The sequence below is a fragment of the Lonchura striata genome, chromosome 37, assembly GCF_050655825.1.
Source record: "Lonchura striata isolate lonStrDom1 chromosome 37, ASM5065582v1, whole genome shotgun sequence".
Classification (NCBI taxonomy): Eukaryota; Metazoa; Chordata; class Aves; order Passeriformes; family Estrildidae; genus Lonchura; species Lonchura striata.
This window is the reverse complement of record NC_140739.1, coordinates 2,968,374-3,039,201: the sequence shown is the minus strand read 5'-3', so window position 1 is coordinate 3,039,201 and position 70,828 is coordinate 2,968,374.

Sequence of the window (70,828 nt, the reverse complement as noted above, 5' to 3'; positions counted from 1 at the left end):
ACTTAATCTTAAAGCTGTTTTATGCTACTCCCCTGCTGGGGATTTTTAAAGTGCTCTCAAGCCCTCCTTCATAAGAGGGTGAAGGAGCCCTGGCCAAGCTCTGGCCCTGGGGGCACAGGGATGCTGCTAGGGGGTCCCTGTCTCCCTGTTCCAACTGTGACGGCCCTGAGCCCCTGTCCCCGTGTCAGGCTCTGGGCTTGATCTCCTCGAACATCCTCAGCGGGAGGCTGCAGCGCCAGGGGCAGGGGGACCCAGAGGGACACGGGATGCCACCGGGCACGAGCAGCTTTGGACTTCTCTGGGAGGAACTGTGAGTGGGAGCTGGCTTGAAGTGACCTCCCCAGTAAGGTCACAGAGCCCCTGAGATGTCACACTGCCTCCTGGGATGTCACAGCCCACCCTGAGATCTCACAAATCCCCCTTGTGATGTCACAGAGCCAGTGCTGCTCTATCACTCTGGGATGTCATACAGTTGCGCTGTGATGGCACAGAAGACTCTGGCATCACAAAGTCAGCCCGTGTCACAATCCTTTAGTGCAAGCGGGAATCATGACAGTTCATTTTCCCCATCTCAGAATTAGCAGAAGTAGATAGGCTTATCATGAGAAACCGAATGTGATAAACATCTTAGAAATGCAAGGCTCCAAGTTATTAATTTTTAATTTAATAAAAGTTATTAAGTGTACCAAATATAAACTTTGAGAAAAATGAAAAAAAGCCACTATAAAAAAAAGTCAATGTGGAGCCCGGGATTGCCACCGGGTGAGACACAGGTTTGACAGCTGCAGCAGAGGGTCCTCTATGCTTCACACCGACCGTCCTGTCTGACCCATTTTTATACGATTTTCCTTGCCTGAGCCAGAGTCCCCTTTCTTCCTTTTCAAAGTGCATGTATTCATGTGGAGTTCTTTTCTCTGTGGCAAGTTGAACAATACGTGTCCGGAGAGTGATGAACACCTGTGTTTGCAGTCCCGGAATTCGGATTTGAGATGTACCTCCCTGATGGCTCTGACTATCTCGGTCTCGGATATTTATCGTGTATTTATCGTCCGGGTGTTTCTCGGACAACCTTGATGCATGATCCCTCTCTGGGCTGGCCACTTTCGTTCGCTTGTAAATAAAGTCCTCCCTCTCTTGTCCAGGTGGCTTTCACATGGTGTTGCAGTCGCTGTTGCTGGCTTGTGCGATTTAAAAACTTCTTATAAGAGTATAATTTAACAGCACATAACTATAAAATAGATGACAATTTTATTTGCACGAATTATCCTATAGACATATAACAGTCCTAATGATTCCTTGAGGCCTTGCAGTGTCACAATGTTCTCCATGGTTCCACAGGCCCCACAGTGTCATGTGACTCCTCTGTTCCATGAGTCCTGCAATGTCACAATGGACCTTTGGACCAATGGAGCATGGGGCTTTGCAGTGTCACAACGCTCTCCTTTGGCTCCACAGGGTCACAATGGAGCACTGATTACAGGCAGCCTCTCTGTGTTACCCTGGAGCTTTGTTTCCGTGGGGTCTCGCAGTGTCCCAATGGAGCCTTGGCTGGATGGGGCCTCACAGTGTCACAATGATGCCTACATTCCACTGAGGCACACGGCGTCACTAGGGTCCCCTTGCTTCCATGAGGCCCAGCAATGTCACAGTGGTGTCCATGAATCCATGAGGACTCACAGTATCCCAATGGTCTCTTGATCTCACATGGTCCCACAGTGTCCCAATGGTCCCTTGGTCTCACAAGGCCCCACAGTGTCCCAGTGGTCACTTCTTCTCACATGGCCCCACAGTGTAACAATGGTCCCTTGGTTCCATGGTTCCTGGTCTGGTGCATTCCCCTCTCCCCTTCTCAGGCCGCCCTGCCAGCTGAGAAATGCTCACTGGGCCAGGGCCTTGGCCAGCAGCCCCTGGGCTCAGCTCCTCTGGAGCTCATCACAGACACTGTCTGCTCCAGGCTCAACCCTTCATCCCCTGGGGAGATGCCAAAGTCTCCTCAGGGAACATTTCCCTTTGCTCAGGGGAATTTCTCACAGGTGCCTTGTAGTGACTCTTTGTGTCTGTGTGCACACAGGAGTGCCTGTGCTCAGGGAAATGTGGCAGAAATGCTGCTCTCTGAGGGCTTTGATTGCCTTGGATAGCTGAGCCAGTCAGGCCTGGAAGTAAGGTTAAGTCATGTCACCCTGATCCTTAAGATTTTCTAAAGCCTTCTGCGTTTCCATTCTGTTGGAGAACCTTCCCACACAATTTCTGTCAACAACATATTGTTTACAATCTTTTATGGGGCTGGACAAACTTGATGTACTAGTGCTTTGTCCAATGTCTTTGGACAGGTGGTCCATTCACTCTCCAATCCAATGTCACCTTTGGGAAAGTATAAAAGTTGGAGTCAGAGAATAAACTTTTCTCTTTACCTTGAAAATAGCAGGTGGCTCGCGTCGTGCTTTCACGTGTCTTATAGCGACAAAGTCACAAGCTGTAAGCAAAGTTAAATGCTGCTAAGAGTTGTTCTTTTGCTAATTTGTGAAGCTTAATAGAAGTTATAAGCGAAGTTGAATATTGTTAAGTGTTATTCCACAGCTCTGTTTAGCTTTTAGGTTATATTCCTTTTATCCTTGCCCTCACTGTCCTTTCGTCACACACACACACACACACACACACACACAAACACACAGAACACACAGAGACACACAGACACCGGGACAGTTCTTGACTCCTTTTTGGTTTGATTGCCTGGATTTTGTTTGGTTTTGTTGTTGCTTTGTTTCCTTGGTGTGCCTGAAGTGTCCAGTCAGGAGCAGAGTGACTCTTGCCAAGGAACTCTGTGGTGCTGTCACTTAATATTAAAGCTGTTTTATGCTACTCCCCTGCTGGGGATTTTTAAAGTGCTCTCAAGCCCTCCTTCATAAGAGGGTGAAGGAGCCCTGGCCAAGCTCTGGCCCTGGGGGCACAGGGATGCTGCTAGGGGGTCCCTGTCTCCCTGTTCCAACTGTGACGGCCCTGAGCCCCTGTCCCCGTGTCAGGCTCTGGGCTTGATCTCCTCGAACATCCTCAGCGGGAGGCTGCAGCGCCAGGGGCAGGGGGACCCAGAGGGACACGGGATGCCACCGGGCACGAGCAGCTTTGGACTTCTCTGGGAGGAACTGTGAGTGGGAGCTGGCTTGAAGTGACCTCCCCAGTAAGGTCACAGAGCCCCTGAGATGTCACACTGCCTCCTGGGATGTCACAGCCCACCCTGAGATCTCACAAATCCCCCTTGTGATGTCACAGAGCCAGTGCTGCTCTAGCACTCTGGGATGTCATACAGTTGCGCTGTGATGGCACAGAAGACTCTGGCATCACAAAGTCAGCCCGTGTCACAATCCTTTAGTGCAAGCGGGAATCATGACAGTTCATTTTCCCCATCTCAGAATTAGCAGAAGTAGATAGGCTTATCATGAGAAACCGAATGTGATAAACATCTTAGAAATGCAAGGCTCCAAGTTATTAATTTTTAATTTAATAAAAGTTATTAAGTGTACCAAATATAAACTTTGAGAAAAATGAAAAAAAGCCACTATAAAAAAAAGTCAATGTGGAGCCCGGGATTGCCACCGGGTGAGACACAGGTTGGACAGCTGCAGCAGAGGGTCCTCTATGCTTCACACCGACCGTCCTGTCTGACCCATTTTTATACGATTTTCCTTGCCTGAGCCAGAGTCCCCTTTCTTCCTTTTCAAAGTGCATGTATTCATGTGGAGTTCTTTTCTCTGTGGCAAGTTGAACAATACGTGTCCGGAGAGTGATGAACACCTGTGTTTGCAGTCCCGGAATTCGGATTTGAGATGTACCTCCCTGATGGCTCTGACTATCTCGGTCTCGGATATTTATCGTGTATTTATCGTCCGGGTGTTTCTCGGACAACCTTGATGCATGATCCCTCTCTGGGCTGGCCACTTTCGTTCGCTTGTAAATAAAGTCCTCCCTCTCTTGTCCAGGTGGCTTTGACATGGTGTTCCAGTCGCTGTTGCTGGCTTGTGCGATTTAAAAACTTCTTATAAGAGTATAATTTAACAGCACATGACTATAAAATAGACGACAATTTTATTTGCACGAATTATCCTATAGACATATAACAGTCCTAATGATTCCTTGAGGCCTTGCAGTGTCACAATGTTCTCCATGGTTCCACAGGCCCCACAGTGTCATGTGACTCCTCTGTTCCATGAGTCCTGCAATGTCACAATGGACCTTTGGACCAATGGACCATGGGGCTTTGCAGTGTCACAACGCTCTCCTTTGGCTCCACAGGGTCACAATGGAGCACTGATTACAGGCAGCCTCTCTGTGTTACCCTGGAGCTTTGTTTCCGTGGGGTCTCGCAGTGTCCCAATGGAGCCTTGGCTGGATGGGGCCTCACAGTGTCACAATGATGCCTACATTCCACTGAGGCACACGGCGTCACTAGGGTCCCCTTGCTTCCATGAGGCCCAGCAATGTCACAGTGGTGTCCATGAATCCATGAGGACTCACAGTGTCCCAATGGTCTCTTGATCTCACATGGTCCCACAGTGTCCCAATGGTCCCTTGGTCTCACAAGGCCCCACAGTGTCCCAGTGGTCACTTCTTCTCACATGGCCCCACAGTGTAACAATAGTCCCTTGGTTCCATGGTTCCTGGTCTGGTGCATTCCCCTTTCCCCTTCTCAGGCCGCCCTGCCAGCTGAGAAATGCTCACTGGGCCTGGGCCTTGGCCAGCAGCCCCTGGGCTCAGCTCCTCTGGAGCTCATCACAGACACTGTCTGCTCCAGGCTCAACCCTTCATTTCCTGGGGCGATGCCAAAGCCGGAATGGGAACAGGAGAGTGGTTATGTCAGTCTCGGGGGGTACGACAGTGGCTCTGAATCAGAGGCGTTGTGGGGCAGAGCGAGGCCGAAGCATAGCCGGGGTTGGAGCAGAAGCGTTCACTCCCCCGTGATGATGCAGGCACGGACGGGGCGTGGCCAGGATGTAAAAATTCCTCAGGGCACGGTTCCGTCATCATTCCCATGGCAACAGCTAGCCCAAACCCAGGGCTAATCCCTGTCAGCTTCAGACATGGCCAAATTAAAACAATTATTGCAACATGAGTCAGTTTCTCCGATTGCAGGGATCGCAAACGTGAATCAGTTGTTAGGAGAAATGCTCAAAGGTTTATCAGGAATTATTGCGGGATTTGCAAATGTAAATCAATTGTCAGAAGAAATGCTCAGATGTTTATCGGAAGTGCTGATTGAAGAGCAGAGTGCGGTTCCCACCTCAGCTGGTCAGGCGGCAGCGCCATCTAGCGGCGGAACCACAACATTGCAACAGGCTTCGCAGAACTTGTCCGGTCAAGGCACTGCGCCACCCAGTGGTGGGACTGTGACATTGCAGGACTTTTTTCCAGTTTCTTATAAGAAAAACTCCAGGGTGAAAAAGGTCACATCTGCACGGCAGCAGGAACCTCCACTGACACCGGAACAGTGCGGGACTCAGGACACTTCTGCTGAGGCGCAGCAACGGGATGAAACGATACGCATCACTGCTTCGGAGGGTGTCCCAGCTTGGACAATTCCAAAATCAAGGTCTGACAAAATTTCGGGGCCGGGAGAGTCAATTTTAATATCAAAGGGGGTTGTTGAATTTCTTTTACGATATTTAAGCACAGCCTTGGAGTCAGAGCCAGAACTGTTGGTTCATCTTCCAAAAATTTTCCAAATAATGCAGGGCAGTCGTGTGTTCTTATCCACAGCAGATGCTTCACTTTTCTCCAGAGACTCTCAGCCTTCATCTTCGCAGATGCTGCAGACGCCGTTGGTATCGGTGAGTGCTGCTGCACCAGAGGTGCAGCCACAACAGATGACTCCACTCTACAGGCAAGTACCCACTGAATTTACAGCTTTGCAGAGTGCAAAATTGGACTGGCAGGACATTCGAGCAGAGTTGGCTCGGGAAATATAATGATGGCCGTGAACTATGACGCTTAGGGCCAAGACCCGAGATGGGAACGCCTGGACCGTGGAGCAATCAAAGATTTAGCTAAGGCCATTCGGGACAATGGGTTGTCATCACCATATTTCAAGCAGATGTTAAAAAGTATTTTTAGCATGTATGACTTAACACCATATGATCTTAAATATCTTGCAACATCAGTTCTTACAGACACCCAAGCTCTCATGTGGCAGAAGGCATGGAGGAGATCCCTGGAGGAGCTGAGAGCCAGATACCAGGGCGGGCCAAATGCAAACCTCACCATGGTGCAGCTTGCTGGTGATTCTCCTGAGGACGATCCAACTCAACAGGCGGTGAGGCTCCCGCATCACGTGCTCAGCGACATCAAAGAGGCAGCACGGAGGGCAATTCTTCAAATTGCTCCAGTGGGGGTCCAGGACAACATCTACACGGAGATCAAACAGGGTCCTTCAGAGCCGTTTTCTTCATTCGTGGATCGTCTTTCTCAGGCAGTGGAGCGGCAGGTGAGCGAGGAGGAAGCGAAACCACACCTGGTCAAAAGCCTTGCGTTCTCCAATGCCAATCCGGAGTGCAGATGGATCATCAGCATGATGCCGTACCAGGCCACCTTGGCAGACATGATCGAGGCGTGCAGCAAGGTGGGGACACCACAACATGTTGCTTCCATCATGGAGGAACACTTGGGGGATCGAATTGAAAAACGTGTTAGGGAAGTTCTTGCAAATTATACAAAGGGCAACTCTAGGCAAAGAGACGGTGCTTTGGGTGTGGGACACAAGGACATATTAAAAGGAACTGCCCACAACTTGCAAAGACCAACAAGCCACCAGACCTTTGCCCTCGATGCAGGAGAGGGAAACATCTCACAAGTGAGTGTCACTCACAGACAGATGTGGATGGGAAACTTCTTCCGATTCTGGGAAACAGGAAAAAGAGCGCAAATCAACACCAGCGCGCTCAGGCAAAAATCCTGGCGGTGACACAGAACCAACAGGAACAATCCTCGGGGAGAAATGAACAGAGCCCCTCAGCAGAACAATCTCCAAAATCCCCAGCGACCCAGACTTGGTACCACCTGGATTCCAATGTGTCTTGGCAACCTCCAAATTGACGTGTCTTTTGGACAATAGCCATGCAGTGATACCTACAGGTGTCACAGGGACTTCTTGGAAAAGGCAGGACTTTTTAATAATGGCCAGGGACAGAAGTACTATCCTTGGACTTGTTGTTTATCCATCTTTGATTTCAGCAAACCATAATGAGGAGTTGATGGTCACGGCAAAAGCCTTGCGACCACCTCTGACAATTCCACAAAACACACTGATTGCTCGAGCTATGGCTCTGCCATCTCATCCAGAAAGGCAAGCCATGCCGGTGTTCAACAAACGGGACTCTTTTCCTGGTGATCAAGCAGACGTGCATGCATCTTGGGTGAAACATTTGAGCCGGGATCGACCCATCGTTACTTGTCAGTTGACTTGTAACAAAAAGACAATTGCTATTACAGGGATGCTTGACACAGGAGTGGATGTTACAGTTATTTCATACATTTTTTGGCCTCGGGAATGGGACTTGGTTGCAGCTTTGGGTTCTCTCACAGGCATAGGGGGGAGTTCCCTGTGCATGCAGAGTGAGAATGCAATTGTTGTCACAGGCCCGGGAAAAAAGACAGCAGTTATCCGTCCTTTCATCGTGCAAAAGCCCATCACAGTATGGGGAAGGGACCTTTTGGCACAATGGGGACTGAAATTAGAATTGGATTTTTAACAGGGGTCACTGTGGCACTCAAACTCTGAAACTGACCTGGAAAACAAATGGTCCTCTTTGGGTGGATCAGTGGCCCCTGGAGTGGAGAAAATTGAGTGCATTGAAAAAGTTGGTCCAGGAACAGCTGCAGAAGGGACACATCAAACCAACAGACAGCCCATGGAACTCCCCAGTGTTCGTCATTTGCAAGAAAACTTCAGGGTCTTGGAGAGTGCTTCATGATCTCAGGAAAATCAACGAGGTCATCAGGACATGGGGCCACTGCAGCTTGGGCTTCCATCTCTCTCGATGATCCCAAGGGACTGGTCGCTTGTGATCATTGATCTCAAGGCCTATTTTTTCAGCATTCCACTTCATCCAGATGATGCTCCATGCTTTGCATTTTCTGTCCCAAGCATCAACAGAGAAGAACCTCTGCAAAGACACCACTGGACGGTTCTTCCTCAGGGGCTCAAAAATTCTCCAAGTATTTGCCAATGGTACGTGGCCCAAGCTTTGCATCCAGCATGAGAGAAACATCCAAAAAAATATTATCCATTATATGGACAATTTGCTCTTTGCAGCACCAACAAAACAGGAGGTGCAAGAGGTTCGTGACTGTGTGATTGCGCAGGTGCAAAAAGCAGGACTGGAAAATAGTACACCAAAAATACAGGAAATTGCACCTTGGAAATACTTGGGATGGAAGATCACAAAGCAAACGATAAGGCCACAGAAACTGGAAATCAACACAAAGGTCACCAATCTCCAGGACTTGTAACAGCTTTTGGGGGAGATCAACTGGATGAGACCGATCCTGGGAATCACCAATGATGACATCTCGTCATTGCTCGATCTTTTGAGAGGGGACAACAACATCAAATCTCCCAGAACTCTGACGCCTGAAGCAAAAAGAAACCTTGAAAAGATCACAGACATGATTCAGCAGAGACAAGCACATCGCTTTGTAGAATCATTGCCTTTTCATTTAGCAGTGTTGGGGGAAACAGCACAGTTATATGGGTTGATTTTTCAGTGGGATTTGTCTCAAGTGGACCCTCTTTTCTTGATAGAGTGGGATTTTTTAGCTTACAGGCCCTCAAAAACAATTCTCACAGATCTAGAAATGGTAGCACAGATTATTATCAAGGTGAGAAACAGGTTGCTGACAATGTCAGGCAGAGATTTCTCAGTTATTCATGTTCCTTTGAAAAATGCGTATTTTGAATGGGCGATGCAGAAATCACAGGATTTTGTAGTTGCTTTGTTAGGATATCTGGGAATTTGTACAATTCATTTTCCAGCTCACAGGATGCTGAATGCAAAAGTAAGTTTCAGGGAAAAACCAAAAATAAGCCAGGAACCAGTGGAAGGGGTGACAGTGTTCACTGATGGTTCGGGAAAAACACACAAATCAGTAGTTACATGGCAAAACCCAAAAACAGGGGAGTGGGAATCAGACATTAAAATGGTACAGGATTCACCACAAATTGTGGAATTGGCAGCAGTGGTCAGGGTTTGTCAATTGTTTCAGGAACCTCTCAATCTGATCACAGATTCAGCATATGTTGCGAATGTGGTCAAACGGTTAGAGGAATCACTTTTGAAACACACTGACAATGAAATTTTATATTCATATTTGTCATGCATGAGGACAATTCTAGAAGGTAGAGAACACGAATATTTTGTTGTACGTATCAGGGCACATTCATCACTCCCAGGGTTCTTAGCAGAAGGAAATGCTCACACAGACAAGCTCAAAATGACCATATCTCAGACATTGCCAGATATTTTTGAGCAGGCAAAATTGAGCTATGCTTTTTTCCATCAAAATGCACAGCCATTGATGGAATCCTTTCGCCTTTCTAAAAGTCAGGCAAAGGAGATCATCAGTGCTTGTCCAGACTGTCAGCTTGTGCAGCCTCCTGCATCTACAGGAGCTGTCTATCCAAGGGGATTGCAGAGTCTTCAGCTCTGGCAAGCTGATGTCACAAAATACCCATCCTTTGGGAGGCTCAAAAATATCCATGTTTCAGTAGACACATTTTCAGGGGCGATTTTTGCATCATTACATACAGGGGAGACCGCAGAACATGCCTGCAGACACTTTCTACAAGCATTTGCATCACTCGGGGTGCCACAAGAAATAAAAACAGATAATGGTCCAACTTATACAGGCAAGGTGCTTGACAAATTTCTGAAAAAATGGGGAGTGAAACACACTTTTGGTATTCCTTATTCTCCCTCAGGTCAAGCAATCATTGAAAGAACACATCACACCCTGAAATCCCTTTTGGATAAACAGAAAAGGGGAGAGGCAGGCACAACACCTTATATGTGGCTGAACAAAGCTCTGTATGTGTTGAATTTTTTTAAATGGTTCATTCTCAGAGCCCACACCACCAATTGTCAGGCATTTTACAAACAGTGCACAAGCAAAGTTAAGGGAAAATCCTTTGGTTTTGCTCAGAAATCCAGAATCAGGACAAATTGAAGGTCCATTTACATTAATAACTTGGGGCAAGGGTTTCTCTTGTGTTTCCACAGAGCGAGGACCGAAGTGGGTGTCGGCGAGGCATGTGAAACCTTTTCGGGTGCAGACACAGGTGGACGCAGACCCGAGGAGCAAAGAAGAGAGCACGCAGACGGAGGCAGACAACGACGCTGCAGACGTCTCGTCAGACAACGATTGATTACCCAGAGACTTAGTGGTTTTTTGGGGAAATTAAGTGTTATTTGAGTGTTGGTGTATTGCAGGGATTTTCACAGAGGTTGGGGACATGGACATGGAGTTTAGACAGGCAGTGTTCATGCATCTCATTCTCTTGCCTGTTGCTTTGGGCAATGAGACAGACTTTCCCATGAAACAACTGAGGGAAAATGTGTGGGAAATTTTGGCAAAGGCAGCGGGTCTGGACAGTATTTGTCTGACTCATTCAAAGCCAGGGAAACCATTTTCAACATGTTTGGTAGGTGTGCCAGTGAAGGAGTGGCCAATTCCAAAAAATATCCCTCCAAAGGTTTTGAAAACTTTTTCAGATCCTATGGAAGGATGGCATGTTTGAACGCAGTACCTCCCTGTGCCTCACCTGGAACCCCCAGAGTTGGACATTTTTGGGTCAACAAAAATGAAATACTGCATCAAATTTAATCCAGTGGGAGTGGCAAAGACAGATAATCATACAATAGATGTCACTCCAAATCAGCCTTTTTATAAAAATGCATCATCCTGGTGCAATTACACCAAGGTGACGAGCAAATCATCCCTTCAACACCCAGCCACTTTACCGAAGGGAGTGTTTCTGATTTGCGGGGACAGAGTTTGTCCTGCTATCCCTGCAAAAGTCAAGGGCAGTCCATGCAGCATTGGGGAGCTGTCATTGATAACACCTGATTTGAAAACTTTAAAGGAGCAGACATGCAAAGAGAAAAAGATCCTTTGATCAATAGAGTCCGAATTGTGATGATGATGTTTATACCTGGGACAAGGCTCGGAGAATTGCAGTTGCAATTTTCTCGCCCCAAACAGCATCAGGGGTGGCCTTGACACAATTGGACCACATTGCTTGCTGGTTGAGCAAACACAGTCATGCCATTTCGTCTGCACTGAGTGACATGTTAACAGATATCAGCAGTGCAAGACAGGCAGTGCTTCAAAACAGGGCAGCAATTGACTATTTGTTGCTGTCACATGGGCATGGATGTGAAGAATTTGAGGGGATGTGCTGAATGAACTTGTCAGATCATTCAAAAACCATTCATGAAAATATAAAACAGTTAGAAAGTAGTATCACCAAGTTGAAAAAAGTAACAGGATCCTGGTGGGATGATTTCTTTAACCTTTTTGATCTCTCACCAGTGTGGAAAGAAATTTAAAAAATAATATTTTACATTCTTATAGGGCTTGTAGTTCTTCTGCTTGTTATGCCATGCATTTTCATGTGTATTCTAAGGGCCTTGAACAAAGTGGCAAAGCAGGTGTTTTTGGTTCAAACAGGGAGGGGAGATGTGGGAACTCAAAATGTCTCTCAGACATTTTTAAAGGTTCCAGGCCTTGGTCAGAGGCATTCTAGACCCCGGCAGGCAGCTGGAAACAGCTGTGATTTTGAGTTTGAACCATGGAATGAATTACCAAATTTGAAGGTGAAACAAGCAGTCATAAAGGGTTAGATAGTATAGTAAAAGTAGTTACAAAGTAGAGGGGAAATTTTTTTAGTATTGTACAGGGGGGTTTTAGCATATATACAAGGGGTTTTTTACTTTGTACATGGGGGTCAGAAGTTCTAAGATGGAGGAAAGTGGGCTGTTCCTGTCTTTCCTCTTTCTTCTTCCTTACCTCCATGTTCTTGGTGATGTTGGCATTTGCAGATTGGTTTAGAGTAGAAAAGCACTTGGTAATATAGGTAGTAGGTATTGGGGAATAATTGTAAACATGTTATACGTAATATATCTTATAAAAGATAGCAGCAGCCCTGGGCGGGGAGGGAGAAGAAGAAGACACCGGACAGTCAGGGTGTCAGGAGTGTGTGCGTCTCTGCCCGGGCCGCTGATCAAACAGACGCAGCCCGAGAACATAATCTGTTACATAACTAACAATAAATCATCTTGAGACCGAACAACAAGAGACTGTGGAGTTTTTCTTTGGAAGCACGGGTTGGAAGACAGACTTTACCACCACTCGAGACCCCAAACCAAACCCAGGGTTCTCACAACTTGCAAATCCAATTAAGGGTAAGGACCATCCCACGAGATAAAAAGATAATAGTTCAAGTCATGAATTGACCCACTGGAGAATCCAAGGTTTGTGCGACCACATTTTATGGGAAAATTTATGTATTGGAGTGTATGACCTGGCAAAGGCAGTCACAAGAGGATGTGCGATTTGCCTGAAAACTGACCAATAGGTAATGAGAAAAACAGCACATGGGGGAGGAAAACTTGCTTTAAGACCTTTCCAAAACATACAAGTAGATTTCAGTAAAATGCCCTCTGTGCAGAGGTACAAACATTTACTAGTGATCGTAGATCATCTCACTCACTGGGCAGAGGCTTTCCCTACCAAAAAGGAAACCGCACAAGAAGTTGCAAAAATAATCTTAGAAAATATCATACCTCCATACGGGCTAGTCAACAACATTGACTCGCACTGAGGTCCGCATTTTGTCGCTTGAACTTTGCATCAAGTAACAAAAACCCTGGAGATAAGGTAGAGATTGCACACCCCATGGCATCCTCAAAACTCGAGAAGGGCAGAAAGGATGACTAGAACTCTTAAAAATGTAACAACCAAATTAATTAAAGAGACAAAAATTAATTAGCTCAAATATTTACCTCTTACTCTCTTGTGCATCAGAACAAGACCTCGGTCCGACATAGGGGCTTCTCCTTATGAAAAAATGTTTAGACTCCCTCTTCTAATCACCCTTTTCAGTACTGCAGATTATTTAAAAGGGGAGGCAGCAACTCAAAAATATTTAAAAATCATAAGAAAATCCCTAGAAGGCCTCAGAAAGAAGGGCTATCTCCCCAAAACCTCCCCTCTGGATACCAATGCCCACATCAGTCCTGAGGACTGGGTGTTAATAAAATCCTAGAACACCACCACTCCACTAACCCTCAAATTTGAAGGACCTTTCCAGGTATTCAAGAAAAAGGCTGAATCAATATCACCAGAGTAAAAGGACCAGTGCCACCCCCAGACACCAGACCACACCCAACAGGGTCACCCACCTCCTCTTGTATATGGACGGTAATTAGGGGACCCGAAGACTTTAATTTAAAAAAAACTTGCTAGAAGCTGATATACAGTAAGGTAGTAGTAACCGTTTCTGAGTTAAAGTACCACAGTAAAAGTTTAAACACTTTGTAATTCTTTAATAAGTGTCCTTTAGCCAAGGAAGTCAACTGAAGAAAGTTTTAGTTAGAATATTATTAAGTCTTACTTAGTTGCTAGGAATTAAGAGAATTACCCAAAGAAGCTAACCCTCAAAAGCCAGAGACTGTAAGTTGATGCAGGCTTAAGCCCGATCAAAGAAATAGTGGAGGGATTTATTATGAACAAAACAGCCTTGCTGAGACACTTCGGTTTGGGCTAAGTACTGACATTGAAATATTAATTAGCGAATTGCTCCTGGGAATCACCTACACCCCCACCCACACTACCATTCTAGGACTGGGATGCAAAATAGAGAGACCAGTGGAATCACGGGAGGGGGTTTTGGGGATGAAAACACCCCTAAGTGGAAGGCTGGGCACAGTGGAGGGGGCTGGATGGGTGCGCTGCTTGGGGAAAAGGGAACCACATCCCTGGTCTGTGTCTGACCTGTCACCATAGCCTGCAGGGGACCAGACTGGACTGGGCTGTGGGAAGCAGGAACAAAGGAACAACTCTTCCTGGTGTTCCCAGGAGGGAAGGACAGGGGACAGCTGCTGCTGCACTTTGGCAGCAGGCTCTGCACATGCCCTCACCCTTCGGCGACCAGGACTTCAGACATAGACTGCACACCTCTTCACCTCCGGCTACCAGTGTGCCACGGAGACTCCAGGGAGTGACTCTGCAGCCTTCTCACCCTTTGGCTACCGGGAAAAAGCTACAAAAGCGGGGGCAAGCTCCGTCTTGAGCTCCCTGCCCAGCTGATCTTTTTAATAAAGAACTGAACATTAATAAAGGCATGAGCCCTGTTTACTACATGAAGGCCCCCAAAATTCCACTAAAAACACCCAAAATCCCCTAAAAATCACCGCTGTTGTGCCCCCGTCCCCCGAATCCCCCATACCCCATTCAGGGTGGGCCTGGGACTGCCTGGGACCCCCAGATCTCCATAGGACCCCCTCCAGGAACCCCAAATCTTCCCCAGAGCCCCACCCCCAAAGTTGGCCCAGGACCCCCTGAGAACCCCCAGACCCCAATTGCACCCAGCCCAGGATGCCCCCTGAGACCCCCCCAGACCCTTCCCAAGACCCCACCCAGGACCCTTCCAGGACCCTCCAGACCCCGCCCCAAACCCAACCTGGGACCCGCCTGCCTCTCCCCAGATCCCTCCTAGACCTCTCCCAAAAACCCCCAACCCCCCCCAGACCCTCTCTGGGCCCCTTCCAGATCCCCCAAAGCCCCTCCCCAAAACCTCCAAAACCTCCTAGGACGCCACCAGGACCCCCCAAACCGCTCCCCAAACTCCGCCCAGACACTCCCAAGACCCCCCCTCCAGGCCCCTCTCAGGACCCATCCCCACCCCCCAGGTCCCCCCACAATGCTCCAAGACCCCTCCCCAGACTCTCCCTGACACCTCCAGGACCCCTCAGGATCCCCCACCCAAGAGCCCTCCAGGACGCCCAGACTGCCCCGAGGACTCCTCCATGAGCCATCCAGGACCCCCCAGAGCCCTCCCTAAACTCCCCCCGGATCCCTCCCCAAAGGCCCCCGATCCCCCCAGGACCCCTCCCCAGCCCCCCCAGCCCCTCCCAGCCCCCGGCCCCTGTGCGGAGCCCCCTCCCCAGCGTTGCGGCCCCCGCGGCTCCCGCGGCTCCCGCCTCTCCCAGCGCCTCCCCCGCTCTGGCAGCGCCGCCCGCAGGGCCCGCCCGAGCCCGGGGGGCGGGGCCGCCGGGGGAGGGGCGCCGCTCCCGGCTCCCTCTGATTGGCTGCAGCCGCGCGCTGATTGGTTGGTTCGGCACGGGGCGCGCCGCTATTGGCTGGAGGAGCCCGCGCGCGCGGTGCAGGCGGGAAATTGTCAGGGGAGCGCGGCTGAGGAGGGGCTGAGGTGGGGCCGGGGAAACTGAACGGGGGGTTTGGGGCGGCTCGGGGAGAAACTGGGGATTTCGGGGGGAACTGACAGGAAATAGGCGTGTGTCTGCTGGGTTTGGGGGAATGAGGGGGCTTTAGGGAGCTTTGGGGGGAGCTTGAGAGCTTCTGGAGCGTTCTCCGTTGGGTTTAGGGGGATCTGAGGGTAATTGCGGGGGTCCGAGGCGACTTTGGCGGAGTTGTGAGAGGAACTGGGGGGATCTGGGGGTTCTGAGGTGGCTCTGGGGTCAATTTTGGGGTAAAGTGGGGGGATCTGAGGGTAATTTGGGGGCTTTAGGTGGGTCTGGGGCGGATTTGGGGCTCTGGGGACACCTAAAGGGGTGCCAGGGGGTGAAGGGGTCGCAGCCCCTCAGACGCCCCCTGAAGCCCCCCTGTCCCCACAGAGGGGTCCCGGTCCTGGCGGTGCAGGACCCCCAGCCCCAGCCCAGCATCTCCATCAACCACCTGAACCGGGACACCAAGGAGGACGGGGATGGCTGGGGGGTCCTGGGGGCTCTGAGAGTGTCCGTGCCTGTCCCCAGGGGCTCAGGCTGTCCCCAGGTGTCCCCGAGCTGGAGAAGTCCCTCTGCGCCGTTTCCTCGCCGTTTGGGCAGATTTTGGACATTTTGGTGCGGCGCAGTCTCGGCCTGCGGGGCCAGGCCTTCCTCACCTTCAGGGAGATGAGCAGCGCCACCAACGCCCTGCGCTCCCTGCAGGGCTTCCCCTCCTGCGGCCAACCCGTGGGGAGACAGCGACTGGGGGAGTTCTGGCACTGGGGAAAGAACTGCAATGCTGGGGAAAAACCGCCAAACTCTGGCCTCAGATACCCCCAAAGTCCAACTTGGAATCCCACCAAATTCATTCACCCTGAGCACCCCAAAGCTTCCCTTTCTATGACAAGCCCATGGTAAGACAGAAATGCTGGGTGAAATCCTGGAATTCTCATGGAAAAAACCCAAAATCCTGAGGAAAAAAAACAAACCCAACCAGGATTCCCCCCAAAATTCCATCAAGAATCCCTGAAATTGAGTTGGAAACACCCCTAAATCCAACCAGGAACCCCCCAAAGCTTCCCCTTCTATGACAAGTCCATGGTGAGACCCAAATCCTTGGGAAAATCCTGACATTTTGGGAAAAAATCCTGAAATTCTGGGAGAAATCCTGAATTCCTGGGGGAAAAACTCAAAATGCAGCCTCAAATATCCCCAAAATCCAACCAGGAACTGCCCCAAAGCTTCCCCTTCTACCAAATGTCCATGGTAAGAGACAAATCAGAGTAGAAGTCCTGGGATTTTGGGAACAATCCTGAAATTCTGGGAAAAACTCCAAAATCCTTGGGAAAAAACCCAAATCCAGCCTCAGTTATCCCTAAAATTCACCCTAACGCCCCCCCCCCCCCCCCTCACCCGCCAAAGCTTCCCCTTCCGGGACAAACCAGTGGTAATAGCAGAATCTTCAGGCAAATACCCAAATTTTGGGAAAAATCCTGTAATTCTGGGACAAAAGCACAAAATTCAATTGGGAACCCACCCAAAATCCGTCCAGGAGCCCCCAAGAATTCACCCTGAATCTCCTAAACCTTCCCCTTCTACCCCACAGTGAGACCCAAATTCAGGGAAAAATCCACAGATTCTTGAAAAAACAGGAAATCTTGGGAAAAAGCCTGAAATCTGGGGAAGAAACGGAAATCTCACCAGAAATCCACCCCCCAATCCCCTGGGAATGACCCCAAATCCCTGCTGGAACCTCCCCAATTCCTCTGAATTACCCCAAAATCCTGCTGAAATTCCCTGAATTCCTTCTAGGACTTGCCAAAATCCCTCAAAAACGTCCCTGATTGCTTCTGGAACTGCCCCAGATCCATTCTGGACCATCCCCAAATCCCTCCGAACTTCTGAAAATCCCTTGGAAGACCCCAAAATCCCTCTTGAAACTCTCCCAGATCCCCTCTGAATTCCCCCAGATCCCTCAGAAAGCCCCAGATCCCCTCTGGAGCCTCTTCCAGATGCCCCCAAAATCCTCGGGAACAACCCCAAACCCCCCGAGCCGTCCCCAGCTCCCCCCGGAGTGATCCCAAATCCCCCCGGAGCCAGCCCAGGTCCCCTCTGGAAGCTCCCCGAGTCCCTCGGGAAGCCGCAGATCCCCGGGAGCCGCCGGGCAGCGCCGGGAAAGCCCAAAGCCCCGCGGCAGTGCCGCATCCCGGCCGGAGCTGCCCCGGGAGCCCCGCGGGGCCGGGGCCGGGGCCGGGATGCGCCGTCCCAGCGGATCCAGCGCGCCCGGCCGGGCTCGGCCAGCGCGGCCCAGGGCAGGGAGCGCTGGTGGGGCGGGAGCGGGAGCGGAGCGCGAACGGGACCAGCGCAGAGCCAAGGGGGGAGAGGCCCCGGCCCCACAGAGAGCGGGGCCGGAGCGCGGGGCCGGGCGGGGATGGCTCGGCGATTGTCCCGGGCGATTCGGGCACTCGCAGCGATCTCTGCGGGATTCTTGGGCTGCTCCTGGGAGGTTTGGCTGGGATTTTGAGGGAAGTTTTCGTGGGGATTTTTGGGGTGGATTTCCTCGCACTTCGGGTGGGATGTGATAGGACTTGGGGGCATTTTTTGGGGAATTTGAGAGGGGTTTGGTGGGATTTCGGCGCGGATTTTTTGAGTGTATTTGGTGTGGATTTTGGGGGGGTTTAGGGAAATTTTGGTCGGATATTTTGGGTGATTTGGTGGGATTTTTTGTGTGGATTTTGTGTGATTGGGGGATTTTTGGCTGCATTTTTGTACAAATTTTTCTCTGTGGATTCTGTGGGATTTTCATGGGGATTTAGTGGGACTTTTTGTGGGATTTTTGTGTGGCATTTAAGGGGATTTTGGGGGCGATTTTTATGGGGATTTTGAGGGATTTCTGTGAGCCTTGGGGTGATTTTTTGTGGATTTTTTTGGGTGAGTTTTGTGGGCTTTTGGGTGGAATTTTTGTGGAGATTTACCTGGGATTTTGTGTGGTTTTTCTGGCATTTTCAAGGAATCTACAGTGGAATTTTTGTGGGAATTTTATGGTATTTTTGGTGGGATTTTTTGTGAGGATTTTGAGTCGATTTCTATTGGATTTTGGGGAGTTTTGGGGGATTTTTTAGGAAGATTTTAGTTGGGTTTTGGGTGTTTTGGGGGGGATTTTTATGGGATTTTGATGATATTTTTGTGAGGACTTTTGGTGATATTTTTGTGAGGGTGAGTGGTGCCTTTGGTTCCAACCCACTTTCCTCCCCGAGCCAACGTTACCCACTCCCTCACACGTCCCCCCCGTGCCTTCCCACTGCCTTGTCCTGTCAGGGCTTCCACAGCCCCTCATCCCTTCGTGGCCCCGTCCCCTCAGGGTCTCCCCCAGCCTGGCCAACCTGCCCCATCAAGAGGCACCTGGGAGCCCTCAGCATTCCAGGCAGCAACACACGGGCAGGAGGACACGGATGGCGCTTCCTGCCTGGGACAGGGCTTGTGGCCATCTCCAGGCACCGCTCTCACAGAGATCCCCACAGCTCCAGCCCCTGCCCATCTGCTCTGTGGGCAGCACAAAGGCTTCAGCAGAACCACCAAAGGCCAAGGGGCTTCTGGCCATTTTCCCTGCAACCCTGCATGCCTGGGCAGCTTGCTGAGCCCAGGAACCCTTTTCTCCCTCTTCCCCTAGGCCCTGCAGAGCCTGGGCAGCAAAAGAAAGATCCGGGGGGTCTGTCTATTACAACACATCCTATATTTCTATGCTAAAGAAAAACAAAAAGAAGAAAAGAACAATCCTAAAGAAACGAAACATTCCTGCTGGCTCGAGTGGCCCCAGCAGACAGAGCCTCTGGGATCAGCTCTCTGCAGAGCTGCAGCAGCGCAGCCAGCCGAGCCCCGACAGATGAGGCCGTCTCCTCCATGCCCTGCAGAGCCGATCATGCAGGCTGTGGAAGCGGGAATATCGAGCTCTCTCTATTCCCTGGAGGACAGACAATGTTTGAACTGCCAGGCTCGCAACGGCGACACTGATGTCATTGGCCGTGTCTTCTAGGGCTGAAAGAGAGAGGAACAGCGCCATGGTCAGTTCCCACATCTGAGGGGACCCGAGGAGATCCCTGTGCCAGGGCCATCCCAGCCGGCTCTGGCCATGGCCAGCAGGGAGCAGGGACCAGCTGGATCAGCCCAAAGCTGCTGGCCACGAATCCCCCAGGTGCCCTGAAAGCTCTGTGTGCTCTGTCCACGCTGCCCCTGGTCTGCACAGGGAGCAGAGCCCTCCACAGCCGGGGCAGGGCTCGCAGCTCCCCCGGCAGCCCTCGCGTGCAGCCCGCTGCCCTCACTCACCCTCACAGATGAGATGGAGCTCTTCCTTCCTCCCCCTCAGGTACCGCCCGGCCGTCCCTGGGAACACAGAGCCTGTCAGGCCCAGCGGCACAGCTCCCTGCCAGCGGCGCCGCCAGCCCTGTGCCCACACGCCCTCCTGGCCCGGCTCGTGGCTCACCCATGAACCTGACGGCCGCCTCTCGCAGGGGCTCCTGTGGGCTCTGCAGGTAGGGCAGGGCCCGGCGCAGGTGCTCGGCCACGCTGCTGCTGTCCTCTGCCAGCTGGAGAGAGCGACAGGAGGGAAGGGTTGGCCCCGCAGCCCCCCGGGCCGGGGCTCCATGGGCACCCGGCTCGGGCCGCAGGAGCCTGGAGCAGAGCCCGCGCGGCCTCGGGCTGCAGCAGCGGGCAGGGGCACAGCTGCCAGCCCGCACACCGAGCACCGCGCTCAGGGGCTGCTCCAGGCTGGGGCTGCGGCTTCCCGGCCCTCCTTACCAGGATCTCAATGAACCTCCACAGTTTCTCCTTCTTTACAGGTTTTTCAAGATCTCTCCTGTTCAGGAATTTGGCCACACAAAGCAGGGTTTCCCAAGAAGCCTGGAGAGCAGTAGAGACACGGAAATGGCCCTGCAGCCCAGGATCAGCATCCCTGTGCCAGGGCCAGGAGGAGGATGCAGCCTGCCAGGCGCCAGGGCAGGAGGCAGCCAAGCCCCCTCCCAGGGCGACAGCAGCAGCCCGTGAGTCCTCACCTCTGCCACACTCTGATTCTCATCATGGCAGTGGAAGAAGAGTGGCAGCAGGCTGTGACACACTTGTGTCATCAGGAGCTTTTTCTCTTCTTCCACTACAGTAGACAGCAAGGCTCGAAATACAAACATGGAGATCCACTGCACATGCCAGTCATCCTGTGTAACAGGAAGGAAACAAGACCTTGGCATCAGCTGATTCTGGCCCACCTTGGCGCAGGCCTGCATCTCCACAGGGCACCAAGTGTCTGGGCAGCAGCCAGTGGCCGTGGCTGAGGGCACAGAGCCTTACGTGTTCAAAGAGTGGCAGGAGCACCTTAGCCAGCTGCAGGGCGATGGGGCTGGGTATTGGGGTGTCATTATCCAAGAAGAAATCACTAAGTAGAACAATGCTCATCCTGACCACATCACTATCATTTTCCTGCAGGAGCTCCCCGAGGCTTTCGGTCAGGCTCCGCATTCTTTTGGCCTGTGCGGAACAAAAGTGTGTGAAAGGCCACCCTGCTGCCACAGGGCCCAGAGGCCAAAGGCCTGTCCCGCAGCCCTCGGGCAGCTGAAGTGGGAGGCAGGAGAGCTGGGAGCGGCTGACCCAGTGCCTGAAGACCAGCAACTGCGTTCCCCAGCACCACGCTGCCTGCACGGCTTCAGCTGCTGCCCCCTCCTTACCAGCGAGGGATTATCCCTGAGCAAGAGGAGGGCTCTCAGAACCTGGCGGCGCATCTCTGTGTGCTCACTCAGCAAGTGCCTCGACAAGAGATCCATGATGCTGTCACTGCATGCACTCAAGTCCAGGCAATGCAGGACCTGAAAGGCACAGGGCAGTGACAGGGGACCCGGCCGGCAGGAGCCCAGAACCGCACAGGGCGGGGACCAGGCAGCAGCGCAGGGCGTGGGCACCATCCCAGGCAGCTGCGGCTACGAGAGGGCAGAGAGCTGGGAGGCAGCGCCGGCCTTCAGACTCACCTCCACAAGGAATGCCAGGGCAGGGAAGTGCCAGTATGGCATCTCTTTGCGGAGCAACTGAAGGAGATAGTCTAAGATGCTTTTACACTCATCGATGGATTCTTTGCCCATCTCCCTGGAAGGCAGAAAATGGCACTAAGATGTGGCAGCAGCTCTCTGGCCTCAGAGAGAAACAAACAACTTTCCCAGGCATCGCCTGAGAAAGTCTGAGAAGATCAGAGGAAAGAATGAAAAAACATTCTTATCTTAACATGCTGCACCTGGCATTGTGAACATTCGGAATATGTTACAGAGATTTGTCTACCAAAATGTGCTTTCTTAAGTAACTAATGGTATAGTGTTTAGACTAGAAAACACATTAAATCAACCTATATCATAACTATCTATAAGAACAATGGGTTTCTTAATAATAATTATTATTGATCGGACCTCTGAAATACATGGAGTCAGTGATAATTACTGGCCGGGGGCCCGCTCCTACGACACTAAGACCCTGAGTCGGGGGGGGAAGCCCCTCCCAGGACAGACTGATGCAGTTCTTGTCTTTACCCCCCACCCTGCAGGGGGACCTGGGCCCTTTGAGATGTGGCTGCTGCTGGGCACCCTCCTCTCCCAGCCTTTCCCAGTCTGCTTGGCTGTCCCTCGTCCCTCTGGCCCATGGCCATGGGGACTGAGTGGGATATCCCAGCCACAGAGCACAAATGCCGGGAGCAATGGGGAGAAGGGGGTCTCACCTGGCCAGCAGACCCACGGCATAAATGTGGGTGTCAGCACAGAGCAGCGTGTCCCAGCCACGCTTGCGCTCCATTGACAACACCACATCCTCATAGTCCATTTGGCACAGCAGGGACTTCAGGGTCCTCACTGCAAACCTGAGTGCAGAGCAAAGCCCGGGTCACACTGGGAGCACTGGCTCCTGCCCTGGCCATGTGGCAGGGACAGAAGGATTGGGATAGAGCACCTGTTGGGGCTGCTGGCAAGGCCATGTTCTTCCTGGCATCCCTTCCAGAAGGTATCCACCTCCTCTGGCATCTCTTTGGTGCTGAAGAACACTTGGAAGAGCAGATGCACAAATAACTGCGGGAAATGCTCATCCACTATATCTGGGACACAGCGCTCCTGAAGGATCTTCCATATCACCACAGTTGCCTGCAAAGGACGAAGCCCCCCGAGGCAGCGTTCAGTGCCAAGGTGTCCGTGGGACAGGGCCCGAGCGTGGCAGGGAGAGGCCCAGAGAGCCACAGGGGGAGCAGCGGGCCTGGTGGCCCTGCAGCTGTCCCTAGGCCAGCTTTCAGGCCAGTGCCTGAGGCAGGGAGATGCAGTGGGGAAAGGAGGATGGAGAGCTGCTGGACAGGTGGCCTTGGGGCCAGCAAAGTCCACTGGCAGAAACTCACAGCCAGGGCAAAGACAGTCATTCTGTTCCCATCGCAGGTGCTCATGCTGTGCTCTGGCCAGCTCCCCAGCACATCCAGTAGTATCTGCTGTGCCAGCTCTGCAGTCCAGGGTGTGCACATGATGGTCTTCCACATGGCCATGGCAGCTCTGCAGGGTTAGAGCTCTGTCTCAGGGCATCTCAGACACAGCACCGTGGTCTGGGCATCTCTAGAGGCCCGGGTTGACTGCCGGCTCTGCCTTTGCCCACTGCCCCTCTCCAGCAGCAGCCAGGCAGCCCAGCCCTGTGGGGACAGGCCCCTGTGGGACAACGAGGGAGCATGGCAGCAGGCTTGGGGCTGACATGCCAGGGCCTGGAAAGGGAGCAGCCAGAGGGCTCTGGGACTCTCTGTTGGTCAGAAACCTGGCCCAGGCTGTACAGGGCGATGGGTTGGGGTGAGCCCTGAGCCCTCTGGGCAGATGGGCCCCATACCTGTCACAGGATGGGGCCACACGCAGGAGTGTCATTACTGCCTCATTTGGCTGCGCTTCTGTGAGATACAGCAGGGCGTTGTCCAGCCTGTGCTCAGCAGAATCATTGGCCATGAGCCACTGGTGGATGTATCTCACCATGCCGGGCACCTGGAGAAGGCACAGGGAGACTTGGAAAGCTGCCAGAGGGATCAGCGTTCCCAGGGTCCCCAGAGAAGTGCTTCCCTTCCCGCCGCACTGCGATGGCCTCAAAGGCTCACAGGGGCCAGCACTAGTGGCTTGGAAAGCCATGTGACTCATGGGGCAATTGAAGCCTGGCCACATCTGCTTACTTGCTCTGCTCTGGGAACACCACTCTGCACAAGCAAATCCAGCAGGGCGGCACTGGTCTCATGTCCGAGGAGCTCTGAGTATGCTCTGAGCCCAGGGCTCATGACACTGCTCTCTTCCTGCCGAATTCTCTTGATGAATTTGCAAACAAGCTGTAGGAGAAGAGCAAGAAGCCATGGAGTGCTGCAGGTGTGCTGCTGGGCTGAGCAGTGACAGCAGGCCCAGCCCAGGTGGGGATGGCTGCAGGTACCTGTGCTGTTCTGTGGAAGCGGCCATGGGCGGGTTCCTGCTCTTGTGTCTGGTCCAGGGCTGCATCTGGGAAAGAGCGAGCGCAGCCCGAGCTGAGGGGCTGCCGGAGAGGCCGGAGAACACAGCCCAGCCCTGCGCTGCCCAGGCAGGGACAGCCCCGTGACGGCCCAGGGCATGGAGCACGGCTGTGGGGTGTCTGCCCGGCCCCTATTCCATCCTGACCATGGGCATGGCCCCAGGGGATGGGATGGCATGGCATGGCATGGCATGGCATGGCATGGCATGGCATGGCATGGCATGGGGCCAAGCTGGCTGCAGGCACCAGCCCTGTGGCCCAGCTCTGCCACTCACCCTTCTGCCGTGGCTGGAACTGCTCCAGCTCTTCAGGCTGCTGTGCTGGGGCAGCTCCAGGGCCTTCTTTCTCCTCCTTCCCCCAGGCCAGCTTGGGCACGCTCACAGGTCTGAGCTCTACGTCGCTGCCTGGATTCATGGCTGCTTGCAGAAGGTGAAAAGGAAAAGGTCCAAGTCAGCAAGTGCTGCAGTCGTGCCTTGAGGGCACCTGCAAGTGTGAAGACTTGGCAAGGCTACAGGACAGCAAGTCCTGCACTCTGCTCTTGGGGCTCCAGCCACAAGGACAGGAGACTCCTGTCAAGGACAGTGAAAAGCAAATGCCACAGTCTGCCCTCGAGGGCAGCTGCAGAAGATTTGCCTTGGGAAGGCCAGGGGTCACCAAGTGCTCTGCTCTGGCCACGAGCTCACCTGCAGGAGTAATACCTCGGGAAAGCTCTGGGTCAGCAAGGAACGAGTGGCTGTGCGAGGGCTCCTCACAGCACCGCTCTCTCGCGTCCTCTCTCGTCGTGTGCACCGAGCACTGTGGAGTGTAACTGTAACTTGTAACTGCCAACACCTCTGCCAGAGCGTGTCACCAAGGGCCCTTGGAATCCCTGCCCCGTTCCATTCCACGGTGACCATGCTGCACCGTGTCACCAAGGGCCCTTGGAATCCCTGTCCCGTTCCATTCCATAGTGACCATGCTGCACCGTGTCACAAAGGGCCCTTGCACGCACTGCCACCTGCCCTGGGGCCACCCCGTGCCCACCCAAAGTGGCCCAGGTTGGAAGGAATCCCTGGCCCCAAGTGTCTGAGACAGCCCGACGGGATCTTTAGGAATGACTCAGACCATCAGCCAACGCTGCCCTGCTCTGCAGGCTCAGGGCAGCAGAAGGAGCCCCCACGGGCTCTGCAGGAGCTGGCAGAGGCTGCCCAGCAGGGAGGCCATGGGGCACAGAGCCCCAAGGCTGCCCAGGGCCCCACGGCACAGGGGCCGTTCCCAGCCCCAATGCTCCTGTCCTGGCCTGGGCTGCACAGGGGCTGTGGCACCATGGCTGGGCCAGCACAGGGCCACAAAGGGGCCCCGCAGCCGCTGCCGGGGCTGGCAGCAAGTCCGGGCACAGACAAGGAATTGCTGAGCATGGCCTGCGCTGGCCAGGGCTGACTGTGCCAAAGGCAGAGCTCAGCTGCTCTTGATGCCTGCAGGAAAAGTCAAGAGGCCAAAGAGCCTCCATGGCTGTGCTGGGGACAGAGGCTGGAGGAGGGAAATGCAGGGAAGCTGTGGCATGGGGAGGACATGCAATTCCAGCAGACACCTCAGCCTGCAAGGTGCTCTGCTCTACCTCAGCTCCTCTCTTAGATATGCCAATCCCAGCTCAGCACCTCAGGGTACTGGGGCCCAACAAGTAGAACATGCCTGTTCATGGAAAGGGGAGCAGGTTTCAATATCTCTCTGTTCCATAACATACAAGCAAATCTTTATTATCTGGCTCACTGGAGAACTTTGAAGAAATGGTAATGTTTTCCCACCCAGAACAGCAATTTCCTGGCTCTACTGCTTTCTTCTACTGATGGCAGGAGAAGAAATACTCATCTTCCCCTCTACCTCTGCCACCAACATTCAGTATAATATTTCATGACGCGCTTCCTTTGGGTGTTTCCAGGACTCCTGGTTAAATGGCCCTATCTAAGGACATCTCTTCATTTAGAGCAGCTGCATGTATGTCCTTCCCATTGCTCCCAGATTTCCTCCTGCAGCTGTTCTCTGGTCATTCCAATGCATCTCCTTTAAATGGCTTCATGCTTTGAGCTTTTGGGAGTTTCCCAATTTTTCAGAAGTTTAAATAACTCCTTACTCAGCATCTTATTGTAAGTTTTACCTATCACCTCTTCTTATGCCTTTGTCTAAAATCCTGCCTTTATGGCAATGCCTTGTAGATGGTGGACATGTCAGATGCTGCTGGGATGTCACAAGGAGCAGAGGGAAGGGTTTTGCTTGATTCAATTTATCATATTCACATTTTTTGATGTTGGCCATGACGAGAAAGTTTTCAGTACCCTCCTACCCCTGCCTCTGTGCGAACTGGCCAAGGAGAGACCGGGCGGGGGCGGCAAAAGTCTGCAGGCGGTGCCAAGGAATCTGATGGGGCAGGGCGGGGCGCTCCCAACCATGGCTGGGCGGGGGCCGCGACAGACAGGGGCAGGGGCAGGGGCAGGGGCAGGGGCAGGGGCAGGGGCAGGGGCAGGGGCGGGGAGAGAGGGGATGCGAGAGTGTGCGGCCGTGCGAGCGGGAGCGGCGGGGGCGGTGGGGAGCGGTGGTGTCTGAGGAGCCGGGCGTGTGTCCCTGTGTCTGTCTCTCTCTCTGTGTCAACGAGGCCCGAGGGCGGGCGGCTTCGTGCCGGCCCCGGGCGCCTCGGCACCGAGCCCCCGCGGCCCCCCAGGCTCCTTCCGAGGACCGAAGACCTCTGCGGGCCGTGAAGGAACCGGCCCCAAAGCGGCCGCCCGCTTGCCGGCGGTGCTGCCGGCGGCGGGGCGGGCCGGGCCGAGTCGCACCGGGGCCGGCGGCTGCGAGCTGATTTCCGCCGCACGGACGGGCTTCTCTTCCCCGCTGGCCCCGCTGACATTCTCTTCTGCGGGGCAGGGCTGTGTCGGCTCCCGGACGGGCGGCGGGGGGCACTGGGGACGCCGTTTCCACAGTTCTGCACCTCAGGAGACCCGAGCACAGGGCACGGGCTGCCCGTCGGCTCGCCTGCGGGTGCTCTGCATAATAAAGGAAACTGAACAAAATCTGCCAAGAAAATTTCTTTTTCGGCTAAGTTTCTCATACCAGGCAAATAGAAGAGCCATTCTTTCAAGAAAGGAGAAAATGGGGGGGAATAAAACCCTAAAGACAAACTGAATAAAACCCCAAACCAAAAAAATCTCAAAACAAAACACAAAACCCAAAGGAAAAAAACCCAAAAAATCCAAAACAAAACCAGAAAACCCAAAACAAAAGCCCTGCACCTCACCTGCCCTCCAAAAAACCACCCCAAAAAACGAAATACAACCCAGAAAAATACAAAAATATGTGTTGGTCTTGAAAGTGGGCGGTTTATGGGCTGGGATGGGGCTGCTAGAGCTGTCCGGCTCTGGGCTGTAAGGAGGCTGTGAGCTTCCCCTGGCTCCAGGGCCGCCGGTGCTGGGTCGGCACCCTTGCGGCAAGCGTTGTCAGGGGGCAGCAGGTCTACTCTTGCTCCAGGCAAGCCTGGGGCAATCAGGTCTACCCGTCTCCGGAGCCATCAGGTCTACCAGGATCTGGGGACTCCCGGCTCTTGGCGGTGCCCGTGCCACGGGCAGTGACGGGTGACATCAGGTCATCCCCAACTCCGCGCCGGCCCAGGGTTATCAGGTCTACCCAGCTCCAGGGTCACCTGGTTCGTGGCAGGACCTTCATGGCCAGGGTCAACAGGTCTACCCCGATGCTGAGTGACCGTAAGGTGTTGTGGCCAGGACAACAGGTCTACCCTGGCTCCGGGGCTGCTGGGTTCATTGCAGTGCCCTGGATGTGAGCGGTGGCGGGGGACAAAAGGTCTACCCTGGCTCCGGGCCGGCCCGGGGCCATCAGGACTACCCCTCTCCACGGCCGCCGTGCTCGTGGTTGCGCTCAAGCTGCGGGTGGGATTGACAGCTAGCAGAACAGAACGGTTGGAAAAAGATCTGCCACCACCAGACACCAGACCACACCCAACAGGGTCACCCACCTCCTCTTGTATATGGACGGTAATTAGGGGACCCGAAGACTTAAAACTAATTTAAAAAAACTTGCTAGAAGCTGATATACAGTAAGGTAGTAATAACCATTTCTGAGTTAAAGTACCACAGTAAAAGTTTAAACACTTTGTAATTCTTTAATAAGTGTCCTTTAGCCAAGGAAGTCAACTGAAGAAAGTTTTAGTTAGAATATTATTAAGTCTCACTTAGTTGCTAGGAATTAAGAGAATTACCCAAAGAAGCTAACCCTCAAAAGCCAGAGACTGTAAGTTGATGCGGGCTTAAGCCCGATCAAAGAAATAGTGGAGGGATTTATTATGAACAAAACAGCCTTGCTGAGACATTTCGGTTTGGGCTAAGTACTGACATTGAAATATTAATTAGCGAATTGCTCCTGGGAATCACCTACACCCCCACCCACACTACCATTCTAGGACTGGGATGCAAAATAGAGAGACCAGTGGAATCACGGGAGGGGGTTTTGGGGATGAAAACACCCCTAAGTGGAAGGCTGGGCACAGTGGAGGGGGCTGGATGGGTGCGCTGCTTGGGGAAAAGGGAACCACATCCCTGGTCTGTGTCTGACCTGTCACCATAGCCTGCAGGGGACCAGACTGGACTGGGCTGTGGGAAGCAGGAACAAAGGAACAACTCTTCCTGGTGTTCCCAGGAGGGAAGGACAGGGGACAGCTGCTGCTGCACTTTGGCAGCATGCTCTGCACATGCCCTCACCCTTCAGCTACCAGGACTTCAGACACAGACTGCACACCTCTTCACCTCCGGCTACCAGTGTGCCACGGAGACTCCAGGGAGTGACTCCGCAGCCTTCTCGCCCTTTGGCTACTGGGAAAAAGCTACAACAGCGGGGGTGAGCTCTGTATTGAGCTCCCTTGCTCTGCTGATCTTTTGAATAAAGAGCTGAACATTAATAAAGGCACGAGCCCTGTTTACTACATGAAGGCCCCCAAAATTCCACTAAAAAGCCCCAAAATCCCCTAAAAATCACCGCTGTTGTGCCCCCGTCCCCCGAATCCCCCATACCCCATTCAGGGTGAGCCTGGGACTGCCTGGGACCCCCAGATCTCCATAGGACCCCCTCCAGGAACCCCAAATCTTCCCCAGAGCCCCCCCCCCAAAGTTGGCCCAGGACCCCCTGAGAGCCCCCAGACCCCAATTGCACCCAGCCCAGGATGCCCCCTGAGACCCTTCCTAAGACCCCACCCAGGACCCTTCCAGGACCCTCCAGACCCCGCCCCAAACCCAACTCTGGACCCCCCAGCCTCTCCCCAGATCCCTCCAGGACCTCTCCCAAAAACCCCCAACCCCCCCCAGACCCTCTCTGGGACCCTTCCAGATCCCCCAAAGCCCCTCCCCAAAACCTCCAAAACCTCCTAGGACGCCACCAGGACCCCCCAAACCGCTCCCCCAACTCCGCCCAGACCCTCCCAAGACCCCCCCTCCAGGCCCCTCTCAGGACCCATCCCCACCCCCCAGGTCCCCCCACAATGCTCCAAGACCCCTCCCCAGACTCTCCCTGACACCTCCAGGACCCCTCAGGATCCCCCACCCAAGAGCCCTCCAGGACGCCCAGACTGCCCCGAGGACTCCTCCATGAGCCATCCAGGACCCCCCAGAGCCCTCCCTAAACTCCCCCCGGATCCCTCCCCAAAGGCCCCCGATCCCCCCAGGACCCCTCCCCAGCCCCCCCAGCCCCTCCCAGCCCCCGGCCCCTGTGCGGAGCCCCCTCCCCAGCGTTGCGGCCCCCGCGGCTCCCGCGGCTCCCGCCTCTCCCAGCGCCTCCCCCGCTCTGGCAGCGCCGCCCGCAGGGCCCGCCCGAGCCCGGGGGGCGGGGCCGCCGGGGGAGGGGCGCCGCTCCCGGCTCCCTCTGATTGGCTGCAGCCGCGCGCTGATTGGTTGGTTCGGCACGGGGCGCGCCGCTATTGGCTGGAGGAGCCCGCGCGCGCGGTGCAGGCGGGAAATTGTCAGGGGAGCGCGGCTGAGGAGGGGCTGAGGTGGGGCCGGGGAAACTGAACGGGGGGTTTGGGGCGGCTCGGGGAGAAATTGGGGATTTCTGGGGAACTGACAGGAAATAGGCGTGTGTCTGCTGGGTTTGGGGGGAATGAGGGGGCTTTAGGGAGCTTTGGGGGGAGCTTGAGAGCTTCTGGAGCGTTCTCCGTTGGGTTTAGGGGGATCTGAGGGTAATTGCGGGGGTCCGAGGGGACTTTGGCGGAGTTGTGAGAGGAACTGGAGGGATCTGGGGGTTCTGAGGTGGCTCGGGTCAATTTTGGGGTAAAGTGGGGGGATCTGAGGGTAATTTGGGGGCTTTAGGTGGGTCTGGGGCGGATTTGGGGCTCTGGGGACACCTAAAGGGGTGCCAGGGGGTGAAGGGGTCGCAGCCCCCCAGACGCCCCCTGAAGCCCCCCTGTCCCCACAGAGGGGTCCCGGCCCTGGCGGTGCAGGACCCCCGGCCCCAGCCCAGCATCTCCATCAACCACCTGAACCGGGACACCAAGGAGGACGGGGATGGCTGGGGGGTCCTGGGGGCTCTGAGAGTGTCCGTGCCTGTCCCCAGGGGCTCAGGCTGTCCCCTGGGTGTCCCCGAGCTGGAGAAGTCCCTCTGCGCCGTTTCCTCGCCGTTTGGGCAGATTTTGGACATTTTGGTGCGGCGCAGTCTCGGCCTGCGGGGCCAGGCCTTCCTCACCTTCAGGGAGATGAGCAGCGCCACCAACGCCCTGCGCTCCCTGCAGGGCTTCCCCTCCTGCGGCCAACCCGTGGGGAGACAGCGGCTGGGGGAGTTCTGGCACTGGGGAAAGAACTGCAATGCTGGGGAAAAAACGCCAAACTCTGGCCTCAGATACCCCCAAAGTCCAACTTGGAATCCCACCAAACTCATTCACCCTGAACACCCCAAAGCTTCCCTTTCTATGACAAGCCCATGGTAAGACAGAAATGCTGGGTGAAATCCTGGAATTCTCATGGAAAAAACCCAAAATCCTGAGGAAAAAAAACAAACCCAACCAGGATTCCCCCCAAAATTCCATCAAGAATCCCTGAAATTGAGTTGGAAACACCCCTAAATCCAACCAGGAACCCCCCAAAGCTTCCCCTTCTATGACAAGTCCATGGTGAGACCCAAATCCTTGGGAAAATCCTGACATTTTGGGAAAAAATCCTGAAATTCTGGGAGAAATCCTGAATTCCTGGGGGAAAAACTCAAAATGCAGCCTCAAATATCCCCAAAATCCAACCAGGAACTGCCCCAAAGCTTCCCCTTCTACCAAATGTCCATGGTAAGAGACAAATCAGAGTAGAAGTCCTGGGATTTTGGGAACAATCCTGAAATTCTGGGAAAAACTCCAAAATCCTTGGGAAAAAACCCAAATCCAGCCTCAGTTATCCCTAAAATTCACCCTAACGCCCCCCCCCCCCCCCCTCACCCGCCAAAGCTTCCCCTTCCGGGACAAACCAGTGGTAATAGCAGAATCTTCAGGCAAATACCCAAATTTTGGGAAAAATCCTGTAATTCTGGGACAAAAGCACAAAATTCAATTGGGAACCCACCCAAAATCCGTCCAGGAGCCCCCAAGAATTCACCCTGAATCTCCTAAACCTTCCCCTTCTACCCCACAGTGAGACCCAAATTCAGGGAAAAATCCACAGATTCTTGAAAAAACAGGAAATCTTGGGAAAAAGCCTGAAATCTGGGGAAGAAACGGAAATCTCACCAGAAATCCACCCCCCAATCCCCTGGGAATGACCCCAAATCCCTGCTGGAACCTCCCCAATTCCTCTGAATTACCCCAAAATCCTGCTGAAATTCCCTGAATTCCTTCTAGGACTTGCCAAAATCCCTCAAAAACGTCCCTGATTGCTTCTGGAACTGCCCCAGATCCATTCTGGAGCATCCCCAAATCCCTCCGAACTTCTGAAAATCCCTTGGAAGACCCCAAAATCCCTCTTGAAACTCTCCCAGATCCCCTCAGAATTCCCCCAGATCCCTCAGAAAGCCCCAGATCCCCTCTGGAGCCTCTTCCAGATGCCCCCAAAATCCTCGGGAACAACCCCAAACCCCCCGAGCCGTCCCCAGCTCCCCCCGGAGTGATCCCAAATCCCCCCGGAGCCAGCCCAGGTCCCCTCTGGAAGCTCCCCGAGTCCCTCGGGAAGCCGCAGATCCCCGGGAGCCGCCGGGCAGCGCCGGGAAAGCCCAAAGCCCCGCGGCAGTGCCGCATCCCGGCCGGAGCTGCCCCGGGAGCCCCGCGGGGCCGGGGCCGGGGCCGGGATGCGCCGTCCCAGCGGATCCAGCGCGCCCGGCCGGGCTCGGCCAGCGCGGCCCAGGGCAGGGAGCGCTGGTGGGGCGGGAGCGGGAGCGGAGCGCGAACGGGACCAGCGCAGAGCCAAGGGGGGAGAGGCCCCGGCCCCACAGAGAGCGGGGCCGGAGCGCGGGGCCGGGCGGGGATGGCTCGGGGATTGTCCCGGGCGATTCGGGCACTCGCAGCGATCTCTGCGGGATTCTTGGGCTGCTCCTGGGAGGTTTGGCTGGGATTTTGAGGGAAGTTTTCGTGGGGATTTTTTGGGTGGATTTCCTCGCACTTCGGGTGGGATGTGATAGGACTTGGGGGCATTTTTTGGGGAATTTGAGAGGGGTTTGGTGGGATTTCGGCGCGGATTTTTTGAGTGTATTTGGTGTGGATTTTGGGGGGGTTTAGGGAAATTTTGGTCGGATATTTTGGGTGATTTGGTGGGATTTTTTGTGTGGATTTTGTGTGATTGGGGGATTTTTGGCTGCATTTTTGTACAAATTTTTCTCTGTGGATTCTGTGGGATTTTCATGGGGATTTAGTGGGACTTTTTGTGGGATTTTTGTGTGGCATTTAAGGGGATTTTGGGGGCGATTTTTATGGGGATTTTGAGGGATTTCTGTGAGCCTTGGGGTGATTTTTTGTGGATTTTTTTGGGTGAGTTTTGTGGGCTTTTGGGTGGAATTTTTGTGGAGATTTACCTGGGATTTTGTGTGGTTTTTCTGGCATTTTCAAGGAATCTACAGTGGAATTTTTGTGGGAATTTTATGGTATTTTTGGTGGGATTTTTTGTGAGGATTTTGAGTCGATTTCTATTGGATTTTGGGGAGTTTTGGGGGATTTTTTAGGAAGATTTTAGTTGGGTTTTGGGTGTTTTGGGGGGGATTTTTATGGGATTTTGATGATATTTTTGTGAGGACTTTTGGTGATATTTTTGTGAGGGTGAGTGGTGCCTTTGGTTCCAACCCACTTTCCTCCCCGAGCCAACGTTACCCACTCCCTCACACGTCCCCCCCGTGCCTTCCCACTGCCTTGTCCTGTCAGGGCTTCCACAGCCCCTCATCCCTTCGTGGCCCCGTCCCCTCAGGGTCTCCCCCAGCCTGGCCAACCTGCCCCATCAAGAGGCACCTGGGAGCCCTCAGCATTCCAGGCAGCAACACACGGGCAGGAGGACACGGATGGCGCTTCCTGCCTGGGACAGGGCTTGTGGCCATCTCCAGGCACCGCTCTCACAGAGATCCCCACAGCTCCAGCCCCTGCCCATCTGCTCTGTGGGCAGCACAAAGGCTTCAGCAGAACCACCAAAGGCCAAGGGGCTTCTGGCCATTTTCCCTGCAACCCTGCATGCCTGGGCAGCTTGCTGAGCCCAGGAACCCTTTTCTCCCTCTTCCCCTAGGCCCTGCAGAGCCTGGGCAGCAAAAGAAAGATCCGGGGGGTCTGTCTATTACAACACATCCTATATTTCTATGCTAAAGAAAAACAAAAAGAAGAAAAGAACAATCCTAAAGAAACGAAACATTCCTGCTGGCTCGAGTGGCCCCAGCAGACAGAGCCTCTGGGATCAGCTCTCTGCAGAGCTGCAGCAGCGCAGCCAGCCGAGCCCCGACAGACGAGGCCGTCTCCTCCATGCCCTGCAGAGCCGATCATGCAGGCTGTGGAAGCGGGAATATCGAGCTCTCTCTATTCCCTGGAGGACAGACAATGTTTGAACTGCCAGGCTCGCAACGGCGACACTGATGTCATTGGCCGTGTCTTCTAGGGCTGAAAGAGAGAGGAACAGCGCCATGGTCAGTTCCCGCATCTGAGGGGACCCGAGGAGATCCCTGTGCCAGGGCCATCCCAGCCGGCTCTGGCTATGGCCAGCAGGGAGCAGGGACCAGCTGGATCAGCCCAAAGCTGCTGGCCACGAATCCCCCAGGTGCCCTGAAAGCTCTGTGTGCTCTGTCCACGCTGCCCCTGGTCCGCACAGGGAGCAGAGCCCTCCACAGCCGGGGCAGGGCTCGCAGCTCCCCCGCCAGCCCTCGCGTGCAGCCCGCTGCCCTCACTCACCCTCACAGATGAGATGGAGCTCTTCCTTCCTCCCCCTCAGGTACCGCCCGGCCGTCCCTGGGAACACAGAGCCTGTCAGGCCCAGCGGCACAGCTCCCTGCCAGCGGCGCCGCCAGCCCTGTGCCCACACGCCCTCCTGGCCCGGCTCGTGGCTCACCCATGAACCTGACGGCCGCCTCTCGCAGGGGCTCCTGTGGGCTCTGCAGGTAGGGCAGGGCCCGGCGCAGGTGCTCGGCCACGCTGCTGCTGTCCTCTGCCAGCTGGAGAGAGCGACAGGAGGGAAAGGTTGGCCCCGCAGCCCCCCGGGCCGGGGCTCCATGGGCACCCGGCTCGGGCCGCAGGAGCCTGGAGCAGAGCCCGCGCGGCCTCGGGCTGCAGCAGCGGGCAGGGGCACAGCTGCCAGCCCGCACACCGAGCACCGCGCTCAGGGGCTGCTCCAGGCTGGGGCTGCGGCTTCCCGGCCCTCCTTACCAGGATCTCAATGAACCTCCACAGTTTCTCCTTCTTTACAGGTTTTTCAAGATCTCTCCTGTTCACGAATTTGGCCACACAAAGCAGGGTTTCCCAAGAAGCCTGGAGAGCAGTAGAGACACGGAAATGGCCCCACAGCCCAGGATCAGCATCCCTGTGCCAGGGCCAGGAGGAGGATGCAGCCTGCCAGGCGCCAGGGCAGGAGGCAGCCAAGCCCCCTCCCAGGGCGACAGCAGCAGCCCGTGAGTCCTCACCTCTGCCACACTCTGATTCTCATCATGGCAGTGGAAGAAGAGTGGCAGCAGGCTGTGACACACTTGTGTCATCAGGAGCTTTTTCTCTTCTTCCACTACAGTAGACAGCAAGGCTCGAAATACAAACATGGAGATCCACTGCACATGCCAGTCATCCTGTGTAACAGGAAGGAAACAAGACCTTGGCATCAGCTGATTCTGGCCCACCTTGGCGCAGGCCTGCATCTCCACAGGGCACCAAGTGTCTGGGCAGCAGCCAGTGGCCGTGGCTGAGGGCACAGAGCCTTACGTGTTCAAAGAGTGGCAGGAGCACCTTAGCCAGCTGCAGGGCGATGGGGCTGGGTATTGGGGTGTCATTATCCAAGAAGAAATCACTAAGTAGAACAATGCTCATCCTGACCACATCACTATCATTTTCCTGCAGGAGCTCCCCGAGGCTTTCGGTCAGGCTCCGCATTCTTTTGGCCTGTGCGGAACAAAAGTGTGTGAAAGGCCACCCTGCTGCCACAGGGCCCAGAGGCCAAAGGCCTGTCCCACAGCCCTCGGGCAGCTGAAGTGGGAGGCAGGAGAGCTGGGAGCGGCTGACCCAGTGCCTGAAGACCAGCAACTGCGTTCCCCAGCACCACGCTGCCTGCACGGCTTCAGCTGCTGCCCCCTCCTTACCAGCGAGGGATTATCCCTGACCAAGAGGAGGGCTCTCAGAACCTGGCGGCGCATCTCTGTGTGCTCACTCAGCAAGTGCCTCGACAAGAGATCCATGATGCTGTCACTGCATGCACTCAAGTCCAGGCAATGCAGGACCTGAAAGGCACAGGGCAGTGACAGGGGACCCGGCCGGCAGGAGCCCAGAACCGCACAGGGCGGGGACCAGGCAGCAGCGCAGGGCGTGGGCACCATCCCAGGCAGCTGCGGCTACGAGAGGGCAGAGAGCTGGGAGGCAGCGCCGGCCTTCAGACTCACCTCCACAAGGAATGCCAGGGCAGGGAAGTGCCAGTATGGCATCTCTTTGCGGAGCAACTGAAGGAGATAGTCTAAGATGCTTTTACACTCATCGATGGATTCTTTGCCCATCTCCCTGGAAGGCAGAAAATGGCACTAAGATGTGGCAGCAGCTCTCTGGCCTCAGAGAGAAACAAACAACTTTCCCAGGCATCGCCTGAGAAAGTCTGAGAAGATCAGAGGAAAGAATGAAAAAACATTCTTATCTTAACATGCTGCACCTGGCATTGTGAACATTCGGAATATGTTACAGAGATTTGTCTACCAAAATGTGCTTTCTTAAGTAACTAATGGTATAGTGTTTAGACTAGAAAACACATTAAATCAACCTATATCATAACTATCTATAAGAACAATGGGTTTCTTAATAATAATTATTATTGATCGGACCTCTGAAATACATGGAGTCAGTGATAATTACTGGCCGGGGGCCCGCTCCTACGACACTAAGACCCTGAGTCGGGGGGGGAAGCCCCTCCCAGGACAGACTGATGCAGTTCTTGTCTTTACCCCCCACCCTGCAGGGGGACCTGGGCCCTTTGAGATGTGGCTGCTGCTGGGCACCCTCCTCTCCCAGCCTTTCCCAGTCTGCTTGGCTGTCCCTCGTCCCTCTGGCCCATGGCCATGGGGACTGAGTGGGATATCCCAGCCACAGAGCACAAATGCCGGGAGCAATGGGGAGAAGGGGGTCTCACCTGGCCAGCAGACCCACGGCATAAATGTGGGTGTCAGCACAGAGCAGCGTGTCCCAGCCACGCTTGCGCTCCATTGACAACACCACATCCTCATAGTCCATTTGGCACAGCAGGGACTTCAGGGTCCTCACTGCAAACCTGAGTGCAGAGCAAAGCCCGGGTCACACTGGGAGCACTGGCTCCTGCCCTGGCCATGTGGCAGGGACAGAAGGATTGGGATAGAGCACCTGTTGGGGCTGCTGGCAAGGCCATGTTCTTCCTGGCATCCCTTCCAGAAGGTATCCACCTCCTCTGGCATCTCTTTGGTGCTGAAGAACACTTGGAAGAGCAGATGCACAAATAACTGCGGGAAATGCTCATCCACTATATCTGGGACACAGCGCTCCTGAAGGATCTTCCATATCACCACAGTTGCCTGCAAAGGACAAAGCCCCCCGAGGCAGCGTTCAGTGCCAAGGTGTCCGTGGGACAGGGCCCGAGCGTGGCAGGGAGAGGCCCAGAGAGCCACAGGGGGAGCAGCGGGCCTGGTGGCCCTGCAGCTGTCCCTAGGCCAGCTTTCAGGCCAGTGCCTGAGGCAGGGAGATGCAGTGGGGAAAGGAGGATGGAGAGCTGCTGGACAGGTGGCCTTGGGGCCAGCAAAGTCCACTGGCAGAAACTCACAGCCAGGGCAAAGACAGTCATTCTGTTCCCATCGCAGGTGCTCATGCTGTGCTCTGGCCAGCTCCCCAGCACATCCAGGAGTATCTGCTGTGCCAGCTCTGCAGTCCAGGGTGTGCACATGATGGTCTTCCACATGGCCATGGCAGCTCTGCAGGGTTAGAGCTCTGTCTCAGGGCATCTCAGACACAGCACCGTGGCCTGGGCATCTCTAGAGGCCCGGGTTGACTGCCGGCTCTGCCTTTGCCCACTGCCCCTCTCCAGCAGCAGCCAGGCAGCCCAGCCCTGTGGGGACAGGCCCCTGTGGGACAACGAGGGAGCATGGCAGCAGGCTTGGGGCTGACATGCCAGGGCCTGGAAAGGGAGCAGCCAGAGGGCTCTGGGACTCTCTGTTGGTCAGAAACCTGGCCCAGGCTGTACAGGGCGATGGGTTGGTGTGAGCCCTGAGCCCTCTGGGCAGACGGGCCCCATACCTGTCACAGGATGGGGCCACACGCAGGAGTGTCATTACTGCCTCATTTGGCTGCGCTTCTGTGAGATACAGCAGGGCGTTGTCCAGCCTGTGCTCAGCAGAATCATTGGCCATGAGCCACTGGTGGATGTATCTCACCATGCCGGGCACCTGGAGAAGGCACAGGGAGACTTGGAAAGCTGCCAGAGGGATCAGCGTTCCCAGGGTCCCCAGAGAAGTGCTTCCCTTCCCGCCGCACTGCGATGGCCTCAAAGGCTCACAGGGGCCAGCACTAGTGGCTTGGAAAGCCATGTGACTCATGGGGCAATTGAAGCCTGGCCACATCTGCTTACTTGCTCTGCTCTGGGAACACCACTCTGCACAAGCAAATCCAGCAGGGCGGCACTGGTCTCATGTCCGAGGAGCTCTGAGTATGCTCTGAGCCCAGGGCTCATGACACTGGTCTCTTCCTGCCGAATTCTCTTGATGAATTTGCAAACAAGCTGTAGGAGAAGAGCAAGAAGCCATGGGGTGCTGCAGGTGTGCTGCTGGGCTGAGCAGTGACAGCAGGCCCAGCCCAGGTGGGGATGGCTGCAGGTACCTGTGCTGTTCTGTGGAAGCGGCCATGGGCGGGTTCCTGCTCTTGTGTCTGGTCCAGGGCTGCATCTGGGAAAGAGCGAGCGCAGCCAGGGCTGAGGGTCTGCCGGAGAGGCCGGAGAACACAGCCCAGCCCTGCGCTGCCCAGGCAGGGACAGCCCCGCGACGGCCCAGGGCATGGAGCACGGCTGTGGGGTGTCTGCCCGGCCCCTATTCCATCCTGACCATGGGCATGGCCCCAGGGGATGGGATGGCATGGCATGGCATGGCATGGCATGGCATGGCATGGCATGGCATGGCATGGCATGGCATGGCATGGGGCCAAGCTGGCTGCAGGCACCAGCCCTGTGGCCCAGCTCTGCCACTCACCCTTCTGCCGTGGCTGGAACTGCTCCAGCTCTTCAGGCTGCTGTGCTGGGGCAGCTCCAGGGCCTTCTTTCTCCTCCTTCCCCCAGGCCAGCTTGGGCACGCTCGCAGGTCTGTGCTCTACGACACTGCCTGGATTCATGGCTGCTTGCAGAAGGTGAAAAGGAAAAGGTCCAAGTCAGCAAGTGCTGCAGTCGTGCCTTGAGGGCACCTGCAAGTGTGAAGACTTGGCAAGGCTACAGGACAGCAAGTCCTGCACTCTGCTCTTGGGGCTCCAGCCACAAGGACAGGAGACTCCTGTCAAGGACAGTGAAAAGCAAATGCCACAGTCTGCCCTCGAGGGCAGCTGCAGAAGATTTGCCTTGGGAAGGCCAGGGGTCACCAAGTGCTCTGCTCTGGCCACGAGCTCACCTGCAGGAGTAATACCTCGGGAAAGCTCTGGGTCAGCAAGGAACGAGTGGCTGTGCGAGGGCTCCTCACAGCACCGCTCTCTCGCGTCCTCTCTCGTCGTGTGCACCGAGCACTGTGGAGTGTAACTGTAACTTGTAACTGCCAACACCTCTGCCAGAGCGTGTCACCAAGGGCCCTTGGAATCCCTGTCCCGTTCCATTCCACGGTGACCATGCTGCACGGTGTCACCAAGGGCCCTTGGAATCCCTGTCCTGTTCCATTCCATGGTGACCATGCTGCACCGTGTCACCAAGGGCCCTTGGAATCCCTGTCCCGTTCCATTCCACGGTGACCATGCTGCACCCTGTCACCAAGGGCCCTTGGAATCCCTGTCCCGTTCCATTCCACGGTGACCATGCTGCACCGTGTCACCAAGGGCCCTTGGAATCCCTGTCCCGTTCCATTCCACGGTGACCATGCTGCACCGTGTCACAAAGGGCCCTTGCACGCACTGCCACCTGCCCTGGGGCCACCCCGTGCCCACCCAAAGTGGCCCAGGTTGGAAGGAATCCCTGGCCCCAAGTGTCTGAGACAGCCCGACGGGATCTTTAGGAATGACTCAGACCATCAGCCAACGCTGCCCTGCTCTGCAGGCTCAGGGCAGCAGAAGGAGCCCCCACGGGCTCTGCAGGAGCTGGCAGAGGCTGCCCAGCAGGGAGGCCATGGGGCACAGAGCCCCAAGGCTGCCCAGGGCCCCACGGCACAGGGGCCGTTCCCAGCCCCAATGCTCCTGTCCTGGCCTGGGCTGCACAGGGGCTGTGGCACCATGGCTGGGCCAGCACAGGGCCACAAAGGGGCCCCGCAGCCGCTGCCGGGGCTGGCAGCAAGTCCGGGCACAGACAAGGAATTGCTGAGCATGGCCTGCGCTGGCCAGGGCTGACTGTGCCAAAGGCAGAGCTCAGCTGCTCTTGATGCCTGCAGGAAAAGTCAAGAGGCCAAAGAGCCTCCATGGCTGTGCTGGGGACAGAGGCTGGAGGAGGGAAATGCAGGGAAGCTGTGGCATGGGGAGGACATGCAATTCCAGCAGACACCTCAGCCTGCAAGGTGCTCTGCTCTACCTCAGCTCCTCTCTTAGATATGCCAATCCCAGCTCAGCACCTCAGGGTACTGGGGCCCAACAAGTAGAACATGCCTGTTCATGGAAAGGGGAGCAGGTTTCAATATCTCTCTGTTCCATAACATACAAGCAAATCTTTATTATCTGGCTCACTGGAGAACTTTGAAGAAATGGTAATGTTTTCCCACCCAGAACAGCAATTTCCTGGCTCTACTGCTTTCTTCTACTGATGGCAGGAGAAGAAATACTCATCTTCCCCTCTACCTCTGCCACCAACATTCAGTATAATATTTCATGACGCGCTTCCTTTGGGTGTTTCCAGGACTCCTGGTTAAATGGCCCTATCTAAGGACATCTCTTCATTTAGAGCAGCTGCATGTATGTCCTTCCCATTGCTCCCAGATTTCCTCCTGCAGCTGTTCTCTGGTCATTCCAATGCATCTCCTTTAAATGGCTTCATGCTTTGAGCTTTTGGGAGTTTCCCAATTTTTCAGAAGTTTAAATAACTCCTTACTCAGCATCTTATTGTAAGTTTTACCTATCACCTCTTCTTATGCCTTTGTCTAAAATCCTGCCTTTATGGCAATGCCTTGTAGATGGTGGACATGTCAGATGCTGCTGGGATGTCACAAGGAGCAGAGGGAAGGGTTTTGCTTGATTCAATTTATCATAGTCACATTTTTTGATGTTGGCCATGAAGAGAAAGTTTTCAGTACCCTCCTACCCCTGCCTCTGTGCGAACTGGCCAAGGAGAGACCGGGCGGGGGCGGCAAAAGTCTGCAGGCGGTGCCAAGGAATCTGATGGGGCAGGGCGGGGCGCTCCCAACCATGGCTGGGCGGGGGCCGCGACAGACAGGGGCAGGGGCAGGGGCAGGGGCAGGGGCAGGGGCAGGGGCAGGGGCAGGGGCAGGGGCAGGGCAGGGGCGGGGAGAGAGGGGATGCGAGAGTGTGCGGCCGTGCGAGCGGGAGCGGCGGGGGCGGTGGGGAGCGGTGGTGTCTGAGGAGCCGGGCGTGTGTCCCTGTGTCTGTCTCTCTCTCTGTGTCAACGAGGCCCGAGGGCGGGCGGCTTCGTGCCGGCCCCGGGCGCCTCGGCACCGAGCCCCCGCGGCCCCCCAGGCTCCTTCCGAGCACCGAAGACCTCTGCGGGCCCTGAAGGAACCGGCCCCAAAGCGGCCGCCCGCTTGCCGGCGGTGCTGCCGGCGGCGGGGCGGGCCGGGCCGAGTCGCACCGGGGCCGGCGGCTGCGAGCTGATTTCCGCCGCACGGACGGGCTTCTCTTCCCCGCTGGCCCCGCTGACATTCTCTTCTGCGGGGCAGGGCTGTGTCGGCTCCCGGACGGGGGGCGGGGGGCACTGGGGACGCCGTTTCCACAGTTCTGCACCTCAGGAGACCCGAGCACAGGGCACGGGCTGCCCGTCGGCTCGCCTGCGGGTGCTCTGCATAATAAAGGAAACTGAACAAAATCTGCCAAGAAAATTTCTTTTTCGGCTAAGTTTCTCATACCAGGCAAATAGAAGAGCCATTCTTTCAAGAAAGGAGAAAATGGGGGGGAATAAAACCCTAAAGACAAACTGAATAAAACCCCAAACCAAAAAAATCTCAAAACAAAACACAAAACCCAAAGGAAAAAAACCCAAAAAATCCAAAACAAAACCAGAAAACCCAAAACAAAAGCCCTGCACCTCACCTGCCCTCCAAAAAACCACCCCAAAAAACGAAATACAACCCAGAAAAATACAAAAATATGTGTTGGTCTTGAAAGTGGGCGGTTTATGGGCTGGGATGGGGCTGCTAGAGCTGTCCGGCTCTGGGCTGTAAGGAGGCTGTGAGCTTCCCCTGGCTCCAGGGCCGCCGGTGCTGGGTCGGCACCCTTGCGGCAAGCGTTGTCAGGGGGCAGCAGGTCTACTCTTGCTCCAGGCAAGCCTGGGGCAATCAGGTCTACCCGTCTCCGGAGCCATCAGGTCTACCAGGATCTGGGGACTCCCGGCTCTTGGCGGTGCCCGTGCCACGGGCAGTGACGGGTGACATCAGGTCATCCCCAACTCCGCGCCGGCCCAGGGTTATCAGGTCTACCCAGCTCCAGGGTCACCTGGTTCGTGGCAGGACCTTCATGGCCAGGGTCAACAGGTCTACCCCGATGCTGAGTGACCGTAAGGTGTTGTGGCCAGGACAACAGGTCTACCCTGGCTCCGGGGCTGCTGGGTTCATTGCAGTGCCCTGGATGTGAGCGGTGGCGGGGGACAAAAGGTCTACCCTGGCTCCGGGCCGGCCCGGGGCCATCAGGACTACCCCTCTCCACGGCCGCCGTGCTCGTGGTTGCGCTCAAGCTGCGGGTGGGATTGACAGCTAGCAGAACAGAATGGTTGGAAAAAGATCTGCCACCACCAGACACCAGACCACACCCAACAGGGTCACCCACCTCCTCTTGTATATGGACGGTAATTAGGGGACCCGAAGACTTAAAACTAATTTTAAAAAACTTGCTAGAAGCTGATATACAGTAAGGTAGTAATAACCATTTCTGAGTTAAAGTACCACAGTAAAAGTTTAAACACTTTGTAATTCTTTAATAAGTGTCCTTTAGCCAAGGAAGTCAACTGAAGAAAGTTTTAGTTAGAATATTATTAAGTCTCACTTAGTTGCTAGGAATTAAGAGAATTACCCAAAGAAGCTAACCCTCAAAAGCCAGAGACTGTAAGTTGATGCAGGCTTAAGCCCGATCAAAGAAATAGTGGAGGGATTTATTATGAACAAAACAGCCTTGCTGAGACATTTCGGTTTGGGCTAAGTACTGACATTGAAATATTAATTAGCGAATTGCTCCTGGGAATCACCTACACCCCCACCCACACTACCATTCTAGGACTGGGATGCAAAATAGAGAGACCAGTGGAATCACGGGAGGGGGTTTTGGGGATGAAAACACCCCTAAGTGGAAGGCTGGGCACAGTGGAGGGGGCTGGATGGGTGCGCTGCTTGGGGAAAAGGGAACCACATCCCTGGTCTGTGTCTGACCTGTCACCATAGCCTGCAGGGGACCAGACTGGACTGGGCTGTGGGAAGCAGGAACAAAGGAACAACTCTTCCTGGTGTTCCCAGGAGGGAAGGACAGGGGACAGCTGCTGCTGCACTTTGGCAGCAGGCTCTGCACATGCCCTCACCCTTCGGCTACCAGGACTTCAGACACAGACTGCACACCTCTTCACCTCCAGCTACCAGTGTGCCACGGAGACTCCAGGGACAGACTCTGCAGCCTTCTCGCCCTTTGGCTACTGGGAAAAAGCTACAACAGCGGGGGTGAGCTCTGTATTGAGCTCCCTTGCTCTGCTGATCTTTTGAATAAAGAGCTGAACATTAATAAAGGCACGAGCCCTGTTTACTACATGAAGGCCCCCAAAATTCCACTAAAAAGCCCCAAAATCCCCTAAAAATCACCGCTGTTGTGCCCCCGTCCCCCGAATCCCCCATACCCCATTCAGGGTGAGCCTGGGACTGCCTGGGACCCCCAGATCTCCATAGGACCCCCTCCAGGAACCCCAAATCTTCCCCAGAGCCCCCCCCCAAAGTTGGCCCAGGACCCCCTGAGAGCCCCCAGACCCCAATTGCACCCAGCCCGGGATGCCCCCTGAGACCCCTGAGACCCTTCCCAAGACCCCCCCCAGGACCCTTCCAGGACCCTCCAGACCCCGCCCCAAACCCAACTCTGGACCCCCCAGCCTCTCCCCAGATCCCTCCAGGACCTCTCCCAAAAACCCCCAACCCCCCCCAGACCCTCTCTGGGACCCTTCCAGATCCCCCAAAGCCCCTCCCCAAAACCTCCAAAACCTCCTAGGACGCCACCAGGACCCCCCAAACCGCTCCCCCAACTCCGCCCAGACCCTCCCAAGACCCCCCCTCCAGGCCCCTCTCAGGACCCATCCCCACCCCCCAGGTCCCCCCACAATGCTCCAAGACCCCTCCCCAGACTTTCCCTGACACCTCCAGGACCCCTCAGGATCCCCCACCCAAGAGCCCTCCAGGACGCCCAGACTCCCCCGAGGACTCCTCCATGAGCCATCCAGGACCCCCCAGAGCCCTCCCTAAACTCCCCCCGGATCCCTCCCCAAAGGCCCCCGATCCCCCCAGGACCCCTCCCCAGCCCCCCCAGCCCCTCCCAGCCCCCGGCCCCTGTGCGGAGCCCCCTCCCCAGCGTTGCGGCCCCCGCGGCTCCCGCGGCTCCCGCCTCTCCCAGCGCCTCCCCCGCTCTGGCAGCGCCGCCCGCAGGGCCCGCCCGAGCCCGGGGGGCGGGGCCGCCGGGGGAGGGGCGCCGCTCCCGGCTCCCTCTGATTGGCTGCAGCCGCGCGCTGATTGGTTGGTTCGGCACGGGGCGCGCCGCTATTGGCTGGAGGAGCCCGCGCGCGCGGTGCAGGCGGGAAATTGTCAGGGGAGCGCGGCTGAGGAGGGGCTGAGGAGGGGCCGGGGAAACTGAACGGGGGGTTTGGGGCGGCTCGGGGAGAAATTGGGGATTTCTGGGGAACTGACAGGAAATAGGCGTGTGTCTGCTGGGTTTGGGGGAATGAGGGGGCTTTAGGGAGCTTTGGGGGGAGCTTGAGAGCTTCTGGAGCGTTCTCCGTTGGGTTTAGGGGGATCTGAGGGTAATTGCGGGGGTCCGAGGGGACTTTGGCGGAGTTGTGAGAGGAACTGGGGGGATCTGGGGGTTCTGAGGTGGCTCTGGGGTCAATTTTGGGGTAAAGTGGGGGGATCTGAGGGTAATTTGGGGGCTTTAGGTGGGTCTGGGGTGGATTTGGGGCTCTGGGGACACCTAAAGGGGTGCCAGGGGGTGAAGGGGTCGCAGCCCCCCAGACGCCCCCTGAAGCCCCCCTGTCCCCACAGAGGGGTCCCGGCCCTGGCGGTGCAGGACCCCCGGCCCCAGCCCAGCATCTCCATCAACCACCTGAACCGGGACACCAAGGAGGACGGGGATGGCTGGGGGGTCCTGGGGGCTCTGAGAGTGTCCGTGCCTGTCCCCAGGGGCTCAGGCTGTCCCCTGGGTGTCCCCGAGCTGGAGAAGTCCCTCTGCGCCGTTTCCTCGCCGTTTGGGCAGATTTTGGACATTTTGGTGCGGCGCAGTCTCGGCCTGCGGGGCCAGGCCTTCCTCACCTTCAGGGAGATGAGCAGCGCCACCAACGCCCTGCGCTCCCTGCAGGGCTTCCCCTCCTGCGGCCAACCCGTGGGGAGACAGCGACTGGGGGAGTTCTGGCACTGGGGAAAGAACTGCAATGCTGGGGAAAAACCGCCAAACTCTGGCCTCAGATATCCCCAAAGTCCAACTTGGAATCCCACCAAATTCATTCACCCTGAGCACCCCAAAGCTTCCCTTTCTATGACAAGCCCATGGTAAGACAGAAATGCTGGGTGAAATCCTGGAATTCTCATGGAAAAAACCCAAAATCCTGAGGAAAAAAAACAAACCCAACCAGGATTCCCCCCAAAATCCCATCAAGAATCCCTGAAATTGAGTTGGAAACACCCCTAAATCCAACCAGGAACCCCCCAAAGCTTCCCCTTCTATGACAAGTCCATGGTGAGACCCAAATCCTTGGGAAAATCCTGACATTTTGGGAAAAAATCCTGAAATTCTGGGAGAAATCCTGAATTCCTGGGGGGAAAACTCAAAATGCAGCCTCAAATATCCCCAAAATCCAACCAGGAACCGCCCCAAAGCTTCCCCTTCTACCAAATGTCCATGGTAAGAGACAAATCAGAGTAGAAGTCCTGGGATTTTGGGAACAATCCTGAAATTCTGGGAAAAACTCCAAAATCCTTGGGAAAAAACCCAAATCCAGCCTCAGTTATCCCTAAAATTCACCCTAACGCCCCCCCCCCCCCCCCCCCCCACCCGCCAAAGCTTCCCCTTCCGGGACAAACCAGTGGTAATAGCAGAATCTTCAGGAAAATCCCCAAATTTTGGGAAAAATCCTGTAATTCTGGGACAAAAGCACAAAATTCAATTGGGAACCCACCCAAAATCCGTCCAGGAGCCCCCAAGAATTCACCCTGAATCTCCTAAACCTTCCCCTTCTACCCCACAGTGAGACCCAAATTCAGGGAAAAATCCACAGATTCTTGAAAAAACAGGAAATCTTGGGAAAAAGCCTGAAATCTGGGGAAGAAACGGAAATCTCACCAGAAATCCACCCCCCAATCCCCTGGGAATGACCCCAAATCCCTGCTGGAACCTCCCCAATTCCTCTGAATTACCCCAAAATCCTGCTGAAATTCCCTGAATTCCTTCTAGGACTTGCCAAAATCCCTCAAAAACGTCCCTGATTGCTTCTGGAACTGCCCCAGATCCATTCTGGAGCATCCCCAAATCCCTCAGAACTTCTGAAAATCCCTTGGAAGACCCCAAAATCCCTCTTGGAACTCTCCCAAATCCCTCTGAATTCCCCCAGATCCCTCAGAAAGCCCCAGATCCCCTCTGGAGCCTCTTCCAGATGCCCCCAAAATCCTCGGGAACAACCCCAAACCCCCCGAGCCGTCCCCAGCTCCCCCCGGAGTGATCCCAAATCCCCCCGGAGCCAGCCCAGGTCCCCTCTGGAAGCTCCCCGAGTCCCTCGGGAAGCCGCAGATCCCCGGGAGCCGCCGGGCAGCGCCGGGAAAGCCCAAAGCCCCGCGGCAGTGCCGCATCCCGGCCGGAGCTGCCCCGGGAGCCCCGCGGGGCCGGGGCCGGGGCCGGGATGCGCCGTCCCAGCGGATCCAGCGCGCCCGGCCGGGCTCGGCCAGCGCGGCCCAGGGCAGGGAGCGCTGGTGGGGCGGGAGCGGGAGCGGAGCGCGAACGGGACCAGCGCAGAGCCAAGGGGGGAGAGGCCCCGGCCCCACAGAGAGCGGGGCCGGAGCGCGGGGCCGGGCGGGGATGGCTCGGCGATTGTTCCGGGCGATTCGGGCACTCGCAGCGATCTCTGCGGGATTCTTGGGCTGCTTCTGGGAGGTTTGGCTGGGATTTTGAGGGAAGTTTTCGTGGGGATTTTTTGGGTGGATTTCCTCGGACTTTGGGTGGGATGTGATAGGACTTGGGGGCATTTTTTGGGGAATTTGAGAGGGGTTTGGTGGGATTTCGGCGCGGATTTTTTGAGTGGATTTGGTGTGGATTTTGCGGGGGTTTAGGGAAATTTTGGTCGGATATTTTGGGTGATTTGGTGGGATTTTTTGTGTGGATTTTGTGTGATTGGGGGATTTTTGGCCGCATTTTTGTACAGATTTTTCTCTGTGGATTCTGTGGGATTTTCATGGGGATTTAGTGGGACTTTTTGTGGGATTTTTGTGTGGCATTTAAGGGGATTTTGGGGGCGATTTTTATGGGGATTTTGAGGGATTTCTGTGAGCCTTGGGGTGATTTTTTGTGGATTTTTTTGGGTGAGTTTTGTGGGCTTTTGGGTGGAATTTTTGTGGAGAGTTACCTGGGATTTTGTGTGTTTTTTCTGGCATTTTCAAGGAATCTACAGTGGAATTTTTGTGGGAATTTTATGGTATTTTTGGTGGGATTTTTTGTGAGGATTTTGAGTCGATTTCTATTGGATTTTGGGGAGTTTTGGGGGATTTTTTAGGAAGATTTTAGTTGGGTTTTGGGTGTTTTGGGGGGGATTTTTATGGGATTTTGATGATATTTTTGTGAGGACTTTTGGTGATATTTTTGTGAGGGTGAGTGGTGCCTTTGGTTCCAACCAACTTTCCTCCCCGAGCCAACGTTACCCACTCCCTCACACGTCCCCCCCTGCCTTCCCACTGCCTTGTCCTGTCAGGGCTTCCACAGCCCCTCATCCCTTCGTGGCCCCGTCCCCTCAGGGTCTCCCCCAGCCTGGCCAACCTGCCCCATCAAGAGGCACCTGGGAGCCCTCAGCATTCCAGGCAGCAACACACGGGCAGGAGGACACGGATGGCGCTTCCTGCCTGGGACAGGGCTTGTGGCCATCTCCAGGCACCGCTCTCACAGAGATCCCCACAGCTCCAGCCCCTGCCCATCTGCTCTGTGGGCAGCACAAAGGCTTCAGCAGAACCACCAAAGGCCAAGGGGCTTCTGGCCATTTTCCCTGCAACCCTGCATGCCTGGGCAGCTTGCTGAGCCCAGGAACCCTTTTCTCCCTCTTCCCCTAGGCCCTGCAGAGCCTGGGCAGCAAAAGAAAGATCCTGGGAGTCTGTCTATTACAACACATCCTATATTTCTATGCTAAAGAAAAACAAAAAGAAGAAAAGAACAATCCTAAAGAAACGAAACATTCCTGCTGGCTCGGGTGGCCCCAGCAGACAGAGCCTCTGGGATCAGCTCTCTGCAGAGCTGCAGCAGCGCAGCCAGCCGAGCCCCGACAGACGAGGCCGTCTCCTCCATGCCCTGCAGAGCCGATCATGCAGGCTGTGGAAGCGGGAATATCGAACTCTCTCTATTCCCTGGAGGACAGACAATGTTTGAACTGCCAGGCTCGCAACGGCGACACTGATGTCATTGGCCGTGTCTTCTAGGGCTGAAAGAGAGAGGAACAGCGCCATGGTCAGTTCCCGCATCTGAGGGGACCCGAGGAGATCCCTGTGCCAGGGCCATCCTAGCCGGCTCTGGCCATGGCCAGCAGGGAGCAGGGACCAGCTGGATCAGCCCAAAGCTGCTGGCCACGAATCCCCCAGGTGCCCTGAAAGCTCTGTGTGCTCTGTCCACGCTGCCCCTGGTCTGCACAGGGAGCAGAGCCCTCCACAGCCGGGGCAGGGCTCGCAGCTCCCCCGGCAGCCCTCGCGTGCAGCCCGCTGCCCTCACTCACCCTCACAGATGAGATGGAGCTCTTCCTTCCTCCCCCTCAGGTACCGCCCGGCCGTCCCTGGGAACACAGAGCCTGTCAGGCCCAGCGGCACAGCTCCCTGCCAGCGGCGCCGCCAGCCCTGTGCCCACACGCCCTCCTGGCCCGGCTCGTGGCTCACCCATGAACCTGACGGCCGCCTCTCGCAGGGGCTCCTGTGGGCTCTGCAGGTAGGGCAGGGCCCGGCGCAGGTGCTCGGCCACGCTGCTGCTGTCCTCTGCCAGCTGGAGAGAGCGACAGGAGGGAAGGGTTGGCCCCGCAGCCCCCCGGGCCGGGGCTCCATGGGCACCCGGCTCGGGCCGCAGGAGCCTGGAGCAGAGCCCGCGCGGCCTCGGGCTGCAGCAGCGGGCAGGGGCACAGCTGCCAGCCCGCACACCGAGCACCGCGCTCAGGGGCTGCTCCAGGCTGGGGCTGCGGCTTCCCGGCCCTCCTTACCAGGATCTCAATGAACCTCCACAGTTTCTCCTTCTTTACAGGTTTTTCAAGATCTCTCCTGTTTAATAATTTGGCCACACAAAGCAGGGTTTCCCAAGAAGCCTGGAGAGCAGTAGAGACACGGAAATGGCCCCACAGCCCAGGATCAGCATCCCTGTGCCAGGGCCAGGAGGAGGATGCAGCCTGCCAGGCGCCAGGGCAGGAGGCAGCCAAGCCCCCTCCCAGGGCGACAGCAGCAGCCCGTGAGTCCTCACCTCTGCCACACTCTGATTCTCATCATGGCAGTGGAAGAAGAGTGGCAGCAGGCTGTGACACACTTGTGTCATCAGGAGCTTTTTCTCTTCTTCCACTACAGTAGACAGCAAGGCTCGAAATACAAACATGGAGATCCACTGCACGTGGCCATCATCCTATGTAACAGGAAGGAAACAAGACCTTGGCATCAGCTGATTCTGGCCCACCTTGGCGCAGGCCTGCATCTCCACAGGGCACCACAAGTCTGGGCAGCAGCCAGTGGCCGTGGCTGAGGGCACAGAGCCTTACGTGTTCAAAGAGTGGCAGGAGCACCTTAGCCAGCTGCAGGGCGATGGGGCTGGGTATTGGGGTGTCATTATCCAGGAACAAATCACTAAGTAGAACAATGCTCATCCTGACCACATCAGTATCATTTTCCTGCAGGAGCTCCCCGAGGCTTTCGGTCAGGCTCCGCATTCTTTTGGCCTGTGCGGAACAAAAGTGTGTGAAAGGCCACCCTGCTGCCACAGGGCCTAGAGGCCAAAGGCCTGTCCCGCAGCCCTCGGGCAGCTGAAGTGGGAGGCAGGAGAGCTGGGAGCGGCTGACCCAGTGCCTGAAGACCAGCAACTGTGTTCCCCAGCACCACGCTGCCTGCACGGCTTCAGCTGCTGCCCCCTCCTTACCAGCGAGGGATTATCCCTGACCAAGAGGAGGGCCCTCAGAACCTGGCGGCGCATCTCCGTGTGCTCACTCAGCAAGTGCCTCGACAAGAGATCCATGATGCTGTCACTGCATGCACTCAAGTCCAGGCAATGCAGGACCTGAAAGGCACAGGGCAGTGACAGGGCCCGGCACAACCCGCAGCGCCCGGCGCGGCTCCCTCCAGCCGGGCACTGCGGCTCCAGGCGGAATATTCAGCGCACGGAATCTCTGTCAGCGCTGCTCACATTGCAAAACCAGCTGCTGCCGAGACAATCCCAGCTCCCACTGAAGCCTCCCACCCAAAATGCTGCCTTCAGCTCGGACACACCGGTAAGAAACCCAAGAGCAAACTGAAAGCTGATTAGAGAATCTTGCACAATCACACCCAAGAACATTTTGTTATAAAATCACAAATATTAACAGAAGCTGAGAAAGTCAACAATGTTAGAAAACAAGCTTCCAACAATGGGACTCGAAGAGCTAAGAGCATGTGTTTGAATGGAATAAGCCCACTCTGACATGTGAGCAATGCCATGGAATTTCTCAAACCAGGGAAATAGGGAGGCCTGGCAGCAGCAGCTTCACACACAGCAATGACAGAGAACAGGGCAGGGCAAGAGGCTGACAAAACTCTAACTGCTACTTGCAATGAAGTACCTTTGTTTCCAGTTCTAATCTAGCCACTATTAATATAGAGTCCAAAAGACTAAAAATACTAGTAATAATAATAACAACTGTACCATTAATAGCAAAAAATTGAGAGAATAGAAATAATAAGAATTAATAGTGGTAATAAAAACCCTACCATACTTATACCAGGTTTGCATGGCCAGGTTTTGGTAAGGCAGGGGATCTAGGAGCAGCTTCTGTGAGAGCAGCTGTTCCTCCATGTCCCACAGAGTCAATTCCAGCTGGCTCCAGGACAGACTGGCTGCTGGACAAGGCTGGCCCAGTTAGAAATGGTGGTAACACCTTTGGAATAAGAGATTTAAGGAAATGGGTGATCCTGGAATTGTGGCTGTGCGCAGGGAGGAACAGGGTGAGGACCTGTGAGGGGAACAGCTCTGCACACCCCCAGGGCAGGGCAGGGCAGGAGGGGCAGGAGCTGCTCCAGCTGCTGGAGCTGATTGCCCTGAGATTCCCTGGTCAGTCCCTGGGGAGGCAGCTGGGCCCTGCAGCCTGCCCTGCAGCCTATGGAGGGCACGGAGGGCAGAGATGCACCTGCAGCGCCTGGAGGAGCCCATGCTGGAGCAGGGGGATGCCTGAGCGGAGGCTGCGACCCCATGAGAAACCTGTGCTGGAGCAGGGACCTGGCAGGGACCTGCAAACCCCTGGAGAGGAGCCCACACTGGAGCAGGGCCCTGCCAGGACTTGTGAGCCCATGGAGGAGCGAGCCACGCTGCAGCAGCTTGTGGAGAACTGCTGTCCGTGGGATGAACTCACCGTGGAGAAGTTCATGGAGAAGTGTCTCCAGAAGGGACCCCTGGCACAGCAGGGGAATGACTCCTCTCCCCAAGCAGCAGGAGAAACAACAGGGGATGAACTGACCAAAGCCCCCATTCCCTGTCTCCCTGCACCCACTGTGGGGGGAGGTAGAGCTGGGAAGGAGGGAGGAAAAGGCAGAAGGTGTTTTTAAAGCTTTGTTTTACTTCTCACTATCCTGCCCTGATCCAGATAGCAAAAATTCCATTAATATCTCCAATTTTGAAAATGGGTTGCCCATGATGGCATTTGCTGAGTGATCTGTCGCAGTCCTTAGCTCAACCCATGAAGCCTTCATTCTGTTTTCTCCCTCCTGTCCTTCTCTGGAGGGGAGTGAGAGAGCAGCTTTGGTGGGTGCCTGACATCCAGCCAGGGTGAACAGACAACACTTCCTTTCCTTCATTCATTCTTTCTTTCCAGAGGTCACTGTGAAGGGGTTGAGTGGGGCTTTGACAGAGGGAGTGAAGGTGGTGGGGAATGGAGGAGACAGGAGCCACAGGGACATGGGACAGGCATCAGAGGGGCCTGGGCAGCTGGCAGGGGGCACGGCCTGTCCCCCTGGCCCAGCGGCAGGGGACAGGGGGCATGGCCTGTCCCCCTGGCCCAGCAGCAGGGGACAGGGGGCATGGCCTGTCCCCCTGGCCCAGCAGCAGCCCCGTGCCCTGCCCAAGGTGCTCCCAGCAGGGGCTGGGCCCCAGAGGCAGGGGGAGACCCCAGTCCCGGGGCAGCGTTTCTGCCCCGTCCCCTGTCCAGCCCAGCCTGCCCCGTGTGCGCAGTGACCGCTGGCACGGGCTGCCCTGGACACTGTGACCTGCTGGGGACACTGAGAGCTGCCCCGCTGTGACATTGCCCTTGGGATTGCACAGGCACCAAACAAACCCCAGCCAGCACCGCCCCGTGTCATGTCCCAGACACTGGAGAGCATCAGAGCCAGCCCCGCTCCTGGTGATGTCCCAGGCACCAGGTCACATCCCAGCCCTGCTCCTGTTGATGTCCAGGCACCAGGTCACATCCCAGCCCCGTTCCTGGTGATAGATTTCAGGGGCACAAAAACAGTTGCAGACTTCCCATACTTTAGGGATCCATTAAGCACAGGAAAACGGCAAGGATTCATTTGTCACGTATGCATGGGAAAGGCAGAAAGGTCAGAACGAGGAAGACTTATTTTGCTTCTTCATTTTGGAGACCCCTCCCCAAAATGGACCCCCAACTCATTTCAGGGAACAGAACTACACATGCTTAATTGCCTTTTTGCCAATTAGCACATGAAACGGAGCAGAGGAAGTGACAGGGATATGAATATGCATTCATATTTGTGTATTCAAGACTTCTGCAAATAAAAAAGCTTTGTAATACCTGTGATTTTTGCAGTGTGCATTAGGGAATTATCCCATGTACTGCCTGGCTGTCTCAATAAACATACACTTTCTAACTTTAAACCCTTAGAGAGTTTTTGTCCATCTCAGTTGGATATCGATATTAAATTGATACTCATATTTCAGTAAATCATTGTCTTAAAGATGTCCTAGTATGTGTATTAACATGTCTTTTCTTAATATTCTAGTAATTATTCTTGCATTGTTTCAAGATAAACTGGTATGATTCAAAGAATATCCACTGAGGTACACATAGAACATCGATTTATCATAAGCAAATTGCAGTTGCAAAGTTTTTTCACTGAAATTCTGCCACTTGTCATCATTTTAAAAGTCAGCTATTAAAGTCAACAACAAAATTTCTAACTTCTAACAAAGGGAAAAAAGTATATGGTTTGCACTAGAAAAAATAGAAATACAGAAAATGTCTCCCAACCAAGTTCCTTGTCCTGATCAAAACATCTCCCAATCAAGTTCTTCGCTGTGAACCTGGCTGGTAAAGAAAAATATTATCAGTAAACGTGGATGAAATTTTGCATAAGTTAATAGTATTCGAAATCCATGTTCTAATCCTATGATTATTTCTTAGACAAAGAAAAAAGGGGAAAGGGGTTGGATTGAGGGTACACCTTCCTCCCCTCTGAGTCTGTTCTCATGTTTTACAATAAATCCTACAACAGTACAATACAGCTGCCTAAAATATGGACACTGGAAACCACAGACAGCATTACAAATGATCACCTGCCTCATGGACAGTTCATATAAGGACTTTACTTGTTTACAAATTATTTCTCATGTTTACAAACAGTTTTTCTGTTTACAGATTGTTTTCTGGGAGTTCAGTTTTTCCCCAAGGGATCAAGTGCTTAAAGGTTGTTTTATAAAATTGGGTTTTTCTCTAAGGGTTAAATGGGCTCAGGGTTAAATAGCTTTCTGCTTTTAGAGATAAGTTCAATTTGTAACCAAGAAGCATTATGCCTGTGGCTTGAGTTCTCCCCTAACAGTTCCTGGAGGGGAATGCTGCAGCTCCAGTGCAAATTAGATGCACGCTGTCCTCTGTCCCCATGTTGGCAAAGGGCCCTTGCAGATGGGTGACAGAGAACAATACACAGAATTTTATAAAGAAAAGAAGGGTGAGGTGTTACCATGATTGACAGGGGTCTTGACCAATCAAATATCTCCCAAAACTGCAGGCACCTCACAGGCCAGAACCTGAAGGGGCGTGGAGCTCAAACCAATGAGAGCTTCCAGGCCTGGTCTTTCAAATGCCCTGTGTAAGGGGGGGCTTGGGAAATAAAATCTCTCTGTTGCCCCATGAACTCGGGAGGAGCAGTCTTTGTCTCCTGTGCCCTCGCTGCCCCACGAGACCAAAGAGATGTTCACCAGGGCCCTCCCTGTTTGTGGCTGTCCATTGCCCAGCTGAGCAGGCAGCCAGTTTTGTTTGCAGAGAGCTGCCACAGGAAGACACACAGCAGCTGGAGATTTGAATAGCAGGGCTTGGGCCAATTCTTCTTCTTTCAGAGTGCAAGAAAGACACAAAAGCACAAGGAAACACGACAGTGTTTTGGTGGAGTCTCTTTGTCCTGTGAAGTTCAGTAGCTGTTGGTGTTTCTGTGCTCCTGCTAATCCCTTCCATGAAAAAATCATCCCAGGAAGGAGCAACAACATCTGACACGCACCAAGTGTTGCCCCCAGTTGCTCCAGGTGCTGCTACCAATAGCCCCTGTAGGACAGAGCACAGCCCCCAGTGCACACCAGCTTTGGCTGCCCTCTGGCAGAGAAGCCCTTTTGGGGCACAGGTTTCTGGGCAGGAGACGGGCACCGGTGCTGCCAGGGCTCGGGGGAACTCTGCTTGGGCGGGGACTGTGCCTCACCTGCTGCTGTCAGCGCTGCCCGGGCCCCAGGGCTCAGAGCAGCATTCCTGCCCTGGCCCACACGTTCCCGGTCTGTGTCCCACGGCCGTGCTTAGGATGGCCACCATGTGGGACGTGTCCCGAGGAGGCCGTGCCAGCTTCTGTGGAGGCCCCGTGCCCTTCCTGCCGCGGCTGCGTCGGCAGCTGCGGGGGCTCCTGCTGCTCTGAGCCTGCAGAGCAGGGCAGCGTTTGCTGATGGGCTGAGCCCTTCCTAAAGATCCTGTTGGGCTGTCGGACACACCTGGGCCAAGGCATTCCTTCCACCCTGGGCCACTCTGGGGGGCTGGGGCTGGCCCCAGGGCAGGTGGCAGTGCGTGCAAGGGCCCTTTGTGACACGGTGCAGCATGGTCACCGTGGAATGGAACAGGACAGGGGATCCAAGGGCCCTTGGTGACACGGTGCAGCATGGTCACCGTGGAATGGAACAGGACAGGGATTCCAAGGGCCCTTGGTGACACGCTCTGGCAGAGGTGTTGGCAGTTACAAGTTACAGTTACACTCCACAGTGCTCGGTGCACACGACGAGAGAGGACGCGAGAGAGCGGTGCTGTGAGGAGCCCTCGCACAGCCACTCGTTCCTTGCTGACCCAGAGCTTTCCCAAGGTATTACTCCTGCAGGTGAGCTCGTGGCCAGACCAGAGCACTTGGTGACCCCTGGCCTTCCCGAGGCATCTCTTCTGCAGCTGCCCTCGAGGGCAGACTGTGGCATTTGCACCATCCTTGACAGGAGTCTCCTGTCCTTGTGGCTGGAGCCCCAAGAGCAGAGTGCAGGACTTGCTGTCCTGTAGCCTTGCCAAGTCTTCACTCTTGCAGGTGCCCTCAAGGCACGACTGCAGCACTTGCTGACTCGGACCTTTTCCTTTTCACCTTCTGCAAGCAGCCATGAATCCAGGCAGTGTCGTAGAGCACAGACCTGCGAGCGGGCCCAAGCTGGCCCGGGGGAAGGAGGAGAAAGAAGGCCCTGGAGCTGCCCCAGCACAGCAGCCTGAAGAGCTGGAGCAGTTCCAGCCACGGCAGAAGGGTGAGTGGCAGAGCTGGGCCACAGGGCTGGTGCCTGCAGCCTGCTTGGCCCCATGCCATGCCATGCCATGCCATGCCATGCCATGCCATGCCATGCCATGCCATGCCATGCCATGCCATGCCATGCCATGCCATCCCATCCCATCCCCTGGGGCCATGCCCATGGTCAGGATGGAATAGGGGCCGGGCAGACACCCCACAGCCGTGCTCCGTGCCCTGGGCCGTTGCGGGGCTGTCCCTGCCTGGGCAGCGCAGGGCTGGGCTGTGTTCTCCGGCCTCTCCCGCAGCCCCTCAGCTCGGGCTGCGCTCGCTCTTTGCCAGGTGCAGCCGTGCAGCGCACACGAGAGCAGGAACGCACCCGTGGCCGCTTCCGCAGAACAGCGCAGGTACCTGCAGCCATCCCCACCTGGGCTGGGCCTGCTGGCACTGCTCAGCCCAGCACTGTGCTCGGAGCACTCCATGCAGCATCCCGGGCTTCTTGCCCTTCTGCTGCAGATGGTTTGCAAATTCATGAAGAGGATTCGGGAGGAAGAGAGCAGCGCCATGGGCACCGTGCTCAGAGTCTACTCTCCCATCTTCAAAACCAAGACCAGCGCTGCCCTGCTGGATATGCTTGTGGAGGAGGGTCCTTCCAGCCCAAAGCAAGTAAGCAGCCTGTGGCCTGGCTATTCTTCTCCCAGCAATTGCTTGGCCTCCCAAGCCACACCTGCTGCTCCCTGGGAGCCTTTGAGGCCATGGCAGTGTGGTGGCAAGGGAAGCACTTCTCTGGGGCAGCTGGGCACATTCCTTCCTCCAGCAGCTTTCCAAGTCTCCCCTTCCTTCTCCAGGTGCCCGCCATGGTGAGGTACATCCACCAGTGGCTCGTGGCCAATGAGTTTCCTGAATACAATCTGTACAGGCCCCTTCTGGATCTGACAGAGGCACAGCCCTCTGACGTGGTGATGGCTCTCCTGCGTGTGGCCCCATTGTGTGACAGGTACGGGGCCCACCTGCCCAGAGGGCTCGGGGCTCAGCAGCCCTTCCCCCTGTGCAGCCTGTCCCAGGTGTCTGACACAGAGAATTCCAGGGCCCTCTGGCTGCTCCCTTTGCCAGCCCTGGCCCCTGCCAGCCCCCCAGCGTGCTGCCATGCTTCCCCCCTGCCCCTCAGGGGCCAGTGCCCACAGGGCTGGGCTGCCTGCGTGCTGCCAGTGAGGGGCAGTGGGCAGAGGCAGGGCTGGCAGAGCAGCTCAGCTCCCCGCTGCCGCCCAGGCCACGCTGCTGTGTCCCAGACTCCTCTGAGACAGAGCTCTGACCCCACAGAGCTGCTCTGGCCATGTGGAAGAGCATCATGTGCTCGCTGAGGACTGCAGAGCCAGCCATGCTCGTGCTCCTGGATGTGCTGGGGAGCTGGCCAGAGCACAGCACGTGCACCTCCGATGGGGACCACACGGCTGTCCTTGCCCTGGCTGTGAGTTTCTGCCTTTGCTGGCCCCAAGGCCACCTTTCCAGCAGCTCTCCATCCTCCCTCCCTCACGGCGTCTCCCTGCCTCAGGCGCTGGGCTGAAACCTGGCCTCGGGGCAGCTCCAGGGCCACCAGGCCCGGTGCTCCCCCTGCGTCTCTCCGGGCCTCTCCCTCCCGTGCTCGGGCCCTGCCACACGGACACCTCGGCACTGAGCGCTGTCTCGGGCTGCTCTGTCCTTTGCAGGCAACCGTGGTGATGTGGAAGATCCTCCAGCTGCCCTGTGTGCCACATGTAGTCACCGTGCATTTCCCCGGCCTCTTTGTGCATCTGCTCTTCCAAGTGCTCTTCAGCACTCTGGATGTGCCAGAGGAGGTCAATACCTTCTGGAAGGGATGTCAGCAGCAACACGGTCTTGCCACCAGCCCCAGCAGGTGCTCCATGCCAGTCCTCCTGTCCCTGCCATGTGCCCAGGGCAGGGGCCAGTGCTCCCAGTGTAACCTCAGCTTTGCTCTGTGCACAGCTTTGCAGAGCAGACCCTCAAGGCCCTGCTCTGCCAACTTCACTATGAGGATGTGGTGGTGGCCATGGAAGACAAGCGTGGCTGGGACACCCTGCTCTGTGCTGACACCCACCACTGTGCTGTGGGCGTGCTGGCCAGGTGAGACCCCCTGCTCCCCAGCTGTCCCCGGCATGTGTGCCCTGTGCCCGAAGTGCCCCACACAGTCCCCGTGGCCGTGGGCCAGAAGGCCTTGTCACCAAGGGATGGCCAAGGAGGCTGCAGAAGGCTGGGAGAGGAGCGTGCCCAAGAGCAGCAACCTCCCGGAGGGCTCAGCTGCCCCTTGCAGGGTGGTGGAGAAAGGCCAGAGCTCTGTGAGGCAGTCCTGGGAGAGGTTTGCCCCCGCTGGCTGAGGGCTTTGACTAGTGTTTCCTCCTGTCAGAGAAATGCACCGCGCATCCGAAGCCTTGTGTTCCGGGATTGCGTTCCACCTGCTCGGGCTGCTCAGCAAGGACACGCTGTGCCGGGATTTGGCCACCCTGGCGTTCCTTGTGGAGGTGAGCCTGAAGGCCGGCGCTGCCTTGCTGAGCTGCCTCCTGGCTCTCTGCCCTCTCTTGGCCGCAGTGCCTGGGACGGAGCCCGCGCCCTGTGCTGCTGCCTGGGCCCGGCCATGGGCGGTTCTGGGCTCCCGCCGGCCGCTCCCCCGTCACCGGCCTGTGCCTTTCAGATCCTGGAGCACCTGAATGTGAGTGAGTGCCGTGACAGCATCCTGCAGTTCTTCTCCAAGCACCTGCAGAGCGAGTGCAGGGGGAGGCGTCGCTTGGCACTCCGAGGCCTCGTGGCGCTCGGCACCACCAGTGTCTCGGTGAGAAGAGCGCAGGGGCTGAAGCCGTGCTGCCAGCGTGGGGCTGGGGAAGGCAGTCCCTGGGGCTTGGCTGGCCTTGGGGCACTGGGGCAGCTGCTGCCAGCTCTCCTGCCTCCTGCTGCAGCTGCCCCAGGGCTTTGGCACAGGCCTGTGGCCCCTGGGCCCTGTGCCAGCAGGATGGTGTTTCACACACTTGTGTTCCACAAGTAGATGGCCATAAGGATGTGGAGCCTGCATGAGAGGCTCGTGGAACTCCTGAAGGAAGATGACAGCACCATGCTCAGGATGACCACGGTTCTCCTCAGAGCGTTATTTTTCTGCAATGGTGCCCCAATAACCAGCGCCCTCGCCCTGCAGCTGGCTGAGGCGCTCCTGCCACTCTTTGACAACGTAAGGCTCTGCGCCTCCAGCCACAGCCAGCGGGTGCTGCCCGCACACTTTGTGCCCTGTGTACTCACAGGCTGTGCCCAGGTGGGCCTGAAGCAGCTGATGATGAGGTCTTTCTTCCTTCCTTTCATACAGGAGGACAGCCAGGTGCAGTTGTGCTCCATGTTTATCTTCCGGGAGATGCTGGATTTTTTTCCAGAAGAGGAAAAAAAGACCCTGGATGCACACGTGCGCCAGAGCCTGCTGCCACTCTCCATGCACTGCCATGATGAGAACCAGCGAGTGGCAGAGGTGAGGACTCGGCAGCTGCCGCTGGCCCCTGGCAGGGGCTGGGCTGGCCCTGCCCTGGCGCCTCGCAGGCTGCAGCCCCTGCTGGCCTTGGCACAGGGACGGGGTCCTGCGCCCTGGGCTGTGGGGCCATCTCCGCATCTCTGCTGCTCTCCAGGCTTCTCAGGAAACACTGCTTTGTGCGGCCGAGTTCCTCAAGAGGAGGGATCTTGTACAGCTGGTGCAGACCCAGAAGCTGTGGCAGTTCAGCGAGTGCCTGGTAAGGAGGGCCGGGAAGCCGCAGCCCCAGCCTGGAGCAGCCCCTGAGCGTGGTGCTTGGTGTGCGGGCTGGCAGCTGTGCCCCTGCCCGCTGCTGCAGCCCGAGGCCGCGCGGGCTCTGCTCCAGGCTCCTGCGGCCCGAGCCGGGTGCCCATGGAGCCCCGGCCCGGGGGGCTGCGGGGCCAACCCTTCCCTCCTGCTGCTCTCTCCAGCTGGCAGAGGACAGCAGCAGCGTGGCCGAGCACCTGCGCCAGGCCCTGCCCTACCTGCAGAGCCCACAGGAGCCCCTGCGAGAGGCGGCCGTCAGGTTCATGGGTGAGCCACGAGCCAGGCCAGGAGGGCGTGTGGGCACAGGGCTGGCGGCGCCGCTGGCAGGGAGCTGTGCCCTAGGCCTGACAGGCTCTGTGTTCCCAGGGACGGCCGGGCGGTACCTGAGGGGGAGGAAGGAAGAGCTCCAGCTCCTCTCTGAGGGTGACCAAGGGCAGCGGGCTGCCAGCGGGGGCTGCCGGGGGCGCTGCGAGCCCTGCCCCGGCTGCGGAGCGCTCTGCTCCCTGTGCGGACCAGGGCCGGCGTGGGCAGAGCACACAGAGCTTTCAGGGCACCTGGGGGATTCGTGGCCAGCAGCTTCGGGCTGATCCAGCTGGTCCCTGGTCCCTCTGGCCATGGCCAGAGCCGGCTGGGATGGCCCTGGCACAGGGATCTCCTCGGGTCCCCTCAGATGTGGGAACTGACCATGGCTCTGTTCCTCTCTCTTTCAGCCCTTGAAGGCTTGGAAAATGACATCAGTGTCGATGTCGCAAGCCTGGCAGTTCAAACACCGTACATCGTCCAGGAAGCAGAGAGAGCTCCATATTCCATCTTTGACAGCCTGCGTGATCGGCTCTGCAGGGCATGGAGGAGACGGCCTCGTCTGTCGGGGCTCGGCTGGCTGCGCTGCTGCAGCTCTGCACAGAGCTAATTCCAGAGGCTCTGTCTGCTGGGGCCACCTGAGCCAGCAGGAATGTTTTGTTTCGTTAAGATTGTTCTTTTCTTTCTTTTTGTTTTTCTTTAGCATGTTAATATAGGATGTGTTGCTATAGACAGACTCCCAGGATCTTTCTTTGGCTGCCCAGGCTCTGCAGGGCCAAGGGGAAGAGGGAGAAAAGGGTTCCTGGGCTCAGCAAGCTGCTCAGGCTTGCAGGGTTGCAGGGAAAATGGCCAGAAGCCCCTTGGCCATTGGTGGCTCTGATGAAGCCTTTGTGCTGCCCACAGAGCAGATGGGCAGGGGCTGGAGCTGTGGGGATCTCTGTGAGAGCAGTGCCTGTAGATGGCCACAAGCCCTGTCCCAGGCAGGAAGCGCCATCCGTGTCCTCCTGCCCGTGTGTTGCTGGCTGGATTGCTGAGGGCTCCCAGGTGCCTCTTGGTGGGGCTCCTCTGGAGCTCCTGTGGGGCTGCAGCGCTGCTGCCGGGCAGGTTGGCTGGGCTGGGGAGACCCTGAGGGGATGGGGCCACAAAGGGATGAGGGGCTGTGGGAGCCCTGACAGGACAAGGCAGTGGGAAGGCACGGGGGGCACGTGTGAGGGAGTGGGTGACGTTGGCTCGGGGAGGAAAGTGGGTTGGAGCCAAAGAGACCACTCACCCTGATGTTTGTGTGGCAAACAGAGCACGTTTATTCTCAAGCCCTTCCTCCTAAAGGGCCTTTGAAAACCCAGTCTGGATGATTTCACTGCTCTGATCTCTGTGCCCCTTCAGATTCTGGCCCTTGGCAATGCCTGCAGCCTTGGGAGAGATGTGATGGGCCCGGCCCCTGTCAGTCAAAGCAGGGCTGGTACATTCACCCAGTACAAGCCAGCCTGCACGGTGACACACGGCAATAGAGTGCGAGGCACAGCTCCGGGAGCTCCCCGGGAACCTCAGCTCTGGGACCACTGTCTGCCCCAAGCTTCAGGGGCTGCAGTGGGAGCCCGGCTGGGCTCTGCCCTGGGGCCATCCTGCAGGGACAGCTGCAAACAGGGAGCATTCCCTGCCACAAAGAGCCAAGGCAGGGCTGCAGGGCAGCTGCTCCAGCCCCGAATGCACTGCTGAGTGCTGTGCTCTGGGGCTGGGGCTCCCCGCACAGGGGACTGCACTGGTGTGCCAGAGGAGACAGAGAAGCTGCAGCTTCAGCCTAACTGAGGTGGGTGCATGGGCTGGGAAGAGTGGGGAGGCTCCAGGGGATTCACAGAGCTCATCCTGCTGCAAGGATGAGGAAAAGGGAGCGGGAACTCAGCAGTGAGGAGAGCTGGGGGCTGGAGAGCAGCTCTCAATGACACTAAAATCCCACCGGACCTCTGAGACATTGCTGCTCCTCAGCCAGTGACAGGATGAGTCCATAAGCCTGGGGCTTGGCCTTCCTCATGGTGAGGGGCACCAGGGAAGGCAACAGTGTGATGGAGACTGGAATGGGCTGTGAACTCACTGCGGGAAAAGAGGGAGCAGTTGGGAAGTAAAAGGCAGGGAGAAGAGAGAACAGTTCAGAGAAGGGCTGAGCTACAGCTTGAGCAAGCTGCAAAAAGTCATTTGGGGTCATCCCAGATTGATTTCATTTCAGAAGTTATTGAACAAGTTTATTTTTTGGGTGGCTGCATGTTTTCTTGAGCTGTGTTGCTGAAATGCTCAAGCCAGTCTGTGCTGCAGGTCACCCCATTTCTTCTTTGGCTGATTACGGCCCGGTGCTGAGCTCCAGCAGAGCCCTGGAAGAGCCCAGAGCAGCCTCAGCACCCGCAGAGCCCGGATGCAAGGAGAGAAACCAGAAAGCGCCGTCAGCTGAAGGCTCCTGTCCCCTTGTCCCAGCCGCCCACGGTGCCCAGGCCATGCTGGCCGTGCCAGAGCTGTGCCCAGAGCTGCCCATCACTGCTGCCTTTGGGAGCAGAGCAGGAGGGCAGGACATGTGCCCAGCCTGCAGCCAGCACGGCACCTCCAGCCCTCAGCAGCTGCCCAGAGCAGGACGCTCCTGTGCTCGCTGCCATCTCCCCAAAGCTCTGATCCCACCATCCCCAGCAGACAGGACCCACCTCACGCCATCCCCCGCTGGAAGAAAAGCTGCTCCCAAACGATGCCCTCAGCCTTCTCCAAGGGCACGGCCCATCCACGCCGCAGCTGCTCCCAAGCACATCCTGATCCAGACCGGATCTCCACCTGGAATGCTTCCTCTAGAAAAACAAACATCAAATTATTGAAAATAGATTACAGACAAAAAGGGGAACAAGAAAAAAGGTCAAAAATCTTATCTCTGTCAGGGCCCTAAGGAAGGCCCAACCCCTGCGTGCCAGGGAAAAACCCACCATGGGGGAGGGAATCCCAGGCTTTCTCCCTTCCCCTGCACTACCCCTATGGTGATCCCAAAGCAAACAAGGGCAGTGGAGCAGCCCAAGCCCTTCCTTGCCTGCAAAGCAAAGCAGCCCCTGCACAGGGTCTGGAGTCCCATCTCTGCTCCCACCATGGGGGTTTGTTTGTGTCAGGCTGGCTGCCCCAGCCCAGCCCCAGCCCGGGGCACGGTGGGTGCTGGGGGCTGTTGGCAGGGCCAGGAGCCCACTCCCATTTTGTACCCACCCCAGCCCATGCCCCCAGCCCTTCCAAAAGCAGCCTGGCAGCCGACTGAAGGATCAGCTGCATCCGCCCCAGCAAAGGGGGAACCTTTGGTTCCCGGCCAGGCTGTGCAATGCCCAAATCTGGGAGCATCCCCCTGTGTGTGGACTCATCTGCAAACTCCCTGTGGAGCCTGGCTTTGGAGGAGGTGTCAGAATCAAAGTCCACCATCTTCAGCCTGCCGGTGGTCAGGTGGAGCAAGAGGTTGTCATCCTTGACATCATCCTCACTGTCCCCAGCAGCAGCAGCCCCACCTGGGACAGCTTCTCCAGGGGCTCCTTCTCCTTCCCTGGGCCAGACCAGGCTGTCAGGGCTCTGCCCAGGGCCCCAGCCATCCACGAACCATGGCAAGCAAAACCAGGGGGATGGTGGCCCGCAGTGCTTTCCACACCAGGTCTCCAGCTCAGCTCCAGCCCATGAGCTGCGTGTTCTCTTCTGCTGACCCCTGCTCAGAGCTACAGGCAGGACAAAACCTGTCTGGTTGGCTTTGCCATTGCTTGCCAAGCGATGTGTGGAGCTGTTACCTGCCAGGCCCCTGGATCCAACTGTGCACTTGGATCTCTCCCATCTTCTAGGGCAGAGGAACTCCCTGCACCCAAGGATCACGGAAAAGCTCTTCTAAGGATGGCCTGTCCAAGGGCTGCATGGACAAACACCTCTTAATGACATCCTGGCACTCTGGGGAGAGAAACCAGCAATCACCAGTCAGCTGGAGAAGTTGCCCCTGTTCCTGTCCCCAGGCCATGCTGGATGAGGATCCACCTTGATAGAGCCGTCCTGGGAACAAGATCTGCCCCCAGATATCTCCTGGCCCCTCCTGAACAGGAGCGTCCCCCTGACCAGGTGGTGCAGCAGGAGGCCCAGGGACCAGATCGTTGCTGCCTCGCCGTGGTAGCATTGCTGGTGGATCCCCTCTGGTGGGCTGTAGGACAGGGTTCCTGTGGAACACAGACACAGTTCATTAGGGGGATGCTGCAGCCTCCAGCACCTGGCAGAGCAGCCCCCGCGCCTCCTCCTCCGGCAGGAACCCCCGCTCCGCCAGGAAACCCGACAGGTCCTGGCACCGCTCCGGATGCTCCAGCACCAGCACAAAGCTGTCGGGGAGCTGAAGCCACTCCAGGAGCTCAATGACACCAGCACAGCCAGAGGAGACCTTGTCCAGCAGCACGATCTCCAGGGCTGCGCTGGTGCCGTGGGGCTGCGGGAGGAGCACGATGCCGTCAGTGGGGCTGATGCCGTGCCGGGGGTCGGGAACCCCTCAGCCAGCCCGGGATGCTCTGCGCCCTGCGCTGGCCCCACGCCCGCTCTCCCTCCAGGCGTCCTGGCAGCTCCCACCCTGCCGGGCCCCGGCTCATCCCCGCCCGGCACGGCCCGGCTTCTGCCACTGGCCCCTCTCACTCACCAGCTCGCCCCGGTGCCGGATGCTTTTGCTGCTTTCGCTGCTTTCGCTGCTTTCGCTGCTTTCGCTGCCGCTGCTGCCGCTGCAGCTGAAGCTCCGTGTGTCCCCGTGTCCATGTGTCCCCGTGTCCGTGTGTCCATATCCGTGTTTCCCCGTGTCCGTGTGTCCCTGTGTCCGTGTGTCCCCGTGTCCGTGTGTCCCCATGTCCGTGTGTCCATGTCCGTGTTTGCCCGTGTCCGTGTGTCCCTGTGTCCGTGTGTCCCCGTGTCCGTGTGTCCATATCCGTGTGTCCCTGTGTCCGTGTGTCCCGTGTCCGTGTATCCGCTGCCCGCTCACCCCCGCGCCCAGCCCCGCGCTCCCCAGGGCAGCCCCTGAGCCTGTCCAAACACGGGAACTTTGCCGTGTCCAGCCCAGACCCAGAGCCTGGACTCCTGCCCAGGAGCACAGGAATCCCCTCGGTCACGGCTGTGCATTGTCCCTGCTGAGGGTCAAACACTCTTGGAGCACATTCCCTCAATGCTGAATTTGTACCTGACCCAAGAACTGCACTTAGTCCCCAGCACTGATATCCAGAAAAAAAAAAAAAAACCCAAAAAAACAAACCAAAACAGGGGAAGGCAAACTGTGTGTAGATCATGGTATTTTACACTGTCTAAAACTTGCCACGTTGTGGATCATAGAAGTGAGATCCACTTGCAATTAGTGGGAAGGAGAAGTAGTGAAAGATAGAAAAGGGTAGCATAAAAATAAACAGAGAAAAACATCTTGGATTGTTTCTTTCCATTTTCATTTCATTTCTTAAAAGCTGTTTCAGTTTTCCTAGAATCTTCTCCACAGTCCTGTTTGCTGTTTCCAAGAACCTTTGCTGGAGAACGAGGAAGCTTTGAGCAGCTTCTGTCACAAGATGTGCCACCAGCTGCAGCTTCTCTTGCCTTTCCACACCGTGTGTGCAGCTCGACTCTTGCAGAAAAGCGGGACAAATAGTTGAAGAACTTTACAATTTGTTCTTTCTTTTCCTTGTGGGCTGGGCAGTTGGGCCATTGGTGAGATTCTCACTGTTATTGTTCTGCCCTAAGAAACCATGATGGGCTACCAGGAATTGTCAGGGAATGCAAGCCTGACTGAATGCAGAGAAAGAATCTCCAGAGCCTGCAGCCAGAAATGGGGAGCTCTGTGATAATCATTCCAACATCCCTATGGACAGCTTGAAAGTGATGTAGAAGATGAAAATGGGCTGACAGAGGGAGTTTGTTTCTGTGTTCATTTTAGAAGCTTCCACATCTCATGCACTGATATCTATCAAGAGTTCAATCAGTTCATGAAAAGCACCAGAACAATCTGGACCTTTCAGGAGATGACTGTAAGAACCTGAAAAGGAGAAATGCAGGCAATGACTTGGTGAGCTTTGTCTGGAAGAAGGGTCACTTTTCCCAAATAATTTCTAATCCATCTCCTCTGCATTTGTCTTTCAGAAAAAGGCCATTTTCATCCCAGATTCCCCATGAAATGGGAACCCTGAGCTTGTGGAAGTGCCTGAAAGATGCCCTGTTCCTCTGCAGGGACACTCGGACTGAGACAGGAGCCACAGCCCTCTCTGGGGAAGCCTCCTCCGAGCTGGAATTTGTGCCGTGCTGGGAGAGGAGGAGGGGAGAAGGCTGGCGCTGTGTGGCAGGAGCAGGAGGTTTGGGCCGCAGGACATTCCGTCTGCGCCGCTGCCCCGCAATGGGTGGGAACGCTGTGGGGAAGACTGGGGGACACTGGAGCGGGATATGGATGGCACTGGGGGGACTGGGAGGGCCTGGGAATGAACTCAGGTGTATTGGGAGGGACTGGGCTGTACTGGGAGGGACTGGAGGGACACTGGGGCTGTACTGGGCTGTACTGGGGATGAACTGGACTGTGCTGGGAGGGACTGGAGGGGTTGAATGGCTGTTCCCACCCGCACTGCCTCCCATTGGCCGAGGCTCCCGCCTATCACGATTCCAACCAATCAGGGCGTGGGATCACGGCTTTGGGGGCGGGGCCTAAGGCCTGCGCCATCTTTTCTTTTGCCTACAACTCCCGTCATGCTCTGCGGCCCCATAGAGCCCCATTAAAGCCGGGACTACAACGCCCGTCATGCCCCGTGCTCCACAGAACCCCCGGTACCGCCCCCATCTGTCCCATCAGTGTCCCCCAGACCCTCCGGGACCCCCAAGTGCCCTCAGCGCCCATTCGGGACCCCCAAAATTTTACTGGCAAAGTACAAAAGAACAAGGAACTTTGGAAAAGTATTTAATACAAATCAAATCCAACTTAAATCACTTGTCACAGCTGTAACTTCATTCCCTCAGCCCATTTAACCTGGAAACCCCTAAACACTGCAGTTGTTCAGGTACCCAAAACTGTTCCATATAAAGAGCATTAGAAGGAGAGGAAAGAGAGAGAGGCAGGAAGACAGAAGCTCCACAGAAAGACACACATGTGGCTCCCAGCTCCCGGGGCTCCAGTGTGGGTGAGACACAAACCCCAGGAGAAGGCAGAGTCCATACCAGGGGCTGACCTTGTGCTCCTTGGTTTTAAGCCCCTGGGCCTTCGTGGGCCTCCCCCCAGCTGGGACTTCTGATATCTCAGGTGTTCAGAGCTGGGTCAGCGCTGTCCCAGCAGAGTGACTGATTGACAGCTCAGCCCAAGGTGTCTCGAGACATTGATCTCATCCAGCCTCTGACAGCGACCACGGTGACACTGGGGAACCTCATGGAGCCTCATGGAGCCATGGGTCAGTTGTGACAAGGCAGGTCCAAGGACACCGTGGTGACACTGGGGAACCTCATCGAGCCATGGATCAGTTGTGACACTGTGAGGACCTCGTGGAATCAGAGGAGACCATTGGGAAGCTCCCATGGATCCAAGGGCCCAGGGTGACACTGTGCAGCCCAGAGTGTCATGGAGGAGCCATTTTAACACTGTAGGTCCCCATGGAACCAAGGGAACATGGGACAGGCTGATGCCTTAAGTTTTAGCTTCCATATTTTCCCAATTCTGTGCTGTATCAGTCTGTAACTCTGAACTTCATGCAGAGTGTCAGCAAGTTCTTTTACAGTGTAGTCAGACAAAACAATCCTTTTCCTGCCCGAGAACCATAGACACTGCTGCAGCTTCGGGCCCAAAAATTGAAAACACCAGCGAATTGAGGAGAGCAGACTGGGAGGGTGGGGCTGCATAACCTGAAGGTATAATTGGACAATTAACCCCAATATGGAAATGAACCAAATCTTACAAAAGTGTGTAAACGTGTGACCTGCGTCCATCCTGGGTGTACCCTCAGCCAGGCCCTTGTACTGCCCAGGTGAATCCTTTGAAGGCCTTTTTAATAAATCCCCACTTTACTCCTGTAACACTGTCCAGCCTCTGCTCTAGGTGGCCTCTCAAGGCATCAAGGCCTGGCTGGCTGGGCCACCTGGGGGCCACCTGACAGGTCCAGCTGACCTTGGCATGTCCAGGGCTGCTGCTCATCTGCCCCTGGAGCACTGTGGCTCGGTGCTCTCCTTCCTGTGGAAAGAACTATCCTTCTCTTCCAGGTGCCCATGGCCAAAATTTGTATTCCTCTTCTTAGTTTGCTTCTATGCAAAGATTGTTCCCAGATGAAACCTGCCAGGACAGACAGACCTGGCTGGCTTGGCCACCCAGGGGCCACCTCTCATCTTCCTGTGAAACACTGGGACCCTGTGCTTTTCTTTCTTATGGGAAAAAAGCACCTTTCACATCCAGGCACCCATGGCCAAAGTTGGGAATCCGCCTCCAGGATTCCCTATATCCAGGGATTTCTCCCAGGTGAAAGCTTCCAGGAGAGACAAGTCTGGCTGGCCTTGGTCTCCAAAGAGCTGATCCGTATCTGCCTTTGAAACACTGGGGCTTTGTGCTTTCCTTTATGATGAAAAGAACTCTTCTTCCTGCCCAGGTGCCCATGGCCAGAATTGAGATTCCACCTTCAAAATTCTGAATATCCAAGGATTTCCCCCAGATGAAAGGTGCCAGGAGAGACAGGTCTGGCTCTCTTGGCCTATGGTGACCACCTCTCATCTCCTTCCAAAACACCTGGGCTCCACGCTTCTCTTTCCTATGGGAAAAACCATCCATCTCGACCAGATGCCCATGGCCAAAGTTTGGAATCCTCCTCCAGAATTCCCTAGGTCCAAGGATTTCTCAGTGACAAAAGCTGCTAGGAAAAACAGGTCTGGCTGGCCCGGCCTCCCAGGAGCCTTCTCTCTCTGCTTCTGCCCCTGCAACAGTGGGGCTCAGTGCTTTCCTTCCTATGGAAAAGAACCGTCCTTAACAATGCAGAAATGGCTGAAACTGGGGTTCCACCTCCCAAATTCCCTATATCCAAGGGTTGCTTTCAGACAAAAAAAATACCACAACGGAGAGGTCTGGCTGCCCTTGGCCTCTGATGGTCACCTTTCATCTGCCCCTGAAACACCAGTGTTCCGTGCTTGCCTTCCTATGGAAAAGAACCGTCCTTCTCCTCCAGGCAGCCAGGTCTGAAACTGGCATTCCACCTCTAAAATTCCCTATATCCAAGGACAAAATCTGCCAGCACCATCTGATCTGGCTGCCTTTGGCCTCTGGTGGCTGTGGCTCATCTGCCCCTGCAGCACTGGGGCTGGGTTGTTCCCTTCCTGTGCGGAGCATGGTGGCATGATGAGGACCTGGAGGAACCATGGAGTCCATTGTGAAACTTTGGGGCCACGGTGACACCGTGGGGCTCCATGGAACCCAGAGACCACCATGAATCTGTGGGGCCTTGTGGAACCATGGAGACCATTCCGACCCTTCAGGGCCTGGTGTCACCAAGGGGGCATTGTGACACTTCAGGGCCTTCTGGAAACAAGGGACCAGGCTCCATGGAATGAGGGGAACAGGGAACAGGTCTGGCAGGCTTGGCCTCCCAGGGACCACCTGACAGGTCTGGCTGATCTTGGAATGTCAAGGGCTGCTTCTCATCTGCCCATGAACCACTGGGGCTCTGTGCTTTCCTTGCTATGGAAAAGAACTGTCCCTCTTTTCAGACACCCATGGACAAAATTGGTATTTCCCCGAAAAAATTTCCTGTATGCAAGGGTATCTGCCAGAAAAAAACCTTCCAGCTCTGGCTGGCCTTGGCCTCTGATGGTCACATCTCAGTTGCCTCAGAAGCACTGGGGCTCTGTGCCTTCCTTCCTGCAGAAAAGAACTGACCCTCTTGTCCAGGGGCCATGGCAGGAACTGGAATGTGGCCGCCAAAATTCCATCTATCCTAGGATTGCTCCCAGACAAAAGCTGCCAGGACAGACAGTTCTGCCTGGCCTTGGCCTCTGGTGATATGAGCAGAAGGTTTTCCTTTGCAAACACCTTGGAGAGGGCCGAGAGATCTCCCGAGCTGGGTTTTGCAGGCCTCAGGAACATAACCCATGTATGGAGGCTGATGTGCCTGGGCTCAGCTGTGAAGAGACTGAGGACAGATCAGGAGTGGCCTGGCAGGGCTTGAAAGGTGGATTCCGAAATGGTGGAGCTTTTCTCCATAGTGGGAATCAGGCAGGGAGAGAAATTATTCCACAAATGCAGCTGGGGAAATCCAGACTGGACACAGGAGGAGAAAGGAATTTCCCTCCCAGGGCAGGGCTGTGGTGCAGCACGTCCCCAGCAGGAGCCTGGAGCAGCCCAAGGCTTTGTGTGGCCAGGCAGGGGCAGCAGGAGGCAGAGCTGCCAGCAAAGGAAGGGCCA